General features: G+C 37.2%; 2 protein-coding genes across 2 annotated transcripts; both read right to left on the reverse strand.

Annotated features, from left to right (window-relative positions):
* Positions 1–21,634: 21,634 nt before the first annotated feature.
* Positions 21,635–40,191, reverse strand: LOC139719774 (kynurenine/alpha-aminoadipate aminotransferase, mitochondrial-like). Its single transcript, XM_071631158.1, has 12 exons — positions 39,665–40,191; positions 38,294–38,393; positions 37,421–37,489; positions 36,541–36,673; positions 35,518–35,592; positions 34,187–34,299; positions 33,032–33,191; positions 30,412–30,494; positions 30,095–30,191; positions 29,545–29,671; positions 22,482–22,690; positions 21,635–21,805 (listed from the first exon to the last, which is right to left on the reverse strand). Exons 1-12 carry the CDS (start codon positions 39,729–39,731, stop codon positions 21,746–21,748), a joined length of 1,293 nt encoding a protein of 430 aa, XP_071487259.1. The 5' UTR covers positions 39,732–40,191; the 3' UTR covers positions 21,635–21,745.
* A 3,186-nt stretch (positions 40,192–43,377) lies between these two features.
* LOC139719756 (kynurenine/alpha-aminoadipate aminotransferase, mitochondrial-like) lies at positions 43,378–59,640 on the reverse strand. The gene is made up of 12 exons (XM_071631146.1): positions 59,574–59,640; positions 58,406–58,505; positions 57,218–57,286; positions 56,248–56,380; positions 51,114–51,188; positions 50,348–50,460; positions 49,363–49,522; positions 48,605–48,687; positions 47,959–48,055; positions 47,528–47,654; positions 44,690–44,898; positions 43,378–43,419 (listed from the first exon to the last, which is right to left on the reverse strand). The coding sequence occupies exons 1-12, from the start codon at positions 59,638–59,640 to the stop codon at positions 43,378–43,380; spliced, it is 1,275 nt and encodes a 424-aa protein (XP_071487247.1).
* Positions 59,641–72,089: the final 12,449 nt, after the last annotated feature.

Here is a 72,089-nt window from a genome sequence, read left to right on the forward strand (position 1 = left end):
TAAATCAAGTAAATCGTCAGTGCGTTGAGTTCATTTGTATGTTAGGTTTACCTGTGTGGCTTGGTTAGTTGTTTGAAAGTTTCAAATTCCCTTCTTGTTTTGCTACAGGAAACAATGGGAGAAGTGTATCTATGGAAGTTAATGAATGGATGGGTGATTTAGGAGGTAAATTTGTAATAAGCCAATGCTTGAGAAAACCTGTAGCATCACAATCACTGTGGAATATTAAAAAAAAAAAATGCTTTAAAGGAACAAGGAAAGGACATTGCTTAAAATAATGAGATCAGATGTTACACACGTCCCGTCCATAGTGTCTGATTGATCTGTGAGATATTTTGAGTTTAGGAATGATATTCAAAAATTTGAATGAACATCCAAATAATTAGGTACGGGACTTGATTAAAGTTATATTTGAAATAGTTCGTTGAGACAAGAAATGCGTTACTTTGTATAACAAGTTGCGGGTAGGAATTCCCCGATCCTCGGTTCACTATCAATTGCTCAATATGACCCTGCATCACAAAACGAACAAAAACTCGCCAGACGTGGGTTTTTAGTCAAGGACAGATCCTGAAAGAGCAGACTTAAAGCTTTAAAATAATGTATAACTCAAATCGAATGGACTTTCCTACCCTATATAAATATTGGAAAGAAAGCACATACTCAAGAAAAGTGTGAACTGAGAAAAGAGGCTCTGAAGCACATTAAACAAAGGTCTATTTAGACACTTAAACTTTACCAAAGCGTGTTGGCTGTGCGAAGCATGGGACAAAGAAAAAAGGATGTAAACCACCGGAGTAACAACAATTAAGGGATATTAGCTTAAATTGAAATTGAGCATATTTTATCATCACATGCTGTCCATGATTAATGCCACTTTTCAAGGCCGTAGCATCGTCCTTTCTAAAGTAACGTTATAAGAGTTGAAAGATAAGAGTGTTTACATGGTTTTTAATAAATAACAAGGGGATTCTAAAGACACACCTAATCACACTATTCTAGAAAAAGAAAAGCGTTCGAGATAAACTGCTTAAAACACACTTTCCTGTTCATTTTATGATCCCAAATTTTAGTATCATTATTTATATAAGAAAACTTGCTCTTTCAGAAAATATTAAAAAGTCAAGATTGGCTAGGTTGACCCATTTCATCTATTTTCAGTCCTCACACAAAATCAGTGCGTGCGAATTTTTCTTGTTTGTTTTGATGTACGGTCACAAAATCCCATATATGTAGATAATCGTTGAAAAACAATGCGTCATTGCTGTTTGGTTTCTTCTTTTTAGATTGTTTAGAGTTGTCATTGACGGGTAATAGATATTATGTTTAATTGTATATCGTTTAAATAATATATTTTCTGAGATAATCTATTAACGGATGTAAGCATGTTTATGTACACTGTATATCCTGCTTTTGACTATCTATCAATAAGAATACCTTTAGATTGCTTGTTCATTCCCAATATTATTTAACTAGTATTGTTCTATGCATATATATAATAAAAATACAATTATGTTTTCTTCATTTTGTTACTCACTACTATAATGGTCTGCCGGGTACTTTATTTTTACGAAGTCCATGTGTTGAATAATACATCAAATGTTCTTGCTCAGGTGTCGATTGGCGCACGAACATTTTATTCTGCTCTGGGGGGGGGGGGGGGGAGGGATCAAGAAAGAAAATTCGTTAAACTTACCATGTCATGCTGTGATACAATGAGAGTTAACGGCACTATGGGCTAACTATACATACAGTATAAAAATACTCCGATACAGACAATGGCGAACAATCTAATCGACTTGGTTATGGCAGACGCTAATGTGTTTGTACTGACACATTTGGCATCAAGTCTGCCCGTAATAAATCACATCGACCCGTAAATGACAGCAAACTGTCATGAGGTAGGCCTACTATTGTTAGCAAGGAATCAAAAGCTAAAGTAACCACACATTTACGAGATATAAACAAATAACATAGAACACTCTTAACATCGGTAGTTATCAAGCTGCCTCGTAAAAATGAATTAATAACCAATATAGAAAATATTATTTTTTCTCTCTCTATGGAAACCAGTTATGAACTTTCAAGAAAAGAAAGTGTCATCAATGTCGTTCTTGATATCAAATGTGACCGTGCACCTCAAAACGAACATAAAGTCGCACACACTGATTTTGCGTGAGGACTGAAAATAAGTTAAATGGGTCAACCTATATAGCCGAACTTGATTTTTTATATTTTCTGAAAGAGCGGGTCTTCTTTTACATTAAGCTAAAATTTGGTATCATAAAACAGGCAGGAAAGTCTGTTTTTTTAGCAGTTTATCTCGAACTTATTTGGTAGAATAGTGTGATTAGGTGTGTCTTTAGAATCCCTTTTTCATTTCTGAAAAACCTTGTCCACACTATTCACTTTCAACTCTAATAAATTTTGAAAGGACACTGCTACTGCTTTGAAAGTTTGCATTAATTATGGACAGAATGTGTTAATGAGGCATGCTTAATTTCAGTTTAATTTGATAATCCCTTCATTGTTGTTACTCTGGTGGTTTACTTCCTGTTTTTTGTCCCATTCATCACACAGCCAGCACGGTTTGGTAAAGATTAAGCGCTTCAATAGACACTGTACTTCAGAGCCTCTTTTCTCAGTTCACACTTTTCCTGAGTTTGTGCTTTCTTTCCAATATTTAGATAGGTTAGGAAAGTCCATTTGATTTGAGTTATACATCATTTTAAAGCTAAGAGTCTGCTCTTTTAGAATATGGTCTTAACTAAAAATTCCTGTCTGGCGACTTTTTGTTTGTTTTGAGGTGCAGGGTCACAAATTACCGATGCTTTATTCAACGATTGTTAACAGCTTTAACGATGTCTGTTACTGCTACTTGAAAAGGCCGAGTTTAGCATCCAACTGAAGGTACCACATGTTTTGCCAATTATCTACCTAATAATTGAGATTAGCTTTTTACCCCTACCACTGTCTGTCATGTTGTCCACAACCTGAAAACAACTTGATTGATTATGGGCACGATTGTGTAACTATTCATTTATTGATGCATGTTTTAATGACATTGCTGCCCTCGTAATTACGTTTCCAGTGACAAATGACACAGAACAATGTTCGTGCGTTTACCTACGATTTAATGGTGGATATCTTTGTGCATATCAACTTCACAATATCAACAATTTTCAACTTAAACTTCACATGGTACAACCAAGTTATACTCATATCCTTGGCATGACTGTCCTAACTCATTTTAAGTACGGAATATAAACTACCACGATTACCCTCAGGGAAGGACCCGGGTAAATTTTTTCCAAATTATCTTTTCATTCTTAAAATTATTTCCTGTAACTTTCAGCACCTATACATATGCGCAACATGGAATTACCATCATGTGCGTACCATGATACTCACTGCATCCAACAGTCGAGTACTTCCGCCCCCCCCCCCCCCTGGCCATTGAGTAATAGAGTCCCTGCATTGAACAGGCGAACAGTATTACTTAGACCAGCGAGTACAGGCTATATCGAATATACATATAACCCCCCCCCCCCCCTGGCCATTAAATGCAATAGAGTTCCCTGCATGAAAAACAGGCGAACAACATCACGACCAGTGAGTACAGGTTATAACGCGTTCGAACCCCCCCTGGCCTTAAAAATGCACTAATGTTCCCTGCCTTTAATAAACACAAGCGAACAGAAATACGACCAGCGAGTACAGGTTATCCGCCATCAGGACTTAACTGCCTGGTAAACCACTTGGTGCTGTAAAGAAACAATGGCCAATTAGAATAATCAAATCATGTTTCCAAAAGTCAACCTTCCCATGAGGCAATCTACTGTGGTGTGCCACAAATGCAAATAATGCGAAGGGGCGAAAAATGACAATTTTCCGCCACACGGGCATAACCCGCCGCCACTGAGCATGGGCTTAATTATATATAATATATTAACGACTTATTACATACTAAAATACTGGATATCTGGTAACACCTTTTACCCTTTCTGTTGCCTAGCTATCTATGGTATGTGATCTGAATAATTACGACGATCAATTACTTGGCAATATCACAAAGGCACCCAAATAACCAGTTGACGACCAATCAAAACAATATGGCTATTATGTAATGGCAACCTGTCAAAACAAACTAAATGAATAGCAAATTTCTTGTTCACTAAAAAAGGGTGAACTCATTAAGTTTTCTACCATCATCGAAGCAATTGCAATGTGCTGCTTACGTCTACATATTAAACATCAAATGTGACCGTGCACCTCAAAATGAACACAAAGCCGCACACACTGATTTTGCGTGAGGACTAAAAATAAATAAAATGGGTCAACCTAGCCAAACTTGACTTTTTCATATTTTCTGAAAGAGCGGGTCTTTTTTTACATTATACTAAAATTTGGTATCATAAAACGGGCAGGAAAGTATTATTTTTTTTTTTTAGCAATTTATCTCGAACATTTTTGGTAGAATAGTGTGATTAAGTGTGTCTTTAGAATCCCTTTTTCATTTCTAAAAAACCTTGTCCACACTCTTTACTTTCAACTCTAATAACTTTTGAAAGGATAGAGCTACTGCTTTGAAAGTTGGCATTGATTATGGACAGAATGTATTAATGAAGCATGCTTAATTTCAGTTTAATCTAATAATCCCTTCATTGTTATTACTCTAATAATTTACTTCCTGTCTTTTGTCCCATTCATTGCACAGCCAGTACGGCTTGATAAAAATTAAGCGCTTGAATAGACACTATACTTCAGAGCCTCTTTTGTCAGTTCACACTTTTCCTGAGTTTGTGCTTTCTTTTCAATATTTAGGTATATTAAAAGAGTCCATTTGATTTGAATTATACATCATTTCAAAACTTAAAGTCTGCTCTTTCAGAATATGGTCTTAATTAAAAATTGATGTCTGGCGACTTTTCGTCCGTTCCGAGGTGCAGTGTCACAAATGAAATATGACATGTCAACATACTCGATATACGTTATTTCCTTTATAACCTTTTATACAATTCCAGATGGTAAGCTACAATGTATATGTATACCATGTGTAAACTGAATAATGCCAACCAACAGTCAATTCCTTGGCAATAATGAAGCTTAACCATCTTTGCAGTACCCCGTAGCTATGAGTTTATGCGAATTGACTGACGATCAAATACTTGGCAGCGATGGAATTTACAAAACTAAGTACCTTACATCATCTGTGAATTGAATAATGCCAATCAGCGTTAATTACTTGGCAATAATGAAGCCTAACAAAACATTTAGGATCACATGTGAATTGCATTATCATTATCATTGATTACTTGGTAAATGAAAAATGAAGCTTAATCATATTTCATAATATCAAATGTAAATTGGAAAAAATAAAATTCGTCAATCACTTGCAATGGTAATAATGGAGCTTCAGTAGCTATGTAGGATATATGTGAACTGAATAACAATCACAATCAGTTACCTGGCCATAGCGGAGCTTGACCACCTATGTTGCATAACATGTTCCTGAATAACAATCACATACATGACCTGGCAATAATGAAGCTTAACCAATCAATCATGCTGATGAGCAATAAATACAACTAGAACACTATTAAAAACGAGCTAACACAATAACAATTCTTACTATTAAAAGCTAAAAACTAACACAATAACACTTACTATTAAAAAAGGGCTAACACAATAACAAGGTGAAGTCAAACTTCATGTCTCTGGAAAACTCTAATAACAAGGCTCTCACCCGTGAATGTACCATTCTTTATCAAAACACATGTACTTTGCGGGGGGATCATGGGACCTGACAAATGAGATCCAAATGCACCTACACACGTGTCTAAAACTATAGGATACCATGAAATAAACACTGTCAATATTAACCTACAAACTATGATAGCCATACTATCACCCCCATACAAAATCTAGACAATATTTGCCAAACCCGAAAAAAGACTGCGCAGAAATAGTTCATTACCGTCTGGAGATAAGTGAATTCCGTCCCTGCGAAAGAGCGCTGCGTGCTCATGCCTGATTTCCGGGTGCTCCACGAAATAGCCTCCCATTCTGCGGCATATGGACCTGGCACACTTGTTCAATGCGAGGCGTGTACGGTCAATCCTTGGCTGGTAATATTCCCTGCGAGGTAAAATGTTGGACCAGATGAGTCGTGCATTGGGAAAGAGATCATGCAGCCCACTAAGCGTCGAATTCAGGAGCAACATCAATTCACGCTTCCTGCCTCGACCCACATCATTTGTCCCCACGTGCACTAAAATGTGGGACAGGCACAACTCTGGGAGAGGGGAGAGGACTTGCCAGACATGATCGACGAGCTGACCCAAGCGGAGCCCCCTGCGGCCTCTCCTAGTGACGGACGCTGATAGCCCCAAGTCTAGCTCCCCGGAACACCTTGCATGGACGGCTACCCAGTGAATCAAGGAATCCCCCACCAGCAGGATCCTGCGTGGCTGGCAACCTGCAACTGAAAACGAAGAAATCTTCCGGCAGCCTATTGTTCACAGCTAAAAATTACTCGTAGGGACCTCTTATTTATGTTAAATAGTCCAATAAAGCCCATTAACAGGTATATGAATACAATGTACTTAATAGTACTTTACTATTGCATGAAAAGCAATTAAAAGCCCCCGATAATCAGTATGACTCAATAAGACCTGCCCCCATTGATGGATCACCGAAATTGGGATATACAATAAGAAATTACGTTCGGGATTCCTCATGGTATATAATTACATATATTATTGAAAACAATTACTGCTCATCAAGCTTATACACAGTAATCGCTGAAATGTGTCGAACAATACAGCAAACTGTTAACAATGTAAATGGGCATATATGAATAAAATGACAATTCCCACCATAGGCAACATATTCGTACGTACATATCGCTTATGCACATCAGGCGACCAATGACCCATTTTCTTAATTTCCTCAGCAGTGCAACCAGCCATTGCTGCAAATATAGCAGCCCCTATCCGGAACGAGTGAGAGGCGAAACGTTATGCTGGAAAATCCAAAAAGGACAAACACTTCCTCAAATTAGCAGTGAACTCCCGGCTGGTCACACTATTTCCGTCAAAACGACAGAAAAAGGCGCTGCCGAGCTTCGGCCTGACAGCAAGATACGCGAAAACAGCATGAACGGGACATAATAGACTGCTGACAGCTTCAGGAATCAAAATATAACAACCCCGACCCTGTTGGTCAGTTTTTGAAGCGCGAATGTGCAGCCGAATGTGCCGCCTGGGAGCCATACCATCCACCAGTCACGTCTCGCGCTTCCAGACTGATGCTGGACGCTGCCTGGGAATAAGCTGTAAACTCGCCGATCCGCAAAAACCCGAAAAAGGCCACCAAAAAACAAGCCTTTAAAGTTAAATAAAATGGCATCATAAAAGTTACAAACTATAGAGAGAACCGACAACAGCTTTGTGAAAATGGATATAGTAATCGGACAACGCATATCAGCCCGAGAATGCCTACGGCGACAACCAACCAACAAGCGACTTATGACAAAATGTTTAATAGCATCAAACATCCCTTCTGTCCTCAAACGAAATAATACACCGGCTACATAAATAATGATAGTAAAAGCCGCATATCCCTGCAGCGATACCATCGCATAAGAACTGTGCCTCTTCCTTATCATAACTCTTGAGAAAGGGGATCATGTGGCCCAGTTTAATTGGAGTTGGTGCGCGACTCCTGAGGCTGACGGTCTTTGAGTGTGCATTGGGAAGCGCCGTGAGAGGTCTGGTCACAACGCTGGCATCGGTGGGCGTACAGGCAAGGCCGACGGATACATCTGCCTCCATTGAACGCGTAGCAGTAGCGCAAACCCGGCGCGGCCCCTGCCGGAGCGCGCCCTGCGTGCCCTGCGACTTGACTGCGCATCGCACCACCTCTTCGCAGCTGCTTTGACTGCTCAAAGCGGCGAAAATTGCCCCTGCCTAAGGCTCGGCCGCTGTAGGAGGAAGGGGAGGGCACGTAATGCGCCGCAGCCGTCATGAGCCATAGCTCCATATCAACGACGGCCCAAGAACGCGTAGGCTCCCTCTCCTGCCTCAGGCGAAACTGAACATCATATGCACGCCAGCCGTAGCCGCCAAACCGAGCCGCGGTACGGACAATGTCCATGTACTTGAACATTTCCGACGCGCGAGCCAAGTGTTTCTCAACAAACACTGATGCATAAACCAAAAAGGCACTCGTCCACTGTTCAATCGATGTTATGCGCGGTACATTTCGCTGAGGTTGCAAGTGGAAAGTAGACCCCGATAAGGCCAAAACCATGGGAGCATTGCTCTCCGAAACTGTGTTATTCTTGAGCAATGCTCCCATTTCCACATATTCGCAGTTCCAGATTTTCACCTGCAACGCGCGGCTTATAGTTGACCCAAGCGCCTCCCGAGGCATAGCGCACAATTGCGGAGCGTTACCCGGCCCTTGCTGAGCCATGCCTGGGCCGGCACTCAATTCGACAATGCCCCTATCAATATCACTATCTGGGGCCACGCAGACTACTGGCCAAGGTTGAGAAGTAGGCCTACACTCACCCAAGATGCCGGAGGTAGTCACGACCGACGGCCCAGGTTCCTCCGTTGCTGCACTGGTAGACAGTCCGGGGATGGGCAGAACCGACGGCCCAGGCGCGCCGGCTGTTGCATCGCTGGACGTTCCGGGAATGGGCAGAACCGACGGCCGAGACGGTCCAGGTGCTGCATCACTTGACAATCCGGGAGTGGGTGCCACCCCTCTTCGAGACCTACGAGGCGTAGCCCCCTTCGTCTTTTGCCTTGCCTTCGGCATAGTCGACGCTCAGTATCACAGTAAACACGTATAGTCGGAAATTCAACGTAATTAAAGTGTTACTGCCTAACGATTTAATAAAATTGCGAGAGCTAACAGCGAACACAACCATCCACCATCAAATCGGCAGGCAAAATGTGCATGTGAACATCAACCGTGGGAATTTGCCTATTCTTCGCTAATCTGCATTGCTAAGTATAGGCTACAAATAAATATGCGCGCTCTTTCACACCGCGCTATTAACACATGAGGAACGCGCGGCAACCTCTAAGAAAAATGCCGGCAAGCTCTTGATATAACTAGCTGCCGCTCAGCGGTTAAATCAAAGGAGATCGCCGCGCACAACCGCTGTCACCGACAACGTAAACCATTTATATCGCACTAAAGTACGATAAAATTTATTACATGCATTTTTTCCAACACTCTGTTAAAGTCGACAATGCTATTCCCATTAACAAGAACTGTTGTTGATAAATAACTACTTCAAAAAGAATATCACAATGATAAAGGTTATCTAAGGTTCTTAAGAATTGATAGATTAACAAACACGTCTATAATCATCGTGTTTGTCTGTTTTTTTTTTTTTTTTTTTTTTTTTTTGGGGGGGGGGGGGGTTAAACAGACAATCTATTAAAACCACACCAATAAAGATTACAAATCTCAAAATTAAAGCAATCACATACAATCTTGCACGCGTGACAAAATAATTGATGCATTTTGCAGAAGAAAATTAAAATTAAGATATTCAAACCCATTGAAAAGTAAATAATTTCCATTATCTTATGGTTTACGACGTCAAGCTTTGCATTCAGGTTCGTGGATTATCTGCAAAACAATATATACAACACTTCACTTTCTATTCCCACGAGTTGCATGCAATTGAAATCAAATATCACGTGGGCATCATCTTGGTGCCTTCCTATGGCGTTTACTATTTAATATTTGCAAAATCATGATATCGTTAGTCTTCTCTACTCACTTACTTGTCATTTGCGGACGATGCTTCTGTTATTTGTTCACATCATGATGAAAGAATTCTTAAATCTATTGAATTCGGCATTACCTAAAATGACCTGATCATAATAGGCTGATCAGTAAATTTTGGGAGAAGCAAGGGGGACCCCTCCGGCTTCATTCAATCTGTAAGGCGTTTACACGCCAAACTGGCAATCTGTAATGATATGCCCGGCGAAGTTACCATAGCAACTGGGCCACGTCAGCCTACGTACCGCCATTGTTCGATGCACTTTGCCCCAGGCAACAACGTGTTAAGCCCCCCCCCCCCCACCCCCCCCCCCCCCACCCAACCCATTGGGAAGCGTAGAGAGCATTCTTATGCAATATGTGTTGAATAATAATCATGTCAGCATAAAGCAAATTATATGATGTGTCTTAGTAAGCAACTGGCAAAGAGGTGCATTACACTGAGTGCCAGAGCTCAAGTTTTCGGGCAGGATGGTGCTACTCGCTCATGTTTCGGCTACTTGTATTAGGCCACTATGGCCAGCCAATACTCTAATATAGGATGAGAAGTTGGGGCAGTTGGCCTGCTCGCAGTCACAACGCATTATGTTGTACCATGGCCAGTCCATCTTGGTGGTACCCGGGCTAGCCGCCAGCTTTCGTTATGGTGGGAAGTTGGGCTGGATTGGGCAGCTTGCTCATTGCCATGAGCACATTTATGGGGCACCCGGGCTAGCCCGCTGGCTGATGTAATGGTGGGAGGTTGGGCCGGATTGGGCAGCCGCTCTTTTCCATGAGCATCTTTTGTCCTTATGTAGTGCGTTTGTCTGTTTGGTCGTCTGTTCTGTCTCTTGTGGTGCTGGGCTAGCCCATATGGTGGGAGGTTGGGCTGGATTGGGCAGCTTGCTCATTTACATGAGCAGTGTGTGTTCTGCTTTGTGGGGTGCCTAGGCTAGGCCGTCAGCTTGCATTATGGTGGGAGGTTGGGCCGGATTGGGCAGTTTGCTCATTTGTATGAGCACCTTAGGTGGTACCTGGGCCGGCCAGTAAGCGGCAATATCGTGCGAGGTTATGAAGGTGGCATTAAACTTCTCTGGGCCCCTATACTTCATAAAGAATAAAAGCTAGCACCATCCCGTTGGCGTAATTGCGTGCTGGGACGAGGTACGATCGCCCAGCAAGTGACTATACACAACCGAAAACCGAGACAAATACGTTTTACCATGGTGTTAACAGTTATTTATTGATTCAAATGCTCCAACTGGTTTAATCTCTACCTTTAATGGTAGTTTTGATAACATTGATGAGAAGTGCAAAATGGTTACGTTAGTGCTGAGCTTGAAATGCTCGTCCACAGATGATGTTTTAAATCTAACTGGCCGTGCCGTGTTGAACATTACAGCATATTATTGAGTGAGCAATGAGCATATTATGGTTTAGTGCTTAAACATTGTTTTGTGAGCATATTGTTTAGTCCAACTTATGTGTTCAAACATACTGTTAGCGTTTATTGTCAAACATGACAATTTGTGTATACTTTTTGAGTTACATTAATTCAATCATTGCCTGTGGGCAGAAATAAACCATCAAGCAATGGCAACTAAGGGTCCACAGTGCTTTCTTTACAAAATAGGGTGTTATTAGCATTTTTACTACATTCTACATACATGTATTGGTGATTCTACACGTAGTATTATTTACCTCATTCGGAGCCCTCACTTTATCGCTTTTACACTCTCAAGATAGCCCAATTAACTTAGACAGCGTACGTCCACAATATTTTTCTTCTCGGGCACTTCTAAACTAAAGAGTTTACATAATTATTATGTCTGCGGCCATACGCGTACATGATCCATTGTAAACTATGAAAGGGGTGTCTCACTGAGTTGCGGATGTTCTGCCAGTAGCCATGGTAGCGTAGCGAATTTTAGGGAATTTCAGGGTTCGTTTACAGGTGCAATCAAATTCGTAAACAATTGCAATCAAATTCGCAAACGATTTTCATTGTAGCGAACAGTTTTACTTGCCGCAAAGAACGTTTAATTTTGAACATTACATTAAGTTCCGGCATTTGAAATTTCATATAGCATAATCATTTTGATGTTTCATTCTGAAGCAGGTGTAAATTAATCGTATTATGTAAATTATGCCTCATTATGCGTTTTGTCGCGGAAGTGAATATTAATGTATATTTCATTGTAATCATTGTTGTCATTTAGCATATCAAAAGTTTATTATGCTGTAGGGTTAGTCAACAACGCTGTTGTGCACAAAAAACCCATTACAGACGACTGCTCCAAATTCAATCCCATATAATTCTTTAAATAGTTTACTGTTGCAATGCGACGTGGCATGGAAGAGAGCGTTTTTTTTTTCCACAAGTTTGTCTTTGCATTTGTCAGTTAAAAAAAAAAAACTGTAGGCCTACACACAATATGCTCGTAATATTTCACCTCCATGATAGTATTCTAGTAATCACTCTGGTGCATTTTTACTACAAGGACAACGACATATTAACTATTTTTTATCTCTTTACAAATACGTGTGTTCCAGTTTGCTGCATGAGGAGGCCAACGATGACTCGGTGTTTTCCTCATGCCCGTTTTCCCCAACTATGACTTGCTTCTCCTCCGCCATCCTGGTGAGGAAATACGCACCGCTCTTATTTTTTAGGGCCAAGTCTAGAACTTGTTGATTCTCGTACTGCCTCGAAATATCAAGACAGTTTGTCTCACCCATGGAATTCTGAAAGCCGGAGGAGTAGTTTGACCAATCATGATCGTCTCTTATGAACGAGTCAGGTCCAATCTTTACGATTCTGACATCATAAGGAAACGTTACTCCTGAGAGATTTAGCGGGCCATGTCCAACTCCACCAGTACTTGGTTGAGGAAGCTCGTAGATTGAATTGCCATTATTGTCAACTGATAAATCATTGTCATCGGCACGAGACATACTACCTGCAGAAACTTGAGTTGGTTCTGCTGAGCGTTGTCGGCCATTAAAACAGTGGACGGGCCTTCGCGAGACGAGAATAGCAATCACAGCACAGACAAGTAACCCAAATCCAATAATAGCGGAAATAGCAATCACCCAAAACAAGTCCCAGAAGCCAAGTTTAAGCCCATAACTTGTGGTCATCGTTGTACCTATAGGAGTCCTTACGCTAGTGGTAATCGAAGACGGTACAGTCGTTGGTAACGAATTGGTAGAACTTTGTGTGGGTAATCCAGGGCTTGGGACGATTGTTGTGTTTGAATCATCTAGGAAATTGCATGCAACCCTGTTATAGGGTGGTTCGACAACTTCACAGGTCACGATACTATTCCCTGTCACTTCGGTAATGTCTTGAACGACTAATTGCTTGGAACCATCTCTCGTGTTGATCAAGTCGTATTCCCCCCGCTTTTCTCTGATTATACGGCCATTGCGGTACCATCGAAAAACAACGCGTTCGGTTGATGTGATTACCATGTAACATTTCATTTTGTTGGTGTCCTGGTATCTTTTGAGCCTTAGATCGTTCTTCATATCTGATATGAATAGTGCATTTGGTTTGCATACAGAGACTACAGCCCTGCGGGAACGGTTGGTATGGATTACTGAGTTGTTCGTAGATGCTCCTGCAATGCTTCCTGCTTCGCATGAGACATTTACTTTGACTTCACTGTCTGTGTTTATCAAGATCAAAGAAAGGTTGGACGAGTATGAGCTGCAGCCGGACAGGTAGTTATTTGCTTCACATGACCAAGAGTACCTCTCTACTTCAGGGAATCCTTCAGCCCGACAAAATAGGGTGACCTCAACAGCAATTAGTGGAATAAGTTCAAATTGATTTGGTAAGATTTCCACAACAGGCGAATGCAAGACTTGGAATGGCCCTATCGAACAACTGGCACTTTGGCCAGGAAATGCATTGCTCGTTGCAACACACATAAACATCTTATTATGGAGGGAACGCTGGGCAATTTCTTGCGCTTGGAGATGTTTCTCTGTGGCATTTGATCTTGTGGGAAGAACAATTGAATGCACTGGGTCCTCGATCCACTGGTAGTCAACCTCAGGGTTGCAAATCGGCCCATGGCATTTAAAGGACAAGTTCACCTTCATAGACATGTGGATTGAGTCAATGCAGCAATATTAGTAGAGCACATCACTGAGAGTTTGAGGAAAATCGGACAATCCGTTCAAAACTTATTAATTTTTGAAGTTTCTGCTCACTCAAGGCTGGATGAGAAGACTACTATAGCTTGTGATGTCACATGAGTACAACGATATAAAGAAAGAATAAAGAAAATTCAACATATTCTCACTTTTCTCGCATAACAAAAGAACACTTGACTTCTCTCTTTCAGAAAGCAGGGGGAATAATATTACCCTTAACATATGTCAGTAACAAGTCGAAGAAATGTTCACTTAATTCTAAAAGTAAAGTTTTGTGAAATTCTCTTTTTATTTTCTTGATATGGTTGTACGCATATGACATCATACACTATAGTAGTCTTCTCATCCAGCAGTGACTACGCAGATACTTTAAAAATTCATAACTTTTGAACGGATTGTCCGATTTCCCCCAAACTTCACTGATGTGTTCTACTAATATTGCTGCATTCACTCAATCCACATGTATATGAAGGTGGACTTGTCCTTTAACGGTAACTGTCTCACTTTCTCGAAAAACGAGAGTAGCTGGAGCAGAGCATATGAGTGCTGTCTCCATCATGAAAAACTGCACTTCTAACCTGCCGAACTCGGATATAACCAACGGTTCGATGGGATCTGTCACTTGAACGACACATCTATACATATTGTCCATTGTCCGGTTGACAACACGAAACAAAAGTGTAGAGGTTGCTGTTCTTTGGGAGATATTTTGTGTAATAGTTATCGCCTCCGTGGGATAAAATCTTTGAGTCTGCCCATTTTCCCAGATAATTTTGTCGGAAACAGATACACTGCGCAGAAATAAGGTACAGGAGAAGTTTGCAGAGTCGCCCTCTTTCACGGTCAAGCTGGTAGGCTGTATTACAAAATCAAAATCGTTTTTACATTTAGTACATGTTAAGATGCTAACGATACACGTCAAAGTCAATATTCCGACATGAACTGCCATTGTTAGCCCCCGACAGACGCAAATATCAATCTCGGTTAGAAGCAAGCAAGATCAGCCAAAAGCAGTCAGGCGATATGCAACTATCACATTGAGGTGCTTAAGTTAAAGTCATGGATGAAACAGCTGTAGAAACGTTCTCAGCGCTTTCAAGGCGTGGACCACTGAGACTTGAGCTTTACAAAATCACGTGCCTCTCAAGCCATCAGAGAAGCAACACGTTTGATTTCACGTTGACGAAACTAACCTTCATATGATTGATGGACATCTTAAAAAGCAATCCTATCATGAAAGAATACCAGAGTCTGAAATTACCTGTGAAAAGTGTGTGAAGTTTTTTCTGCTCAGTCCCCGACGTGTCGAGAGTTCCTCGACTGTCATATAATTGGAAATGCTAAGTGAATCTCGACACAAGTACCAGGGCTTTCAAAACGATAATTAATCACTGGTACTAAGCCCTCTGACCGATATTTGCAATGTTATGTTAATACAAAGCTTGAGCAATGTATTCAGACATTGTTAACGGTTGCCAATTTGCTTTTTTAAATCAGTGGTGTCTTTGTCATTCTTTTTGTGTGTGTAAAAATTTCATCCAGTTCTCTCCACCTTTACCTACAGTAATGTGGATTTGGATAGCTGTCCCTTAAAACTTTTATGGGATACTTGTTCAGTAATTGTTGTATATAGAGGTGTTCAACTTTAAAGAAACAAAATGTGAAAAAAGTAAACAAAATAATGTAGGTAGTAGTTTGAATGCTGCATCAGGCACACATCAAAGGCATTTCAGGCAAATATCTAGGCAATTATCATGCCGTTATTGTTGACTAAGGAATATTGTTCTTTTTTATGTTTACCTGCTTAGATATTATTACTCCCATAATACTCCTCGGCTTCACACTTCAAAAATATAAACAATACTGCAAATGCATGAACAATGTATGCTTGTAATTGCACGTATGTATACATACAGTATCCTGTATAGTAATACGTTTGTGTGTGCGTGAGTGTATTCCATGTAAAATGCGGAGATGTGTGTGTGTGTGTGTGTGTGTGCGTGCGTGTGGATAAGTGTATACGAAAAGGCAGCATAGATAGCATGCATGCAACCATCTTCTCCAAAACTGACCTTATTTCATTTCTTTTCGTAGGACTTCATATATTTATAAAGATTTGAGACCGATTGTCTCAAAACTTTATTGATCTCATGTGCAGCCTTGTATACAATGCTGTTAGTTTGTAGAAATAGAGAAAGATATGATATACATCAACGTCTACTATCTCGTCTGGAAAGCCAAAAAATGAAACGCTATACAAATCGCAACATTGTTATCAGCGACTTTATTAGGCTTTCATACAAGAAGGTCGCAAAAGCTAGCACACACGCACACTATGTTTGCATCATTCATTCATTCATTCATTCATTCATTCATTCATTTTATTTTGTCACGGTACCGGGCTCAGCCGGAGGCTGTTTTTCAGCCAGTCCGTGAATTAAAAATACACGTTACACAATGAATTGTACAATACAAAAGTTACATAACTGAAAATGAGTAAGAAAACAAAACAAAACAAAACAAAACAAATCAGCATAGCAAAAGTTTACAAATAACATGAGGTAACATGAGGTAACAAAAGTACGAAACTTAAAACCTACAAATATGTACAAAACAAACTTATCAAAAAAAAATACAAAATTTAAGATAATTGTCATAGTAAAATACACAAACGATATCAGCTAATTGCAGACTGATCCCCCCCCCCCCCCCCCCCGCCCACTCATTTATACTAATCTCCGGTGTTTACTACACTCAAATATTTCACGTTATGAAATTATTCACCTGTCTCCTGAAACCGTCATAAATGTAAATCATATTTACATTTATCACAAGAATTGGCAACACATGCATGTTTGTAATGTTTGTTTCAAGGATTGTTTTTCTTTATCCGTGGAAAGACAATACAACTGACAAACAGAATGAATAGTCCAAACCTTGTAATTGGCCCAATTTTGCCATTATTGTCGGTCAATCAGAATTTGAAGAAACCATGTGGGCGAGGTTAAGGCTTAGAAGCAAGAAGGCCCACTTCATGGTGAAAAAGAACCTCTTGTTTTCCTTGCCTCAAGTGACAAAGTTGACAAAGGTTTACAAACGCAGTTTAATAGGTAACACACAACATGCTTACCTTACAGTAAGTAAACTTAGATTATGCATTTTGATACTCCAAAATGAAAACTATTACATTTCGAGGAGTTTGCTCAGTTGTTGTTTAGTGTACCAAACACTTGAGAAACGACTTGATTTGATAAGCAGTCTGCACCCTCCATCGCCAGGTGCAGTTTTAGTGTTTCCTAGCCGTGGCAAAGTTTTTTTTTTTTCAGGAATATAACCCGAAATAATCTGCCCCTCATTTCCATACAAATATACAAATTGAATTTTAAAACCTTTATCTTTAGACCGTCCATGTAAAAATTTAGTCAAATTTGGTTTCAAACGCGGATATTTACAATACAGAGAAAGCACAAATTGCGTGACGTTCCAAAAGAGGTAAGCAGTATGTTTCAATGATATTACAGGAATCATTATCAACAATAATCTCGTAGTCATTGTTAACGTCTATTTAACAATAACTGATTCAAGCTGCCTTTTTTTTCCAATGTGAAGAGTTTGTAATATATTGTTTGTGTTCTGTACATGCATTTCTTTTTGATTTTGTACGTCAAATTGATTGTGCAGTTTTGTTTCATGCGATAACTACATGTAATATAATAAAATAAATAAAACAATTAGATGTAGTTTTCTACTTGCTCTTGAATTGTGGGCTACACAGATATCTGTGTGGGTAGGTTTGCTAGATGCTCCTGTAGCAAATGGGTAAATACATAACGAATATAAAGAACACTTCATAAGGTTTACACTTAAGGCCAGATGTTTTAATATTTACAGATCTAATTAAAGAGAATGTCATTATACACTTTAACTATAACACACTGACAACGGAAATTATACTTATGCACAAACACACACACACACACACACACACACCTGTTCGTATCACTTCTAAGAATTAAAGGTACTGCTTCCCATTGGGAGCAGTAATTGAAAAGGAATGTCGAGTTATCACATTTGCTGATATTATAATGTATGTGTAGGTCAGTTTTATCACAAAACATTGGAACATATATATTTTGCAATAAAGCCTGAAAAATAATATGGAGAAATCACAATCTTTCTCACTAAGCCATAACTGTAGACAATTTAATTAGAGAACAATTTTATTATAACTATTGCTCACATTTTGTATCCACAATACTTAACATTGAATATACTGATTGACTTCTTTACGCTTGTTGTTTCCATCCCTAACTCACATTTTAGAATTATTTTGAAGCACTAAAACTGAGTTTTTGTTTCATCTGCAAATGGTTAACAATTCCTTTAAGTGCTACAGCAAAAAGGCCAAATCAGCTAAGACATCACACACACATACACATAGGCCGACACACACAAAGAAGCACACACACACACACGCACACACAAAGTGCAAATATTACATTATATAATTACATCTTTTTATCTTCGTTGTATAATCCTATCCTTATCGGCGTAAAATCTTATTACATTGCATGTGATATGATATCATACTTTCTTACTCTCTCTTAACCATTTCTGCCCTAGAGATATTCCTAATTCTATAACCTCGGGAAATGGGCCATTCTTCCCGTATCGGGCCCTTGAATTTGGTCAGTTAGTTTGTTTGTTTGTTCAATTTCAACACAACGTGTTATATTTTATTTTCCACTCTGGTTAGGGAATTTTGTCTTTGTATCGTCGTCCTTATTATTGCATATTATGTTCAAGTTGCCTTTTTCTTTCAAAAACATTTTTATTTGTTTTTTTTCTACTTTGTGTCTGTTGTGTGTTTTATCCTTTTTATTGTTTTTTATGTTTTGAAGGGTGATATTTAGTCATCTCTATACAAAAGGTTGTAACAACACTACTGATTTAGACGGGCAACCCCCAATAAAGATTCACAGATATGGTGATTATAATTACACTGCATTCTATGCAAAGGTTTGAACACATGATGTAACTACACAGAGACACCAGACGTTGTGCTCTGTTCACAATTGGATCCGCAGTATGTGCTACACTCAGAACTGTCCCGTAACGGATGGGTTATTCCCGTGTTTTCGTATATGTAAAAAGTGGAAGCCGACGAATCGGAATCTCCCGTATGTACCTGGACGAAACAGCTGCCACGACTGCTTTGGGAAGAACCGTCCTGGTGTCGAGACCAGCGGAATATTGTGTCTTCGTATACATGTGACGCTGAGAGCAGTGGAGATCCCACTGCTAATGGACCATCAGATTGTGAGGTAAAGTGTTCGCCTTGCGGAATGTCGTAGATAGGATCCTCGTTAACACTGCGGGCTTGGGATTCTGGAAAGTTTAATCCCGACACCTGTGACTCCTTTGTATATACCATCCCTCCATGTCCTGCTTTTACCCCGGTCGTATTGTTTGTTGTGGTTCGACTCAACTGCTTTTTTAGGCAGAGAATAGCAATAATGGCACATACTAGAAGGAGAAAGCCAACTACAGCAGCCACAAGCATGATCCAGTTCAGTTTTGTTGAATTGAAACCGTTCAATGTAGGATCAGGGGCATCAAGAGTTCCAGTAAAAGGAGAAACATTGCTGGTAGGGTGCATTGTTATTTCTGATCTCTCTTGAGGCAACGATACTGTATGATTGTCAGTTTGCTCTGATAATCCGTCATCCAAACTACTAGGTGAATCGATAAGTACGCACGACATCTTGTATGCACGAGTTATTGTTAAAACTTCACACGTAATGATACCCCTGTGGCCTTTTCCAGGAATGATCATGTGCCAGGAACCGGTATTAAAGTCTCTGGTGTCGCTTGAATCCAACTGTTTTACCTTTTCGCCGTTCACATACCAACGGATGCCTAGCGTTTCATTTGACTCTCTGTTGAAGGGACATGTGAACTGTTCGAATCCATTATACGTAGAGACTCTCAGCTGACCCCCTTCAGATTCTGAGTCGTTAACACTCAATGATTTGTGTTGATTCACAGATCCTCTTGAACATCGGTGGTACATTGAAGCATTGCGCTCTACGAGCAAATTAATGTCAGTGGTATCTCGAGCTTCTCCTATTTCGTTTCGAGCTTTGCAACTCACTTCTATCGTTCTTTCTGTCTCCCAGTCACTATTTGCAAAAGTGAGCGTCATATTTTCAGAATTTGAGTTACAACCCGACATGCCTTGGTAAGAATCGCAGGACCATGAGTAATACAGCACTGGTGGAAACGAATGCGCAATGCAACGGAATGTTCGCTCAGAAACAAATGGCAAGATGATTGTTTCATTGCTTGGTGTAATCTCTACCGAAGGAGAGTGAAGAATTTCAAAAGGGCCAATACTGCAATGGACATTTTGATCTGCAAACGCGGGACTTTTAGCTACGCAACAAATCATTTTCTTGTGAAGACGTCGATCAGTGATGACGTCGCTGATGATTGCCTGAGTCTCTTGAAGCGATGTCGATGTCGTTTCAGCCTGCAAGCCGAGAGTTTCGTTTGGACAAAGAAACCAATTAATTCTGACTGGTGGGTTGGCCCTTGAGGCTTCACATCGGATAGAAATTGTCTCATATTCTCGTCGAACTGTCTTGCTTGGTCCATCACATTCCAGCTCATGTGGTTTCAGAAAGTACAGAACTTTGAGTTCAGCGAGGTGGGATGTGAACGATCCATGGGCATAAGGAACAGAGATAACACACTTGTAGTACTTATTAGAATGTCGTGTAGCTTTGAGAAGATAAAGCTGAGATGTGTATACCAATGTTGTCACGTTATAAGAGGAAGTAATAGTAATAAAGTTGTCTTGATTACTGTGGTAGAAAGTAAATCCATTTGACCAGAATGACTGGATCGTTTCTGAGGGTTGACTGAGTCTTACGGAGCACTGAAATGATACCTGGTCATCTTCTTTAGCTGTGATCGACTTCGGATGCCCGATGAACTCGACAATCGATGTAGGTCGTACTTGATGGCATAACATGCACAAAATGACGACTGTCAGCAGATCCATTTTCACAACCCCCGATTTTATATAGTAGAATGGTGTTTTACAGTATTGCAATGTGTAAATCACTCATTGCGAATGGCTGAATTAATTCGGTAACGGCTTTATCAGTACTTTCTTCCGGGTTGCCGTTATCAGATCAGTACTGAATCCTGCGAGGACCTATTGTCCTTTCTTTTTCACCTCTTCTCCTTTTACTTCATGTCATGAAACATGTAATCTCATAATTCTACACTGACAAGGAATTGATATATTACTGTTTCTCTCATGCGAATATTTGCAACGCCTTGAAACCAAAAGCAAGCGTAGCTGTTCTTTGTTCTTCAAGTAAACCTAACTTATCCTCTCAAAAGCGTCGAAAGGTATCGAAAGCTACATAATTATACAAACTGTCAACGAAGATATTTATCATAAATTTTATCGAAGTGTAGCACGTCAGCATTTTGTTTTCAGTTACTCAGCTCGACAGAATTAGTTAAGATGTTTCCAGGACTATATCATAACGCTACACGCACCGAGTTAGAAATTAATCTTCGAATAATCTTCGCAGCGTTGTTTTTTTTTTCTTAACAATTTTCATTGCACTGTATTGATTGTAAAAAAAAAAAGCACCCACACATTTGTTTATCAAAGTTATAAAAGTAATTTGGTTCATTCTTCCTGTTTTTATTTGTGCACTTATTTCATCTTTCTCAGACCTAAATGATGAAATCATGAAAGTTATTCTTCTTATTGTAAATTCGCTGTGTATGATGATTCCCTCACAGCCTCTCCTAGTCGTTTCATTCCCTGGAACAAGAATAAAACGAGAAATATATTGTAACTAAACCTTTAATACTTAGAATACGTAAACATGGATTACAACATAATCTGCGGTTGAGACTTTTGAGTACTGGCTTCATCCCAAAAGAAAAAAAAATCACATAAAGAATGTTGTGCGTCATAGTAGACTTTGATGTTCATAGCTACCTTTATAGATCAGTGATATATATATATATATATATATATATATATATATATACATGTATATAATATATGTTACGTTGCTGACGCCTTTTTTCATTCAATTTAAAACACAGAACAGTCAAGGGGGGGGGGGGATATGAATCAACTAAATTGAAAGGAATACCAGATCATATCTAATTTATATCCAAAGCGTTGGACCGGAAAACAAAATGTTGCCAGTTACATAAGGAAAACTTCATACCAGAGTTTTGCTTATTAGGCTTTTGCAAGACATTATCAATATGTACATAAACAGAAATTACAGACTGTCAAATCTGTACTAAATAAAAGTAGCGGTAACTACACTTTAAGTGTGTAACAACATCAATTTGTCCATCAAGGTCTGCAGGGTCTGCAGTAGCAATATCTGGATAAAGAAATAAGGAATACTTGCCATTTAGCTTCTAAATGGGAAATACAACCTTAAAGTGGCATGAAATGATATGGAAGAATTCGTCACCTCAGCTAGATCGCTCTCCGAAGCTCTTGAATAGGAAACCCGTATGAAGGAAGAGGACTTTGATTGGTCTATGTGGAAGATGTTTCCAGGAGTTAACAGCACGCCCTTTGATAGGACAGCTTCAGATAGAAACTTCTCCGTATCTTTGATAGTAGGCAGTTCAATCCACATGAACATCCCACATCGAGGTGCGGACCACTTTGCAAGGCCTACAAAAACAATTAGACGGGAGAGACACGATACAGGCTGGGATATTGCTTGGAGAAAGTAGAGGGTGTACGATTATTTGGAATAACAAACTCAAACAATGTTTGACCATCACAATTTCATAGATGCACTTTCAAAGAAAGCATAAAAGTACAAACCAACTTAATGCTCTCTCTTAAATAAAAACACCCACGAAATTAAATAGATAGGGTCGCATTTTAGATTGATTTTTATGGTATAGTAGGTTCTATTCAGTAATCATCATACGATATACGCATGGTTGACGTTTACATCGTATTCTCTATTCGATGGTTATAACTAAATCTCGATATAACGAGAGAAAAATGCTGATCTTGAGGACTTCGTTATGAAGGAGTGCGCTGTAATTTAAACAGCATGTGTCTTGATCACCATATTTAAAGGAAATGAAGCTTTTGCATGACTTTATGATCACCATTAACTCCGTTCATTATTGGAGAGTTTACACCTCTCAATTCATTTACCTGTAAAAATACTGGATCTCTTGTAATCAAAGGTTACTCCAGTAAGTGCGTATAATTATGTTTATATGAATATGCACAGTGTATATATATATATACGTTTTCTCCATAATTACTATGCACTTTAAAAAAAGGTACTGGCTCTCATTGTCGTTTAAATGTGGTATTTGAAAATGGACTACGCGAGTCAAGGATCTCCCACCCGCCCTTAAAGCTACGAGAAGTTCCCTCGCGAAAATCGCGTACAACATGAGGAAGGAAAGAAATGTTTCCACCAAAATATCAGTGGCTGGTACCAGAGTGCTGCTCTACTGGAAGGAAAGAGGCACAGCAGTGTGGAACCAACACAAAGATTAAATCTTCATTCCAATCTTCGGCTAAGTCATCTACTGCGTTCGTTAGTTTTCTGCTTTTTTCCCTCTAAACATCTCCATGTGACCCAAGGATTTATCAGCACAAAACTACAGCGTTTACGGTAAGCGACGAATCCCCTATCGCAAACTCTTAGCGCAACTTATCTGGTTAGTTCACCATTCCACATTTATTTTGAAGAAGTCCACATAAAATGTACGTGCCCTTCTAAACCTCATTTACTACACAACTGAGCTTTGATACTGATTTACATTGTTATCACTTTTACGAGAAGAATGAACTTGATCTGAAAGGTGCTGATGCAACCTGTGACTCTGTATTCAAACGCTGTGTATACCAAACTAGTCGATCTTGTTACGTACGAACACCGTCTACAGTACGTTTTCCAACCAGCTTGTTAACCAAATTTGATTTGTAATTCACAACTGGTTTGGACATGAACGGACGTCGTCCATAGTATGCTTCCCAGTAAAATCGTTTCACATTATCAAAGTCCATCTGAAATATGTAATTTTAACTGATTTTGACACGAACGAACGTCGTCCTTAATAGGTCTCGCAGGTAATTCGTATTTCACACCTTAATCATACTCAGTTCGAAATACGTAGCCACACCATTACAATCAGTTTGCAACAATACTTGAGCAGTGTGTTTTGTGCTGTAGCCCACTGTTGTCTTATTACCAAGGCAGTCGTTGTAATCGGATAATTGTCATTTATTTTACCCTTATCAAATTATGTTCAACGACTCGCCTAATGCTGTGAAATAATGTAATATTTGTTTTTTCTACACAATTTCACGGATTGTGCATTGGTATGTACGTAAATGGCTTGACATGAATCTTGTTGCATTCAACTGCAGGTTATATTAAACCCAATATGAATGATTTTAATACATTACCTCCAACTTTATTGCTGTTGTTGTTTTTTTTTCTCCAACAGCAACCAAAAAGTAATGACATTGGGTACATTGTACCAGTAATATGTAATTCAGAATCTGTATCATAATGATACTTTTTTTCCTTGTTTACAATAGAAAAGGGTTGACAAGAGGAAAAAAGAAAATGTCACCTCTGCTCGTCATTCTGTTCACATGTATAGGAGGGAGGGGTGACCACAAATTGTCTCTATTGGAATCGGTTAAAGAAATGTATAATTCCGTTCTCTTGTTAATGGTATTCCTGCTTCTGTTCTCAGAGGTTGAGACAGTTGCGTTTACCTTGTTTGATATAGTAAGTTTTGATCTATGCACATTATGTTCAACGTCATTTATTCCTTCTGTTTTTTATAGAAGGTATATCTATGTTGAAATGCCAAACGCAAGCTCCACAAAGATTTTTAATTTCTTTTATATGTGTGCCAAGCGTGCACTTTTAAATGCCTATGATAATAGCACAAAATGTATCGACACAATTCTTATTTGTGACCACATGAACTTGTCCCTTCTTTTTCTGGTATGCAGATACTCCAGTAGCCAAATTCACACCCCCTGTCATTATTCCACACCCAGTGAACACAAGCTGTTAACATGTTTCAAGTGTTTCTTATTTTCTGGTTGTAACCGTACAACCGACATTTTTGCTGTCAATGTCTGTACGTACGTAGCTACTCAAATGTGTCACATTTCTTCAAAGGGGAAAATAGTCATTCCAGTGTCTCTCCCTGCTTTTTATACAGTTTTCTTGCTGCTTGTACTGACAAACACAGGTATTTTTCTTTGTAAATCATCCCGTGAAATCCCTACCTCAAGACAAAAATTGTACTCGCACTTCAAGCTTGGTTTACGCATAATGCTTGCTCATGTTTTGTTTATAGACATTCCTTTGCCAGCTACTCAAGCATCTTATATAACTCAGACAGGTAAATGTCGTCTTCTCCCTAAACAGCAAGCAGCAAACAAGTTCAAAAGCAGAGTTTTGTGTCAACAAGTTTATGTAATACCCACTGTTCTGAAACTGTTTCACAATGGCTGAGTCAAATAGTGTGAATGATATGAATAATGGAATCGTTGTTATGTCTGCTTATGCACAAGACAAAGAGGATGTACCCGTACATGCCACAAATAGCGAAGAGGGTAAGAACCCTGATATAATTAGTTTTTTGAACTCACAAGCTCACGAACTGATACTTGATTCTGATGTAAACGACACCAGTCGTCAAACACCACCTACAGAATACCACATTGAAGACGACATAATTTCATTATCTCATTCTAATCCAAACCAATTTTTTATTTCGCACTTTAACATAAGGAGTATAAACAAAAACTTTGATCAATTCAATATGTTCGTGAATCAACTTAAATTTGATAGTCAGGTTATCGGAATCAGTGAAACCTGGTTAAATGAAACATCACCTTCTTCGCTATTTACCATTGATGGCTTCACACTTTTGACAAAAAACAGGGCAGGTAAAAAAGGCGGCGGAGTTGGGCTTTACGTCACTCAGAATTTGAATTATGAACTCTTAGACGAATTCAGTTTAATGTCTGAAGTTATTGAGAGTATTTTCATTGAAATTAGGGTTCCAAATAGAAAAAGTATTGTTGTCGGTGAAATATACAGACCTCCAAATACAAGCCCCACTGAATTTATTGAATCTTTATCCGTACTTTTAGCTGCTAAATATTTGGAGAATAAAAGTTGTTTCATCATGGGTGACTTCAATTTCAACCTTTTAGACTGTCATACCAACTCCGCATGCCAAGATTTCCTCAATGTGATGTTAGCCGAGTCCTTTTCACCTCTTATAAAGAAGCCCACTCGAATTTCAGATGTCACAGCAACTCTAATTGACAACATCTTTGTTAATAGTTCTCTTTCCAATATTACGTTTGGTGTAATAGTGTCTGATGTATCCGATCATTTTCCGATTTTCGCTGTTCTGCCCAATGTTAGCATAAGTAATGCCTCTTTTTATTCGCCCAATTCTGGTTTTCGAGAAATGTCAGAAACTAATCTTAATAGACTTAGGGAGAGACTAGGATCCGTTAATTGGTCAATTGTTAATAACCAAAGTGATGCAAATTTAGCTTTTGAACACTTTTCACAAATATTATCATCCGCATTCAATTCCATTATACCCGTTAAGCCATTTACTCGTTTAAACCGTAAAAAGGTTCCAAAGAAACCATGGATTACGAAATCTCTCCTGAGGTCTATTAACCGTAAAAATGCTCTTTTCTACAAATACCGAAGTGATCCTAACAGTCGAACTCGGTCTCGGTATGTGCATTATCGCAACGTTTTACATCATCCATACGTTTAGCCAAACGAATGCATTTTTCAAAGCAATTTATCAAGCATAAAAATGACATCAAGAGTACGTGGAAGGTGATAAATGAAGCGCTGAACACTAAAAATAACATCGAACCACCTAGGCATATTATTAATAATGATAAGTACATTGAAGATGAAGCTGATGTGGCAGAAGTATTCAATGAATACTTTGTAAGCATAGGACCTAATCTTGCCAGCAGTATTCCGCATTCAAATACTGATTTTTATTACTTTCTAAAAGACCAGAATCAGCAGTCTCTTTTTTTTTGAACCTGTCATTGAAGAAGAAATCAAAGATATCGTGCAAAACTTGAACACTAAGAAAAGCTCTGGATGTGATGGAATCACCAATTTTCTCCTTAAAAACATCATTAATGAAATAGTTATACCATTAACACACATTTTTAATTTATCGTTATCTACTGGCATAGTTCCACAAAAAATGAAAATAGCTAAAGTAGTACCAATTTTTAAAAAAGGACAAAAAGAATCTGTGACAAATTATCGCCCTATATCTTTGTTAACTTCATTTTCAAAACTTCTTGAAAGGTTGGTAGATACGCGCACACACAAATTTCTCGAAAAGTGTGAAGTTTTTTGTAACTCCCAGTTTGGTTTTAGGAAAAACCACAGTACGACCCATGCCTTACTCACTTTTATCCATAAAGTTGCTCATGCTATAGATGATGTCTCCCACACTATTGGAGTTTTTCTTGATTTTTCGAAGGCCTTCGACACAATTGACCACGATATTTTGATTTACAAGCTACGACATTATGGTATACGTGGGAAGGCTTTGGACTGGTTTCGAGATTATTTATCAAACAGAAAACAATTTGTGAGTATAAATGGCCGTGATTCTCAGTTAAAGTTAATTTCATGTGGTGTTCCACAGGGCTCCTTACTAGGCCCACTATTGTTCATTTTGTACATTAACGATCTTCCTAGTTCCTCGCCAATTCTTTCCTTTATATGTTTTGCTGACGACTCCAATCTGTTTTTTACACACAGAGATCCTTATACTCTTGTTAACACAGTGAATAAAGAACTTAAATCTGTGCAATCTTGGATATACGCCAACAAATTGTCACTTAATATTGATAAAACTCATTGTATGCTTTTTAGCAATAGTCTTAAAACCCTTCCTTTTCATATTAAGTTTAATGAAACTGAATTAAATCAAGTCAGTAGTATAAAATTTTTAGGGCTTTTTATTGATAGTGATTTATCTTGGAAATCCCACGTTAGTTATTTAAGTAATATTCTTTCTAAAAATACGGGTGTTCTTAATAAACTTAAGAGTGTTTTTCCAAGTCAAATTCTGCTTAATCTTTATTCTACTTTGATTACTCCGTACCTTAATTATGGTATTCTTGTGTGGGGGAATGCAACTAGAAATCTTCTTGATATACTGTTCCGTATTCAAAAACGTGCCATCAGAAATATCAACCATGTCGGATATTTGTCCCACACGAATGATTTATTTTTGAAAATAAAATACTGAAAATATCAGATCTGTTCAGTTACAACGTCGGCATATTTATGTACAAATTTTCTGCCAACGAGTTACCGGATGTTTTTATTAGCATGTTCAGAAAAAACTATTTGATTCATAATTATCCTACCCGCCAAAGTGACGCATTTCACCTTCCACGTACTCGAACAATTTTCGCTAAAAAAACGAGAATGTATACGGGCCCTAGATAGTGGAATGACCTCTCCCCCGAAATAACAAGCTGCTCGTCTTTATATTCCTTTAAACGTAAATTAAAAGAGTTTTTATTGAGTGCATATTTTGCAGACACTGAACAGTCGTAATGTCTTATGTAATACTGTGGTATGTTATTGTTCAATCAAACATTTTGTCAACACGTTACAGATTCCATTTAGGGTCTTGCCATCGGGCTCTCTGAATTCATCATTAGCAATTCCACACTCTACTTCGTTTCCCTCTCTTCCTCTTTCCCTCTGCCCCTCTCTAACCTTCTATGCAGAGCTTGACGGCAGGCACCAAATGGCTTAATAGTTGTACATGTTACTTTTTGTGTCTTACTGATCATATCCTGGTGAAAGTTTTAATGCAACAATAGTTTATAGTATATACACCAAAGTAGGCTGTATAATAATGATGGCTCGGTCACAGTAAGTTCATATTAATGTATAGTTTGTTTGTTTTTCTTCTACTTCTTTTTCTTCTTCTTTTTTATTACATACAATTTGGCAACCTTACATCATCATTCTGGTCTTCTATCCGTTCTCCGTTTCTTTTTCACAAACACTGATTACTCGGGGCTTACAGCCAAACAAGCTAGCTTTCATGTAGGTCCCGTCATACTTCTCTTTGATCAACCCCATTTCGATTTCGATTTTGACCAGTTATCATTACATGTAATTACTGTGTTATCACCATGTATATTGTTTGTTTTCTGCACATTGTTCACAAGGTAAAAGAACTTGTCTGGTTTCTGTTGTAATGTTCATAAATGAGAAGTATGAAAATAAAATGAATTGAATTGAATTGAATTGAAAGTATATGTAGGGCTTTGGCCCTACTGGTAATCAGCATTCAAGAACTGAACACACGCATATTATATATATATATATATATATATATATATATATATATATATATATAGGGCCTAACAACACACACACACACACACACACACACACACACACATTCAAATCACGATATGACATGACAAACCTGTAAGGTGATCGGCAGCTGCTCTTGCCAAAGCATCTCTTTGTCGTAAGTAGAACTCCTTGATTTCATCTGCTCTTTCAAGAAATCCGTCCAAGCCCCACTGACGGAACATGTGATGCATTACCATCTGGAATGAAACAGGAATTTACGCGCCTTCACTTTCTCCTTTATGTTATCATTCACAAGATTTCACGTTGTAACATATTAGAAAATCATCTTTATCACAACTGGTTGAAAATAACGTAGGACTAAGGTCTTGTTTGCAACCACTCAATGACAGGAGCGAATTTATATTTCGATTAACCTAACCATACTAGCCCCTACAGCTCTGACTGAGAAAAGATTCTGGAACCTTTTTAACTAGCTGGTAATTGAGATTTGATCATCTTATTACCATTGACAGGCAGATATCACAGAAGAATCCCCACATTCACAAGAAGACTTACCTCAAAATAAATGGAATGTATTTTTTTTTTAAAAACTAGTCAGTACTTTGCTTGTTCTTCTCTCCATATGCTGCAAATCAGTATAATCATAAGAGGACCAATACCTGCGACAGAAGATTGGCGTGCTGTACATTGGCCTGTATGTCGTAGTTAAGGCGGGAAACAAGAGCGTGGGGACCAGACAGCCAACCTAGCCGAAAACTATACAAAAATATGAAGTAAAGAAAATCGCGCTTTTATATTCATTTATTTTCCCTAGACTCGTCATTTGACCAGAAAATATATATAACTCTTTCTCATCAAGAAACGAAATCCAAGTCATAAAAATTCCACGCATATTTGACCAATAGAACAAGGATATTTTCAAGCGTATTTGCACATTTTTCCAGCACAATATTAAGGAAGAGAGACTTGAACTAACCCTGCTCCTATGATTTTGGAGAATGAATCTAATCTGATCACTCTTCCATCACTGTCCATGGAGAGAAACGAAGGCAGACGAGGCTGGAATTTAAGGAAAATATACAAATCATAAGACGCATTTTTATTCTCAATCTGGTATTGAAACTGACAACTGAATAAAGTAATTGATACGATTACAAGTTGTTTTCTTCTAGTACATACATGGCAGTGGTGTGTGGCTGTACAACAAAAGTTAAAGGCAATGAAAACAGATGAAATTCCTAACACTACATTTGTCATATTTTCTCCAGTCATGAAGCTAATGATTACAAGTTTATGTAAAGTACTTAAGATAAAAAAAAAATGAAAGAGGTTTTTTTTTTCATGTTATCAAGGAATGTGTTTAACAACACTTTTATGAAGTCTTGAATATAAGAATACTCTTTTAATAATAACACCGTTACAAAAAAAAAAAAAAAATGTTGTTATCTGCATGCCAGGCTAAAAACATCTCTATATTCATATATCTTTGGTGACAGAACTGTACTTAAGTTCAGGATAGCCCATGTGATTCGGATTATGGGGTTTTTCATTTGCTCAAAGTATATGACATTCCTTGCATGTCTTCATATATCTATGTATACATATATATATATATATATATATATATATATGTATATATATATATATATATATATATGTATGTATATGTATAACAGAGGCTGGAAATGGCTCAACGTCGATATGCCCGCTTTGTCGTAGGAGACTATCACAGGACAAGTAGCATGACAATGATGTTGCACCAACTCCAGTGGCCATCTCTTCAAGAACGCCGAGCTCAGCTCAAGATGATGGTGATGTATCGCATCCTCAACCGACTCACAGACATCCCTCATACCAACCTACTTCCGGTAACAACATCAAACCGTGGACACTCTCAACAGCTTCAAGTACCCTTAGCAAGAACCCTACTCTACCAGAAATCATTCTTTCCTGACTCCATAAGGCTTTGGAACTCTCTGCCAGAGACCCTCATCAAATGTGTGTACCTCTACTGAAAGTTTCAGGCAGGAGGTGCAGAAACTCCAGCTCCGATAGAAGGGGAATGCTTTTTTTAGCTGCACTTAGTTATCATGTAGTTATTTTATATAATGGCACTGTACATACACCGCACCAGACCCGCCAAACAGTGCGAAAATACACCAGATGGTGGACTGCACTTACTCGGAAGAAGAAGAAGAAGAACATATAATTATGTATTATTTGATTTGATTTGATTTTTTTCTGCTGAATTCCGTTCATCAGATATGATTTTGTACAAGTGATTATAACAAACAGTATATCAACACATATTTTTAGTACGAAATAAGACAAATGCGAACAGCTTAGGTAGGGAACTTAAACAGAAGGGTCTCCAAAATAAGCCGGGGATTGACGGTATGGAGACTTAGCTACTCTGGATAGAATAAGGGATAGAGAGAGGGGGCAGGGTAAGCGGGGGGGGGGGGGGGGGGGGGGGGAAGAGAATAGTACAGTATATATGAACCACTCCAACTACTTTACAACTACTTTACAGTAATGATGATAAATGCGTCTGCTATTAAATTTAACACGTTCAGTTGCCTTTGCCGTAGTAATTAATCGAATATACACTATGTAAAATCTAATGGTAATAAGTGGATACAAAACATTCTTACATGTGGTTATCTGACATGAAATAACAAATATATCGCGGTTAAGTGTGCACAGTATTGGTAAGACACATGATAACATACATACATACATGCTCATATACATACACTAGTACCTATCCTGTGCATACACATACATACCAATATTCATAATATATTCATGGATAGATAGATAAATCAATATAGTTATGCACACATAAATGTATCATGTATCACATACATATTCATATATATTTGATTATAATCATAACAATAAAGAAATCAAAAATATTATCCTGAGGAATACTGCTTAAGGGGGTGAAGTTTTACAGCATTCTTAAATGAATACAAAGTGTCATGTTTTTAATTTCGGAGGGAAGGGAATTCCAAGTGTCATTGCCGGAGTCTCTGATAGAATGATGCGCGAGTGCAGTTTTGGGATTAAATGTAAATTTGTGGATTGTCTGGTAGGATAAGAGTGAATCTCTGAATTTGACAGAAATATTCTGTTAAATATTGGGGGCAAAAGGTTTGATTTGAGGCGAAACATAAATACAGCTTTTTGGAGAAAATTTATATCATTTATCTTAAGGGATTTAAGCTGGAAAAAACAATGGGTGAGTGTGATCTCCACAGCGTGCTCGACTGCACACACAGATTAGTTTATATCGATTATATATATACATATATATTATATATATATATATATATATATAAATCAGTACTGTTAATATCAATGTGAAAAATTCACAAGCAATTTTATCCCTAACGAAGGGGAAGGCCCCCGAAAATTTTGATTTTGAATAAAAACCAAGGCAATTGGTATTTAATGCATTCCTCTAGTGTGACATAATGGTTTCTGTTTCTAGTACTGCCAATACGAGGAGCGAATGCAATAATATATACATTTCTGTCATTCATTTCATTTTCAGTAACATGTGAGGTAAAAAAAAATAATAATATGTTTACCTGGTCAAACTGCAGGAAGTAGTATGGGTCATCTTCCAAGATGATGAAATCATATCGTTGTGCCAAGGCATATATCTTGAGGCGTTTCTCTAAGGACACTGTTTCCCCAGATGGGTTATGTCCGTTTGGCACGATATAGAAGAGCTTCGGTCTCTTCGACCTTCATGGTGTCAAGGAAATGTACCAATGTGAGTGCAGAGATGCCTTCGATCATTTTAGAAATCAGCATCAAGTTCCGTTCAGGGGTTTTCAATTGTAGAAATTCTCTTTTTTTAATAATAGTTGTTGCAGTTTAAGCAACAGAGAAAACTCCTTCGGAAAAGCAGGTGGCTAATAGATTTATGAACTCATAGTCGTCCGCCATTTTTTTTTTCTGTTTTTTCGTGGTTTTTCCTTGGTTTGTACCCGTCAAAGAATGAATTATAAAAAAGACTTGTCACCCAAACATATATATCATGAAAGGTTTATATGCAAAAAAAGATGTATCCACTTTTATCCATTTGAGATATTTAAGTTTAAAATTGGTAGAGGAAAAAAAAATCAAAACTTCAACGATAATTCTGATAATGCCCTAAGAAACATTTTGTGTTATGTTAAGAATGCGATATCATTGACAGATTTTATTTCTTGTCCTATTTGCTGTTTGATGATTAAAGGGGATGGCTAGTAACTGATCAGTGGGAATCAGTGGGAATGCTGGAGGATGATTGTTCCAATCCTTGTGGGATTCATTTCAGAGTACATTATATATCTATTGTTGTGTGAAAATTATTTGCTTCAGAATGGTCTCATATTCAAGTAATGTGCAGTTTAATGTTTCCAGGTTAGCGTGCCTGGTCAGTGACGGGGCATTAATCTGCACATTACTTGAATATGAGACCGTTCTGAAGCAAATAATTTTCACACAACAGTAGATATGTTATGTACTCCTAAATAAATTCCACAAGAATTAAGACAATCATCCCTCATCATTCCCACTGATTCCCTCTGATCGGTTACTAGCCATCCCCTTTAACTTCTTTCAAACAATTAGGAAATTGTGTTTACATGTTTTATTTTAAATTTTGTATTCATAAATTAAGTTATACAATCTTAATTGCTATATGATAGACACGCAGGAAAACATGCATTTCGATTATCGATTATTCAAATTACCAGTTTTCTTTATCGTCCGGGTTCCACTGAGAAAGCACCTCTTCAAGATGTGTGATACTGGGCCCATCCTCTTCCATTTTTATTCCAATGGGGTCACCTTGTATCAACCGTAACTGTAATAATAAAGCATCTTTACTTTATTGCCTGTTTTGATGAATATACGGTCTTAATAACTTGAACTGTTGTTACTTGTAAATCATGTTTCAGACCGATATTGTATAAGATGAATATGAAGAGTGAATTCACAATGTTTCTGCTGATGTCATTGATACCAAAATATATAGGCCTACCTAAAGAATCATTTCCTCAGTCCTACTATGTTAATATTACAGTATGTGCGCATGTGTGTGTTTTTGTGTGAGTGTGTTTCTTATGAATGAAGATGAAAGCTTTATTTCATTTTCTTCTTTTGAAATTAACTCACACACTTTTGCAGTGTAATTCGCTTTGATTTTGGGGTTATCATACATTGTAGAATTAATGCAGAGACATATGTCTCATGTATATAATATCAATGCAAAAAAAAATAACGGTGATACATCTAAATAGTGTGATGAGCAATCCATTAAATGCTGGTTATTAGTGATTAAGTAGTTAATGCAGGAACTATTATCTTAACGTCATAAAACACGTTATTTAATTCTACTCAACCTTGGTGTGCGCAGAGTGTGAAACCGTGTTTTTGATAACTGACATTCCAATGTCTCCTAAAAACCCTGTTTTTGGTCTAAATATGTAGTTCGCCCATCATATTCTAAATATTTAATCAGTGTATATACCTATCAGTCCCTTATGAAGTAAAAAAAGATTGGAAAGGCAGTAGTGGTTGTATACCTTGAAATAACATACAGAAACAAGCGCATCAAGGGCCACATATTGTCTATACAAAATGCGGCAGATCATTGCAAGTGTGAGGTGAAAGTTAATTATGTATGTTTTCATTTTAAAGAAACCCATTAAACTACACAGCACGCATTAATGATGTTTGAAGAACACCACTCCCATCTACTGCCAAGCAAATCATAAAGTCTCTTCAATCATCAACATGCACAGGTCGATGTAAGTTATTATTATCCCCAGTAAAAGTGACGGTGGATGGGATATTTATGTTGCAACCCGCAGCATGTGCTTAGTTGGATTGTTGGCAGTGTGAGAAATCAGAAAACGAAGGTTTTATTACAGTTACAACAATAGAAGTGTTGGTGAGTTCGTGAACAATAGGCCTAAACATTAATGGAATCATTCGTTTTGTTCACATAAGATGTGCAATGACGTTTTATGAGTGTCTTTCTTTCATATTTGTGTCTTTGTATACTTTAATGACTACCCACCGATTCGAGAAATGTTGGATAAGTTCGCTCTTGAATTAGACATCGTTGACCTTTGTTGAGAAGCAAATTTGCAGTCTGTTAAAGGAAATGCGAAATGTGTAATCATTAGCTTTGAGGGGAAGTGTTCGATTCAATTTGGCTTGTTTCACATAGCGCAACAACAACAAAAACAATAAATACTTCAATCATTTCAATACCCCAAAAAGCAAATGAATAAACAACAACAGATTATGTTATTTAAAATAATTGACCGAATTACACAGCCCGAGCTTGTATGAATTGAATGAGTCATAACGTACAGTCTCTGAGGCATTTGCAATTCGTTGATATAAGAAATGTAATATTGTCAATGTTACCATAATTACCATGGAGTTACCAAAATCTATAATGCGTAATTCTTGTGACAGTGTACTGCACAAATATTTCATTGCCAAAGATTTCAAACTTGGGTCCACGTAGAGAGAGGACCTAGAGATGAAATTCCTTTATATTTTGTTTTATAATAATTTCATTCTTTAATTTGAAATTAAAGACAAGAGAAGGAAGAAGAGGGAGGAATCTTCAAATCAGCCTGTATTGACTTGAGTAAGTGACAAACCTGACATTATTTTTGTCAGTAAATTCATCCTTAGTTCATTTTTTCGCATGTACATGTAATAGGTTTCCTTTCGTCGCGTCTTCTGTTTTGAATTATCGTTAAATGCAACGTTGCTAGTTCAGATAGCCCCTTTTGCACAGTGAACTTCTTGAAGTCTTCTGAGTTTCGTTCTTTTGCACTTTTCTGAAACTTTTATCAAATATCTTAACCACGTTGATTGAGACTCCATTTCTACACGTGACATTGCGTATAAGGCCTTAAAACTGAAGTGTTTTTTTTTTTTTTGGTCAAAAAAGAAGAGTAGTTATTTGCTTTCGAAATGGTCCATATGCGAGGTTGTTTTATTTTGCTTTATCTCCAATGATGTTTAGGTTGATTTAACATTTGAAAGGTACCGGTCAACAGACAGCAAGGTCAGGACGCACCGAATACAGGCCATGGGAGGCACCAATGTTGACAATCACTTGAAGTGCTCTGTCTTGATCTGAGCTTGCCGTGGTTGGTGGTTTGTGCAATCTAATGGTCAGTTCCTCCAACCACTCTCGGAACGGTTTAACCCTGGAGAAAAACGAACAACAACAACAACAACAACACTTGTCCCACTGATGGAGTGTAGTGTACAGAGGATATAATAGCTGTTTGTAGCAGCTTTCTTCTGAATGTTCCCCTACTATGCGTAACTCTAAAGATAACGATAAAAGAAAGAACAAAACATTGTGGCTGTAGTTAATTTACCATTCACGAAGTAGTGCTAATTGCATACACTGTAGCTCTCTGCAGTGCCGTTGGAAGGTTGATTTTTTTTTTAATTATGCACTGGCCCATAAACTTACAGGCACTACAGTTCAGGAAATGTCAATTCCATTGGAAAATATTAAAAATTGTAGGCAGATTAAAACAGAATGCATATTTACATTATGGCGCTTAATGTATCAGTATTGTACTTGCACTTTGGTTTGCATAACACTATTGTGTAACCATGTGGTAACACAAACCTGTATGTTGCAAGTCATTAAAACACGAACAGCAACAACAGTAACAGTTCCGAATAATCACAAAAAAAAACACATTCATAAGCGCTACTGAAGCTGGTTTAACATTCAGTCTCCATCATCTTAAAGAGGCTCTTGAGTGCGGTGTCCCAGCTTGTATCGACTAAAGCAGGGAGGTGGCTATCGGGTGTCTACTCCACGTGAAAAAAAAAACTGAATACATGGATACACAACAAAATCGGATGAGAAAAATGTTGAAGTTACAACTACACAAACAAGATTTCAAAAGAAATGTGAAAACCGAATTCCCTACCCATCACTCTTTCCATAATTTTGGGCGATGTCCATATCTTCACTTGAGAGTTCAACAGTTGAGCCATCTCTGTAAGAAAAAAAAGAGAGGAAAATCGGACACAAAATATTCGGAAAAATAAAAGTAGTTACCGGATATTACAAACTTGCCTTCTTCTTCTATCCTTGGCTTAAGAAAATGATTAGAGTGCAGTTTATGGACTCTGACAATATAGCTGAGACCTATAATGACAACTATACTTGAAATCAAAGCCTCAGTCATTTGGACCAGCTGGACCAATTGGAACCTCGTTTGTCCCCATTGGACTTCAACTGGACTTCAGATGGTCTGAATATACCAATTGAAGCCCCATTAAAATCCAATTGGACCAATTAAAGCCCCATTGGAAGTCCAGTTGGACATGATGACATGGTTGAATGCTCCATGGAAGTCCAGTTCGACCAATAAAAGTCCCATTGAAGCCCAATTGGTACCAATTGATTCACCTCGCAACAAACATAACAACTGGAATCTAAATTTGGACCCTATCATATCCATTGAAATCAGTGAGGACCAATTGAAACAAATTAAAACCAATCAAAACCAATTGAAACCAATTGAAATTTCAATGTGGATTCATCTGGATTTTCGTCACGAGCTACTGGAATTGGTAAGTTATCTTTTCACATAGAAAATCTGAAATATGTATCTAAACTACGACAGATTCTGGAGACTCGGTTTCACATTACGCGAGATAGGTTGTTTGTATTGGACCTTGTACCTTGAACTAGAGATTGATTCAAAGATAATTCATATCACTGAATGTACACACATCCTCACCACCAGACTATTGTCAATGGTATTATATCAATGGAAAAGTCGCAATAAACAAACCTGAGTTGGAACTTTGCACCCACGAGGTGAAAGAGGTTAGAATTTGGCAGGCCCGTCGAAAGATTAATAAGTGGGATCGCTGTCTCTCGGCCGATTACACCTTTCACGGGAATGCAAAACCAATCAAAGTAAGAAAATAAAGCCGGAGATAGTTGTGTATGATAAGCAGAAAATTATGATGAAAGGAATATCACGAATAGTATATGAGCACACCTCTTTGTAAGTGGCGGATGTTTTGAACTACAGACATAGGAGAGAGAACTCTTTTATATCTTATTGAAATATTCCACAACCAGATAATTATAAAAAATTTCAGGCTTGCCTTGTGCGGCTTGTATAATCAATCCCTAATTGTTGTCGTTACCACTTCGAGTGGACGACTATCAGAGAATTACACAAGCAAATCTATTTTGCAAATACGCATATGCTTGTCTTGAAGAATTAAATGATAAAAAGTGCTTTATTCTCTTTCGTATGTTTGCTTGTATTTTGCGTATTTGAGTATCTGAGGTTGATGTGTAGGTTATTTTATTGTTTGTATTTTGTTTTGCTGTTCGTGACAATTTTATCTGTACGTAATGTGAGCAGAGCCCTTCGGCAGAACAGTTAACCAACTGAATGGCCTGCTCTGCTAAAAAAATACCGAAATAAAATGAATAGATAAAATATATATAACAATGGAGTGTCCTCATCAACAGCCAGAGAGTGGGTTGACACAAGCAAAATAATTTTGAATAGGCTTAAGTGCTTGTAATCAATGTTTAATTAAACTGATGTTTTCATTGCAACTGATTGACAAATTGCCCTAAATCGACGTAAATGAGAACTGAATTGATCAGTGATTTAGTAGTAGCCATGCCCTACATCGACGTAAATAAGCACTGAACGGATCAGTGTTGTAGTAGCAGCCATGGTTATCATGGCTACTACTAAAACACTGATCAATTCAGTGCTCATTTACGTCGATTTAGGGCAATTTGTCAATCAGTTGCAATGAAAACATCTTGACGGAAGATATACCATGAATTTGAAAGATCATGGTTTAGTTTCAATTCTTGTCTTCTGAAGTTGCTAATTCTCAATTACTAGTAGTGAAATGTCAATTCTTAAAGAAAAAAAAAACCCTGAAAACAGTGTTATTTACGTGTTTGAATGATCATAATACGAGGACTGAATCATTTTTGCACAAGACGTAAGACAGGAATGTAGACATGCAAACACGTAGGGCCTACACCTCAACCATTCAGCCATTCAGCCAAAAATACGCTGCCATTGGAGACAGGGTAGATTCTTATTTGACTGAATAATATGTATATAATATTTAGAAATATAAGGCAAGAGAATACGAGCGTGGCTAATGATTTCACTTACTGTACGAAAGAAGAGGAGACAAACGCTGCAGTGCCCCTGACTCGCTCAGAAAATTGCTGTAGTTCATTTTAATGGCAGCGCTGTAGCGAGGACTAAAATCACAAATTACAGATTATCCGAGAGGGTAATTGAGGTGTTACCAATCAGTTGTTGCTGATGTAGCGATCGGAACATTGCACAGAGAATACACGTTCAGAAGTGACCTCCCTTCAGTTACTTCACGACTAAACGATTCAATCTAAAGCAATAATTATCATAGCTGACACTTCTCACCCACTTACTGTTTGCTTTACGTTTTGATTGTTTGAGAAGTATAGGCCCTCATAAAACGCGTGGCTCCCGTTTCAGACAAGTCACTAGATTCAAAATGCAGCATATGTTACGCACAGTACGATGTATCATGTTTGCCAATATTAGACTTTGGTGATAACTTTGATGTTCTCCTGCTTTGAAACGATTACACTGTTATTCAGTTTAACAGTAAGGGAAAACGAACACGTCAACAGTGCGGTAGATCCTTCCTGTGCTTCCCCTCCTGGACTGCTGTTCAAACAAGTAACACGCAAACATCCGACTTCAACCCATTTGTAATATTCATACTGGGAAGAATATGAGGGGTCATTCCTAGTCTCTTTTTCAAACCCTTTGTCAGCTGTTTTTCTTTTCTTTTTTTTCCCACAAAATACACCCTTTGCGACGACGAAGTCGCCTCTTTTACCGAAGCCAAAGGACCATCCAGATCAACGTGCTACTTCGTCTGTCTCATTAGAGGGTCGTGATATTCTTGTACGCAAAATAGGATAGGTATATGAAGTGGAAGCCAGGTAAAAAAAAGTCCAACGGTCACACACCCGTGAGTCATACAGCCCACGACAGCTCACAAACTACACACCAAGTAACCCAGACAAATGAGCGTGGCAGTAAGCATAACAGGCTTGGTCTAGGCAAAGAAGACACACAAGTTCGAAAAAAATTAAGCCCGGTGATCCAAAATTGTCGAGCTCGTGGCCCTTTTTTTTCCCTAGTGTCGAGCTCGGGAGCTTTATTTGCCTAGTTTCTAGCTCGTGTTCCTACTATTATAATTGACTTAGCTCTCGTGGGCCTTGTTCACTAAGTGTCTATCTCACGGGCTGCATCACTCGTGAGCAGTATGATTCGTAGGCTTCATGACTCGTGGGGATTGAGCTCGTGACGTGCACCCAAATATGATATGCACATTCTGTGAAAATACTACTGTGTCGTTTGTCAAAAGTGTTTCGTCCACGTGATTCTGATCAGTATTCTGATCAGTATTTTGTGTTGGTGTGTGTATTAGGCTCGTTTGTTCAGTTGTACTCAAGTTCGTAGACTGTATGTTTGTTTGTTTGTGTGTGTGTGCGTGGATGTGTACATGTATGTGTGACGACTTCTTTTCTGCAAATGTTAGATATATTGAATTTTTATTTTGCAAAAGGATATGATGTTACTGGAAATGTTGTGTCTATTTCGTATTTGGTCCCACGTGTAGTCAATTGTTAAACATATTAGCAAGGAAAAAAATAGAAAAAACGATATATTTCGGATGCCAATTTCGCGTAGAAGTGACATCACAGTTGTACACACTGCTAGCAAGCTTATCTAGCAAGACCGAGCCGAACATGATTTGCTTGTACTAGTATTATATGCACTGTCTTTAAGTCGATGCTATCTAAAATTTATTGTCGATATCCCGTTCATATTTGCGGCAAATGAACGTCAGTTTTGACGTGGACACTTTCGAAGAGATATAATGAGTGAGGATAAAATGGAAAACAAAAATAATGATAAATGGTCATGAGGATGAAGCTGGTGCTTAATGGGGTGGTACAATATTGTTTTAAGTGAGGATTCAGCTTTAACTTTTTGCTAGATACCTAGAAACCACTTCATGAAATTTTAAAGAGAATACAATTCTAAGGGGTATTTAAAGTTCATCAGTTCATCATACTTGATGAAAATTGGTTATGAAATGGCTAAGACATCCTTTTATTACGATCGCTTTTTTAATATCTCAGCCATTTCAAAACCTATTTTGATCAAAAAAAGTTTGAATTCCTCCTAGAATTATGCCCTTTTGTATTTCTAAAGAGTTTCCTCATTATCTCAAAATCCATCCTAAACAAGTTGGAAACCTGAATCCCCATCTCAACCGATACTGTACCATCCCTTTAACGAAACCTCATCTCTTAATTGTGGGAGTTGTGATAGGTATGTACCGTGACATTACGTCCAGAAAAGGATATTATCACTGCCGTTCATTTACTCCTCAAATACGACATTAAAAATCATATTAAGATCCTCCTAGGTTTTTCAAGTCAATTCAATTTCTTTATTTTCATCGAAGAGAAGGCGATTTATGTCACAAAGTTTAAAAACAACACAAATACACACACCATTAAAAATATTGCTTCTATAGTGAATGCGAATGGGATAAGAGTATAAAACAAAGAATTTCGGAAAAGGCATTTAAAAGGTAAATAAAGCGATAGAAATGAGAATTCACTCCAAATCACAGCTCATCGACGTTTATCCCTCGGTGAACACGTAATTCATAATAACATATTAATTTGTCCCAAATGTATCTTCGCTGAATAATAGTGTTTGCTAACTGTTATGTGAAAGCTTATTGTCACTAATACTTAAATAATACCTGAAAAGGCGTCTTTGAAATAAGATATCAATATCAATATAACGGCAATATCCATGCAAGATTCATTATTATGTAATGTGTGTACCAATACAGCAGCAATAAACAATATATAAATAATACGTATACACAGTGCCGTTGGTGACGAAGAAAAGGAAAAACAAAAATGCACATAATAAGTAAAGAGTGCCTTTTTTGTGGACGTCTCAGTTCTCCTTTTCCCCTCTAAACATGACCTAACATTTTGCCGGTATGTGTGTTTATCTCTATTTGTTAATTATGATTATGCACCTTGTTAGACTTACATCTAGAAAGAATGAGACTTGTTCCATAACGGCTATAAGAACACTCTCCTGCCGACACTATGAGTTTTGGTACCTGGGAAGACCTTTCTTTTTGATCTCACGTAATGGAATAATCATTGAATGATTCGACATTTAGAAATGTAAGAAACCACATCACTTCTCGTATTACGGTTTACAGTATAACGGTTTGAAACCAAAAACATGCATGACAGTAATCATTCCTATATGCAAACTTAATGTATCATTGTTGTAAAAGCGTTGACAAACATCGAAAATTCTTCGAAAGCTGTCAATTTAATTGCCTAAATGCATTTCATTATATTTCATTTAATTTCATTTCATTGCCGACAAAAGTATACAATATGACATTTGCGCATAAATATTTATCAGCCATTTCATTGGTGTGCACTACACATATCAGGCGTTTATTTCAAAGTTGCTTGTGTCGAAGAAAACGGTGAAAACGAGTAGGACTCTACATACATACATACATACATACATACAAACCCAGACAGAAACCTTCGAAAATCCGCACTGTTTCTCCTCCTTCTTCTTTTGCATTTTCGTCCTTACACCAATAATTTCACCGGGTTGGTGAAATAGTGAAAATTATCTTTTATGCAAGCAAGAAGGATTTGTTGCATAGTCAACCTGTTTTGTTTGTTTATTTGTATTGTCTTTCTCAGACATAAATAATGATATCAATAGAGTTTTTCTTACAACACTTATTCGACATTCGCTGTCTATGATGCTTCCCTCACAGCTTCTCCCAGTCGTTTTATTCCCTGGAACAACGATAAAACGAGAAATACATAAGAATCAATGGACCTTAACTGAAATCAGGTTGATGTAAGCACAATATAAAAAAAAATCAAATAACATTTTAAACATTTGTAGTTGGTTTAGGAACATTCAGCTATGGCTAGGTCAAAGATTAAATTCTCGATGTGAGATGATGTGCTCAGTGGCGGGTTCAGGAATTGCATAAAGATAAGGCCCCTTCACAAAATTAAAAGGGGCGCACACCACCCCCCCCCCCTCCCATTTTTTATTTCTATTTCTTGTGTTTAAACATCAAAAATAAAGAGGGGGCGCGCGCCCGGTGCGCCCGCACCCCGGATCTTCCACTGGTGCATCTCATAAGAATTGGATGATCATAACGAGCATAAATTTGTGATTCAGGAATCCAATTGCTATAGCTTGCTGACACAGACACACGCACACACACACACACACACAAAAAAAAAAAAAATAGGGGCTATAAGCATTTTACAACAGAAAATCCATAATGGCGAAAGTTAATTGAGTGGAACCAAAAATATGTGTTAGCATGTCAGCAATGCACCCGGAAAATGACATACCGGGATTTTGTGGATCAGGCCTATGCAATCAACTCCAAATTTGCGCATGACACGAAGCAATGCTTATAAAACAGCGTACAATGAAGAAAATTTCATTTCATTTTATTTATTTCATTCTCCTTTTTCTTTCAACAAAACATAACACAAAGCAAATCAGAACTTCAATCATAAGCATATATACACTACAAAGTATGACAATCAATAGTAATCAACAAACTAATAAAGATATGTACACGTATTGGAATTTCAAAGTTAAGTTAACATAAATCCTTATAGAGAATAGATTTTTCAGATTGGCAGTAACGATCTCTGGATGTAGAAATTACTTTAAAAAAAATCGAGTGAAAATATTCACTCTTTAAGGAGTGAATACAATAAAGGAGTGAATCAAGAGTGAAATTGGAGTGAATTTTGAGTGAAAATGTTTATTTTCACTCATTTTGGAGTGACCTCAGGGATCACTCGAAGATTTTGGAGTGATCTCTGAGGTCACTCTAAAATGAGTGAAAATGAACATTTTCACTCAAAATTCACTCTAATTTCTCTCTTTTTTGTATTCACTCCGTAAAGAGTGAATATTTTCACTCGATTTTTTTTTAGAGAGTATGGGGGTAATTTTTCCAATGCTTAAGCTTCTAAAGATGCGCTTTTTTAAGCAATGTTTACCTCTTAAAATAATTAAAGCATTATTCACCTCAACTAGATCGCTCTCCGATGCTTTGGAATAGGCAACCCGTACGTACGAGGAGGGCACCGATTTGTCTATGTAGAAGATGTTGCCAGGGGTGAAAACCACGCCCCTAGTTACGACAGCCTCCATCAGAAACTTCTCCGTGTCTTTGATGGTAGGCAGTTCAATCCACATGAACATTCCAGATCTTGGAACAGTCCACTTAGCAAGGCCTTGAGCATAAATTACAATGGAGGAACACAGTCTGAATCGTGTTCGTGATTATTTTACAGAGGTGTGGCAAAATACATAGGAGGAAACTTCAAGAAAAGGTGGAAAGAGAGGGAAATGATATATTAAGATGTGTTTTGAAAGCATACCATTTTTATTTGTCAGAGGCAAAACGAAGTAAAAGTATGGCTTATTCAGCAATCATCCATCATTAATCCCAGTCAAGTATTACGCAGTTTATACTTACGTCGAACTGACAACAAACGGAGTCACTTCGTTTTAGCTGTCAAATATTGAAGCCCTTGCCATCAAGGGTTATTCCAGTAAATACATGCATATACACAATTTATGAAAACATGTATGCTTTCTGTAAAAGTGGATTTTTTTTTCGATGTGGAAATTTTCGCACATTTTGCGCAACCACAAATTAGCGCGAAAATAAAAGCACGCGAATATATCTTCCACTAGTCAACGTTCTGATTCAGCGGAATTAAAAACACGCAAAATTCATCGCTCCCGGCCAAGCGCGAAAATGATTAGTATCCACTTTTGCAGGTGAAAGGCGGTATGTCCTGTCTTATGTTCTTAATTATTACCACACTTTGCAATGTGTTCATGCTGTTATTGTGGTGCGCCCGAACATGCCAAGTGTGATATTTGGAAATGGTCTGTTGTGAGGTGGGCACACTTTATTGTGTAAATCGCGAGGAGTTGTATCTGAAATTTGAGCAGAAATCGGCAAACTCTGTATACTTCCAGAAATGGTTTGTGTTGAATGCGTCCTCTCGAAAACTCAGACACACAAAGCGCTGCATGGAAAAAAGATGTCACACTAAGCGCTTTGAGAATAGTGCAATTCCTTACCTCACAAGGTTCTAAATTAATTCTAAATTAATGTAAATCATTTTGAATTGTTATCCCGGGTTAAGATTACTGACAAGTCTCTGTGTGGTCAGAATGATGACACGCCCCTCACACTCATTCCTTACAGTTTTTTTTTCTCTCTCTCCTTCAGCTTTTTCCTTCTTTCTCTCCTTTTAACCTCCTTCTTTCTTGTTCATAAAAGGTCATCAAGGTCACAATTTTTATATCATTACCCGATAACATAATACAAATGAGTTCTATCATGCTATTTTCTTAATGGACAACTTTCCCGATCACGTCACTATTGGACTTCTGAGTAAGGTTGTACATGCATCTATGGCTGTGTTCGTATATGTATACCTATTTGTGTATACACACATTCACATATTCTTTTCTTTATCTCTTCTTCTCCTTCTCTATCTTTACTAGACCCCTCATTTACCCATTCTACCCTGGTCTTTCCATCTGTTCTACCATCAGGTGAAAGCCTTCATTGACTCTGTAATCATTTTGATGGGGCCACCTTCCCTTTCACGTTGTTGTATCTCTTTATCTTTGCAATTTTAAAATGTGCGGTCCATGATATGTATGTATGCATTTATTACTGTGAAAGCTAAATAGGATATAAATGTGTCATTTTTCCATTCTGCATCCCCATACAAACGTCTCCATATATGTACATGCATATGACTGTGTATGTATGTACAGTATGATTATACCTGTATATGCATGTATTACATAAACATCCAAATATTTGTTAGACCTTTTTTTTTATCCACTTTGCCTTGTCCTTCCCATCTGCTCCGGCAGGCGAAATTTTTTACTGATGTTATTATTTTGATGGGGCTACTTTTCTGATTATGTTGCTGTTCATTACCGAGTGTTTTTTTATTTTTTTCAATATCTATTAAAAATATGTGTGGTTTATGATCTGTTTTACTGAGAATGCTATGCAGGACATGAATATGTTACTTTTTTAACTCTTTTGTGTGTATTGTGTACACCTGTATATGTATTGTATACGCATATCTACTTATTCCTATCTCTCACAACGTTATCTTTTCCCCATATTTCTGCAAATTCTGAATGGAGAAATATGAAATTTTTATCCATATTTTTGGACAGTTAGACGAATTTTTCTGTGAATTTGATGTTATCTTGATGATGTTTAAAGAAGAATGTGGGTCACGGGGCTGTGTAGGGGTCGGTTGAGAGTGCCTAAGGTAAATAAGTCATATGTGATAATTTAGCCATCAGAATTAAATTTTGTTATGAAATTTAAAAACAGTGATTTAATTATATTGGGGGTTGTGCAATCACATTTCTAAATACCTTTTATTTATCAGTCATGTAAACCTGATGTTTTGTGTATGATGTTTTGTAGTTTTATTGGAGTAGAGGCAAATCAGTCGTATAGTTCTGTTTGTTTTGACAAATGCGGAATACATGTTCTTATCTTGCATAATGCTCAACCTATTGATTTGTGTAATTATTGATATTTTCCCACTCATTTCTATCACACGTGTAAAGGCTTTATTCTGTAATTGTCTGAATGTTTGAATTTGTATGTACATATTTTATGTTATATTATACGCAATTTAGTCCCTGGGCTACGAGATGTGATATGAATAAATAAACCTTTCAATAAAAAAATTATCAGGTTATCAGCACCTAACTACTTTAAACAAAATAGGCCTACATACATACACACGCACATACACGCACACGCTCACAAAGAAAAGAGAACAAAGCTGTAACATTCCAAACCTGCCAGGTGATCAGCAACTGCTTTTGCCAGAATATCTCTGCGTCGTAAGTAGAACTCCTTGATCTTCTCTGCTCTTTCTAGAAATCCGTCTACACCCCACTGTCGAAATATGTGATACAGTACCACCTGAAATGTGACAGAATACTAAAGGTAGTCACTTTTTCATGTCATGTTAAACCTCATGATTTCACGTTGAGACATATCAGTTTAACCTCTAATTCTGCGAAAACAGGCGGGTGACAAAATGGCTTAACGTTGCCTCTAATGATGCCATGACTCCGGCAAACTTACAATTAGAAAAAAAACAAAAAACAAAAGCAAAAAACAAACAAACTTGATAACGCTACGTCTGAGTGAGGAAAGATTATGGACGCCAATAGCTTATAACCAGTTCGTATGCAAGTTCAATAATCTGAATTCTTATCAATACCTGTGACAGAACATTGGCGTGCTGCAAAGTGACCTGAATGTCGTAGAAAAGGCGGGAAACTAGGGCACGTGGACCAGACAGCCAGCCAAGCCGAAAGCTGATTACAGATAAAGAGAAGTGAAGTAAAATGGATGGGTGTTGTATCTGTCACGAATAAACAACAACAACAAAGAAGAGAAGATGTAGTGGCATCCAGAGATTCAATTCAATTCAATTCAATTCAATTCAATTCAATTCAATTCAACTCAATTCAATTCAATTCATTCATTTATTCAGTAATAATTCCGAGTTGCCTTATAAATGTGCCATATTTTGAACTATAGATAACTCAATCAGTATGTTCACATGAATAGGAATATGGAAAGAAAATTGATACGCAGGATATGTAAATTTCTATTGTATTTCACTTGTTCGGTTTTCTTGAGTCGTCAATTAGAAAAAGAAAACAATATCTTTCGTCATGAAATTACTAATCTTAATATCCTCATATACACTCATAACTTTATATATTCAAGATACTATGAATTAAGTCTAGAACACGATGGTGTGCTGTTGTTGTTGTTGTTTTTTTTTGGGGGGGGGGGGTTGGTATGCATTTCTGCAAAAATATCATAAATTATTGATTCTAAAAGAGACTTTAACTAACCCTGCGCCTATGATCTTGGAGAATGAATCAAATCTGATCACTCTTCCATCACTGTCCATAGAGAGGAATGAAGGCAGACGAGGCTGGAATTAAAGGGAAGTATCCAAAATGATGAGATTCATATCCACAATGCACTATCAAAACTGACATTTGAAAAAAGCCATTAAAAGGCCAACGATGTTTACTTTCCTGCATTGATTGTGAAATGGATTTGTCATACCCCTGGCTGTTTGAGTTTATAAAGTTGTCTGCCTTTATGACTTGTGAGTGTATAATGCTCTGTGAATTGTGTTAGTGGATGTAAGTCGGATCAACCTGGATGTTGGTGCTGCAGTTATGTGAGGTGGTGCTAAGGTACCGGCACTGGTATGTGATTGAACGAGCTGTTGTGACAATAATCATTGGAAGAGGGTGCCGGAGATTGTTTTAGTGAGATAGTACAGCAACTTCAAGGGATGGGATGGGAACATCGCTTTCGATCGTCATTGCGAAAGAAACGTTAGCGTGTTGCTTGTTGAGACGATTGAGGGTAGCCGTTGAGTTGATCTGCGTTGTGTGGCGAAATGAATGTGCATCGTGGACATATCTGTGTCAGAATGAGGGTTTGTTTCTTAGAACCAGTATACTTTTGACATTATGCCGATGCCACCTTAAAGCTACAATTCATTCTGTATTTATGGTATTTTACAATGTCGGGATATATAAAGCAAACAATCTAACTACAAAATAAGCACGCATATACACGCGAAAATGTTTACCTCGTCAAACTGCAGGAAGTAGTATGAGTCGTCTTCTAGGATGATGAAATCATATCGTTGTGCCAAGGCGTATATCTTGAGGCGTTTTTCTGAGGACACTGTTTCCCCAGATGGGTTATGTCCGTTTGGCACAATGTAGAAGAACTTCGGTCTTTTTGACCTGTTTTAAAAGCAGTACTTGTATCAATATCAACGTGGATTATGACTTTTTTTTTTCAAGCGTGAGCTTACATGCAAAAGGCTTTCTTTTATCTTTTCATTTTATCTCTATGTCTGCCATGAACTCTCCTATTCTCTATGAGTAATAGCAAGATACATGTAGGTACTAGAGTGCCAAGTAGATACAAACAGATTTATGATTTCATGTAAGAACTCGTCCGTCACCTATTTCTTGAGGTGTTTGGTCTGTTGTTTTTGTTACGGTCTTAATACACATTGAAGACAACTATTTCAGGATATACTGAATTCCAATATATGTGTATAATATTGGAAGAATTTACAAAAAAAAAAGAAAGAAAGTATAGTTTAGAAGCAGGGTTGCCTGAGAAATTGAAAAGAAATTTGGCACTGTTTCATTTCGATTATTCATATCTGCATTTTTTTTCCTTCGTATTACGCATTACTATACACAACATAGTATACTTTAACAGTCATCATATTCGTCATTTCGTCCATTCTAAATTTAGAAAGATTAGTATGTTTTGTTTTCCGTAACATACACATAGCCTTGAATTACATTCCTTTGAATTTCCTGCCATAGTGATGAAAGACATCATGTTTTACTTGTTCAAATGCAAGTTTTCTGAATTTTACCTATGATCGTTAATCTATGGGTCTGCTTAGAAAATTAATCCGTTGCGGAAAGGTATTCGTCATTAAACTCAGTGCCTTAATATGAACACGTCATAATATAAGACGGAAACTCGGCAATTCAAGTTTGGTTCCTTGTCCCGCAGCAACACATGGACTCTCATCTACCTATTACCAGTTTTCTTTATCGTCCGGGTTCCACTGGGAAAGCACCTCTTCAAGATGTGTGATACTTGGTCCATCCTCTTCCATCTTTATTCCAATGGGGTCACCTTGCATCACCCGCAACTGAAATAAATCATGTCACATTAGTTTAAGGAATGCAATAGTAATAGTAGAAATTACCTCTAGATGTTGTAACAAATCACTTCAAATCAAAAGTGTTGCGTGTGTGACTGATACGCGTCCGTGGTAGTGGTAGTGTCAACCGAATTGACATAGACCGCATATTATTATTCTTAAGAAAAACAATAGAGATCCTCAAATTTTGTAGAGTGATATTCAGAATTTACTGGATGTTAATGATTTGTGTGTATATGGTCTGCCAATTTGAGAGGAAGTCGTAATACTTTACCAATAGAAAATCTTTGATAACTTATGATGACCACCACTTCCTCTGCCAAATAAATCGTAAAGGCTCTTTAGATTATTAATAGGATGCGCAAAGGAAACTGATTTGTCTCAAAGTTCGTTACATCAGCCAGAAGTCACACAATTACTAATAATTACGACGAAACTTGGAGGGAGTAAGGCGTCTATAATGATGCAATTATTAGTACATGCACAGGAAATGCAATAGTAAGAAAGGCAGGAAAAATCGATTGAAGACGAAGATACTAAAACAGTTATGACAATGATAGCTGTTGGTGTCAGTGTGAATACATGAGCAAATGGAAGTTATAAAGCTCTGGAAGAAACTTGTTTGTATATATAAAACATACTGCTTCAAGGAACGTTGGATAGGTTCGTTCTGGAATCAAAAAGCGTTGACCTTTGTTGAGAAGCAGGTTCGCAGCCTGTTATTAAAGCAGGGAATATGACATGATTAATCATTATCTTCAAAAAAAATTGAAGCTAGAATCTGTTCTCTGACGCTTTACGGAAAAAATGTAACGATATTATACATAATCATGGGAGACATAAGTTACAAAATTACATTAAAGGCACATAAACATTACTGAATAAAGTTATATCACTTGATTTAAAATTTTTTGACAATTATTTCTGAAAAAAAAACACGCTGCGATTGATTTTGATCATTCTTTTATGTCACACCTAGATTGTATTATAGGTTTTGCCGGTCAATTTCATACTTTTGTCATTCAAGTTCCCATTCCGAGTATTCGATTTCACGCATTCCACGCTCGCAGCACTGAATCAGCAATCAAATTCACTGTCGGAGGATTCAAATTCACTGTCGGAGCGTTCAAATTCACTATCGGAACATTCAAATTCACTATCGGAGCATTCAAATTTAAGAGAAGAGCACGCATTTCATCAATGAGCATTCAAATTCATGTCAAGCTGGCGACGGAATCTCGTCGGTCATTCAAATTCCTGAATAGGCAACCATGTTCCAAATAACTGCATGCAATGTAAAAGAAGTCCTGAATGTAGTTAGTTTGGGGCAGTGTATGCACGTGTTTCTCATTTGGCTTTGAATAATTGGGATCTATGATGATTATTTATTTTGCAGTAGAGGTCCACCTAATCATTGACAATTTTGAACTCGAGCTTTATAGCAAATATAGGTTTTCCCGGTCAATTTCATATTTTTGTCACTTAAATTCATTAATGTGCATTCAAATTCACGCAGCGCACTCACGCGAAAATATTGGGGCATTCAAATTCAGAATCCAAGCGATCAATTTCATTTATGAGCGTTCTATTTCGTTTTCGTGAAATCAAATTCACGATTGAGCATTCAATTTCAAAATGCGAGCACCGACTTTCCTACTCGTGCATTCAAATTCATGCGATAGTCACGTGATAGTCCCAATGAGCTTGTTTGGAGCGTTCAAATTCATTTTTAGGCGATCAAGTTCCTACTTCGTGCAATCAATTTAACTAGGAAAATACTTGAGGAGACTTTTACGATAGGAAAAAGGGCCAACACAACCAATGAATGCTTGCATATAGTGTAATTAGGATTGTTTACATGTTCCGCACTGTTCTCTGTTCATGTTTTCTTTGTTATTCATCTCAATAAATTTCAAATTGCAATGTCCAATCAGCAGTGCATCCAAACAACACAACGACTAGTTATCATATTTCTTGATGATACTGCAACGCCCCAACACCAACCTCATAATGACAATTCATCAATTTAAGACAAACTGACACACAATGATCTCACACAGTCCCGCAAAATTAGATCAATAAGACAGCAATACACAACAAACAACACATATAAAATGCTCATGTATCAGTTTCAAAATAGTCGAAATTGTGTTTTTCTTCCTCGAAAGTGTCAACCAACCCTCCGTATAATGCTCGTCTGTCATGTCTGTAGGCCTATACAGCGCCTAATATTTGTTTATTTGTTTCATTTTCCATCAAAGAAGATGGCTGGATAACCCATATTCAGCTGCAGAAGCTGGTCTTCCATTTGGGGTCCAGTTAGATGTTTTGCTCTTTGCGATGAATAAATGAAGTAGGATCTTTACGTGCATGATTTGTGACTCTTTTTACATGTGGGACCTCCATTTTATGTCCAATCCCAGGGACATGTGCCTGTATATTCATATTTGCTAAGCGCGAGTTCAGAATTGTCAATTAAAAGGTGGACCTCTACTGTAAAATAAATAATCATCATAAATCCCAATATATTCAAAGCCAAATGAGAAACACATGCATGCACGTCCCCAAACTAATTCGCAGGACTTCTTTTAAATTGAATGCATTTATTTGGAACATGGTTGCCTGTTCACGAATTTGAATGACCGACGAAATTCCGTTGCCAGCTTGACATGAATTTGAATGCTCATTGATGAAATGCGTGCTCCTCTCTTAAATTTGGATGCTCCGATAGTGAATTTGAATGTTCCGATAGTGAATTTGAATGCTCCGAGAGTGAATTTGAATGCTCGGATAGTGAATTCGAATGACCGGATTTTGAATTTGATTGCTGATTCAGTGCTGCGAGCGTAGAATGCGTGAAATCGAATGCTCGGAATAGGAACTTGAATGACAAAAGTATGCTATTGACCGGGAAAATCTATATAAAGGAATATACAGGCTTATGTCACTCAGATTGGACATAAAATGGACGCCCCATGTAAGAGAGTCACAATTCATGCACGTAAAAGATCCCACTTCATTTATTCATCGCAAAGAGCAGAACATCCCACTGGACCCTATATGGAAGACCAGCTTTTGCAGCAGAGTATTGGTTATCCAGCCACTTTCTTTGATGGAAAATGGGCCGAATGCATAAAACAAGCAATTGCTTGTAAGCCATTGATTCAAGCAAAAGCACAAGCTCGTCTAGCAAAAGGTCTAGCTCAAGCAATTGCTTAAATTCATTTGTATAACCTTTTGCTTGTGCTTATACCTTTTGCTTTTCCCGCACAAGCAATTGCTTGCGTTTGCAACAAAAGGGACGTCACGCCTGTGCGAACGCAAGAACGTGCGAGTGTGGCAGCATGTATTTGAAAGGGCGTGTGTGTGCGGAAACATTTCCTGACATGGCAGAAGAGCTATGAAATGAAACTCATAAATGCACACACAGACGCACACACACACATCTATGCACACACGCACTTATTACTGCCTGATTCCCATCACTGTTTACAGTAGCCTGAATATGCCAGATCGCACGTGGAGAGAGGTCTCCTTGCTCTCCGCTGAAGTCAGACATCCTACCTGTTTTTCATCACGTTTTGCGTGCTAACCACTGGACATTCCCGTTGTTGAAATTAAAAAAAAAAGTTTCTTACACTACTTAGGAGTAATTTCTTGTAGATTTATACCACTCCTGTACAAGTGTGGTCTTTCTTTCATGAATTTGAAAATGATACTTAAAAGGGAACCTCCCAGTTAAACAAACGCTCAAGCTCGTTTTACAGAGCTTGGAAAAGTTTTTAAGCAAATGCCTGGTCTCTAATCAATTGCTTGCCGGCAGCAAGCAATTGTTTGTGCTTGCTAGCAAAAGCTTCTGCTCGCAAGCAATTGCTTGTTTTCATGCATACAGATTCGTTTAAAAGGCTAGCACAAGCAATTGCTAGCGTTTATGCATCCGGCCCACTGCATAGGCCTACAGACGAGCATAATACAGAGGGCTGGTTGACACTTTCGAGGAAAAAAAACAAAAACAATTTCGACCATATTGAAACTGATACCTGGACATTTTATATGTGTTGTTTGTTGTGTATTGCTGTCTTATTGATTAACTTTTGAGTGACTATATTATGAGATCATTGTGTGAATTGAAAAATTGATGAATTGTCATTATGTGGTTGGTGTTGGGCGTTGTCAGCACGCAGTATCATCTACAAAGATGATTACTAGTTGCTGTGTTGTTTGGATGCACTGCTGATTAGACATTGCAATATGAACTTTATTGAGATGAGAAACAAAGAATACATGAACAGAGAACAATGTAGAACCTGTAAACAATCATAATTACACTAAAAGCCTTCATTGGTTGTGTTGGCCCTTTTTCCTGTCTTAAAAGTCTACTCCATTTTCCTCGTTAAATTGATTGCACGAAGTATGAACTTGATCGCCTAAAAATGAATTTGAACGCTCCAAACAAGCTCATTGGGAGTATCACGTGACTACCGCATGAACTTAAATGCACGAGTAGGAAAGTCGGTGCTCGCGTTTTGAAATTGAATGCCCAATCGGGAATTTGATTCCACGAAAACGAAATAGAACGCCCATAATTGAAATTGATCGCTCGGATTCTGAATTTGAATGCCCGAATATTTTCGCTTGCATGCGCTGCGTGGATTTGAAGGCACATTAAAGATTTTGAGTGACAAAAGTTTGAAATTGACCGTGAGAAATTATTTTAGCAAACAATGGTATTAAAGGGAAGGTATACAAAGTATTGGTGGAGATGAGAATTGGGATTTAGACTTTTTGTGAGATACCAATTAAATACTTATGATATAGTAGAGCATACCATTTTAAGAGGATTTCAAAGTTTATTTGATGAAAATCGAGTTTGGAATGACTGTAACATACAAAAACAAGGTAAAACAAAGCAATCGTAATAAAATGTGGGTCCCACACTTTATAAGATATCTCAGCCATTTCAAAACCAATTTTCATCAAATAAACGTTGATTTACTCATAGAATTACATGCTCTTTCATATTTCATAAGAGGTTTCTCATTATCTCACCCAAAAATGGTGGAAACCTGAAATTAGGTCTCAACCAAAACTGTATGATCCCTTTAACGTTTGAATTATGGAGGCATTTGACATTTCTGTATAATGTTATTAGTATGTTAATATCATTATAATCACGATCATTTCAACATGATTATTCTTCATTTAGCGGTATCATAAGACAGCGTTAAGAAGAAATATCGTCTGATCCTCAATACATGTATTGCACAACAATATTTCAGGCTTGAGTGCTGTATGGGCACGAGTTACATACACTGACATAATTTAGGCCTAAAGAATGTGGTGATTTTTGTCTTCAGGATTGTATTTTTCCTTCTGAAATTTGATTGCCTTTAACACATTCTGTGTTTGTCCATGATTAATTCCAACTTTCAAAGAAGTAGAATCACCCTTTCTGAATTCATTAGATTTTAAAGTGAAGAGCGTGTACAGGGTTTCTAATAAATGAAAAGGAGACGACACAACTTATCTCACTATTGTAAAAAAAAGTGCTCGAGAAAAACGGCTAAAACGCTTTCTTGTTCGTTTTATGATCCCAAATTTTAGCATAATGTGGAACAAGACTTTCTCCTTCAGGAAATATGACAGGTCACGATTAGCTATGCTGACCTGTTTCACTTATCTTCAGTCCTCACACATTATTAATGTGTGCGACTTTTGTTGGTTGTGTGATGCACGGTCACGTATATAATATAGATAGTAATGTAACGATTGTACCGAATGTAATCCCTGCAAGGCCCCTGCGTTAACCATAACTTGCAACGCTCTGTCTGGGTCTGGGCTTATCCTGGTTGGTGGCTTGTGAAGTTTGATGGTGAGTTCTTCCAGCCACTCTCGGAATGGTTTAACCCTTATAGAGGAACGAAGAACAACAAGGACCTTTGTCAACTTGAATCTAGTTGAAAGGGGATTACTGTCATCCACAAATTCTGAACATGCTAGCTCTCTGAACATAATTTTCTCTCACAGGCCTAGAATATTTACACATTAATCTTTTGAAAATACCAATTTCTTTGCCTTAAAATACAAAAAGGAACTGTTATTTCTCAAATTATGATGTTTCTCCATGGTATTATTAGTTATAATAGTTCAGAAGAATGGAGAGACTATGATAGACTTAATTACATTTTATTTACATAATAATGATTATCACTGATTTTAACTTAGCTCTTTAAGGGATGATGTTATTATTCATTCATAAAGATAAGGAATATCTCGTTAAATTGTATATGCGACATCACAACAAAGTAGGTGGCTTGCATACCATCAGAACAGCAAGCATATTTCTGTGATCAAAATTCTTAAGCATAACTATTAAAGAGACATGAGTTATGAAGGCCTATATTACACAGTCACAAACGCTATTATAATCATTTCAATCTCAGGCATTTCCTTTAAAAAGAGAGAGAAAAAAATGTCGCTGGATCCCAGCCTGTATCAATGTGTGCAGAATAGCCTATCATTACGCACTTTTGATTAGCCTTTTATACTACAATGTAACGTTATTATTGTTTATAAGACATCTATTATATCATGCAGAAACATAGGAACTTAATGTGAAAACATTATACGTGTATTTTATTTCATGAAAAAAATTGAAATATGTAAATCATTTATGATAACCAACTAAAAAGCAATAAAAACATGTAGATGCACAAAAGATAAAATGATAAAAAGAATTTCATACCCATCAATTTTCCCATAGCTTTGGGCAATCTCCATATCCTCACTTGAGAGTTCAATTGCTGAGCCATCTCTGTCAAAGAGAGGGGATGAGAATAATTTTCGACAGAAGAATAAAATTGTGTGCATTAAATATGAATATTTGTTTATTTTGTTTATTTATTTATTTATTTGTTTTATTTGTTTTGTTTCAGTAGGGTAGCTCTGTCAGTGGCTTAACACTGTCATTCTCAGAGGCCCTACACATATAATAACGTACATCACGAAATACATTGTAGACACATTTACCAAGAAAAATAACATAATGTACAATTACGGTACACTTACAACATGGCCAAATAATTGAGCATTGCAGAGGATGGTAGAAAATAAACAAATAACATCATTTTTATCATTACAGTTCACTGAAAAGTGATATGCTGAGACATACCTAAGAAAAATCAGAATGTCTAGGTTACAGCACATGTATATATTGCACAATCCATAATTCTTCATATCACTTCAGATTACATAATTGTAATCTTTTTCGGAAACAATCAACACACAAATTTATTAATTTTTATTATTATATAAGACAGGGCCTTTAAAAACAGGCTAGCAAAATAAACACAAATTTCCTGCTCACAAAACCTTTCTTTCATTCATTATTACTGAAATACTATAGCATATGAGAGAGAGAGAGAAAAAAAATCCTGTTTCAATCAGTATCATATCTGATGGTGTAGAATTCGTAATATCCAACCATATGTAACATTGTTTGAGGAAATAAAAAAGTATATTGAAACGCTGTCAAACAAATGAAAAAAAAAATCATTTCATACACACATTATTCTGAAAAAAAAAAATGTTGTGCTCACCAAGAGCATAGGATGGCATCGCCCTAACCTTTGGACAACATTATGACTGTAGTTTACACGTGACGTATAACAAATGACAACAGGTGGAATTGATACGGCCTGTAAATGCTGGCATTGCTTTTTAAACAACGTGAGAGACTAGTCAAGAGGCTCTTTTTCATGTTGCGTGTTATCACTGTTTGGATTTATCTTTAGGCAATATTCGTTGAAATAGTTGATTTTCAAAATTGAATCATTTCACAGTCTATGCACACTGTCATGCACAACATGACAAAACATGAAAGACATGAATCACATAGTATTTTGTTGTATCAATAACAAGTCGTGAAACAAACCTCAGCTGGAACTTTGCACCTACAAGGTGAAAGAGGTCAGGATTTGGCAAGCCTGGTGAAAGGTCGATATGTGGGATTGTTGTCTCTCTGCCGAACATACCTTCAAAGATGAATACAAATTAGACTACAAAAATTTTATCAGTTTTGTAGAAATAACAGAAAAATAATGACAACCGCACTTTTATGAACAACAATAACATTACGTTGTTTTGTCAAAATGACAGTAGTTAAAACAAAAGTCAAATGAATTTGAAGGAATCCTGGCAGGGATCATCCTAGGAGGCCCAGTTCCAAGTTTATAGCTTCCATACACTTTATAGCGTGCTCACATTTTCTTCTATTTGTTGTCATCAAAGATAAGGCACACTGACTTTTAGGGATTATACGTAAGCATACCTTTAATTTTGAAAAGACACACTTCTGTATTTTGAGGATATGAACTAAAGGAAAGGGTTGCTTTATCCTCTTTTGTGAATATGAACGTGACAATGTAAGTGGACTTGTCCTCGCCAAAAGTAATAATGAGTGTGTCGACGTCAGCCTAACATAACTACAATAGCCCGAAAGAGAAGTTCAAAATAAGATGCAAGAGTAAATGAGAGTAAAATCTTACAGCAGTGAAGGTTTGATCAAAATTGAATAATGATTAGCGACGCTATGAAATTGGGATATTTCGCTAATCTATGCAAAACAGTTACTGAAGTGTTGATATTAGAATAAAATGCTTATGAGAGAAACTCACTGTTTTTGTTTGTTGTAAAGTGTTAAAAACTAGTGTTATATCGGACTGGATAATTTCAGATTGATAGTCAATCAGACAATATCACGATAAGATACTGGATTATAACTGAAATTAATACAAACTATACATGGCAAGTTTTAAGGCGGCTAAGTCATCAACATGCTCATCTGCATACTCATATTAACTGTTCAAGTTTTGTGAAACCAGTAGCCAGTAAAACTTCATCATTCCATACCATTCCAATTTGTCATGAATTCATTTTTGCACATAAGGAAGACATTGAGTGTTCTCACACACAAATGCATACACCCACAAAGCACACATAAACATGATGATAATTTAATTGACCTTTAGAGCCACGAACCATACAATAGTACCCAACTGAATTTAGATGAAAAAAAAAAGGTGGCCATGGATTTAACTTACTGTATCTTGCAAAAGGAGACTTGCGCCTCAATTTCCCTGACTCGCTTAAGAAATCGTCGTAGTTCATCTTGTCGTATATCAGAAATCCCCAACAGACGGGTAATGTCGATGTAAAGGACAGTGTACAATAGGCTCAGAACTGAACTTCGTTCAGGCTCGTTCAGATAAACGGATGCCAAGTAGATCCAAGAACAAGGTCCTACTATTCATCATTTTGAAACACGATAATGCCCTCCTACGATTTGTCTGGGTCTTTTCAGACAGTCGTTTGTGCATGCCCAATTGTCAAACTCGAACAATGCATTTTAATTTTACGATACAAGCTTGCACATTTTTTTATGTATTGTTTCATCGCTTGGGGAAATGATCATATCCTCAATGATGTTTGTTTTAAACAGTGAGTGAGTGACATTAATCCAAAATGCGTGTGATATATAGATCCTATATAATATCATGTGCCATAATCTTCCACCCCCCCCCCCCTTTCAAACATCGTTGGCCTTCCCTAGTATGATAATGCATGGGCATGTGTAAAATACTTTTATTGTAGAATAATTGTGCGGTTTTTTCCTCCAAGAAAACTTTTTCGAACAACGTGCTGTGCTTTTGCGTCACTGCGTACTAAAAATGTGCTTGCCTGTTGTGTGATCATGATATGAGGTGTGTATTTACACACACACGTGAATAAAAGCTTCTTTGGCAAAGAGGCAGGTTATCTTCTAATGATGTGATATGCATTGATTGACTGTTTTATTACCCCATGACTACAATTCTGCAAAACATTTTCCTCATATTCCTCGCAGGCCACAGATAGGAGTCAAGGGGTGCTTAGGCGATTCATCAGCCCTAACTTATGTGCGCCCATGTATTACGTATATAGTGATATGTTTGCGTGTATTTATGTATTTATTCTACCTATATTTATTTGTATTTAATCGCATGCATTCAGATTATATATATATGTATATATATATATATATATATATATATATATATATATATATATATATATTCATGGAGTAATGACCATATTATATATTATATATAAATGTTCATTACTCCATCATGAGATCTGTCATGCTCAAAACATCTATTTCATTTCATAAACAGACAATAAAGCTGAAGAAATCACCTAAGCACCATTAAGGTTCAGATCCAGATTAATTCCGACCATTGCTTCAGGTCTTTTTGTCACTGGAAACATAAAAATGCACAATGAGGAGATCAACAAAAAGAAATCCACAGCAAATTATCATCAACAGGCAGTATTCCCATATCTTATTTCCATACCTTTCTTTTCCTTTCGTATTCGGGAGAAAATAACATGAAAGCATGTTTATATGATATATACCTGAAGGATATCCTCCTACCTAACAGCAAACGTGAACTGCTTGGGAAGCATTCACAATACATAGACCTACAATCAAACACAAAAGTCAAACAATAATTATAGAGTCAGACTGCCAAGGTCCCTAGAGTGTGACGAAACAACTCTCTATACAACAATGGTTCGTGAACCAGCCTCTACGGTTAATCTATTAAAACGCAAACTAGAAAATTGTGAATATGAAAATATTCGGAATAAGAATCCTGGAATGTTTTGAATTGGTGTGGTACGAATTGAATCCACTACTTTCATGAACTGAACTGAACTGAACTGAACTGAACTGAACTGCAATAAAGGTAATGAGGAAGGGATAAAGTGGAGTTTTGGGAGAAGAAATTAATAAGGTGTTAAATGAATCAATGGGTAATGGAGTAAAAGAAAGGCATAAGAAAGGTGGGAGAGGGTAGAAAGAGGGGGAGAGAGAGAGAGAGATAGGTTAAAGAGAACGATTTATGTAGTAAAGGGTAAAGAAATGAAAAAATAGAATGAAATAAAATTGTACTATTATGACAGAAAGGTATGTTTTGAAATCAAATATTGCATATTTCAGTTTGTCTGTCTACAAATGTATTTTTGGTCCATTTTTTGTGGTTATGTAACTCTAACTGTCGAGTGTTTTTTTTTACTATATAAGATGTAATTACATGTTTTTCTGTGTTGTCTTTTGTCTTTGCCTTGTGCCTCTTGTTTAATTCAGGAGACAACCTAGGCCTTTCATGTTACATTGCTTATTGATATAATAAATAATGATGAAGAACAATATATAATTTCTTATATATATATATAGGGCCTATATATATATATATATATATATATATACATATACATATATATATATATATATACATATACATATATATATATATATATATATATATATATATATATATATACATATATATATATGTATACATGTATATCTATAAACACTAAAGGAGATACAAACAAATAGCTAGCATTCGGAGCCTTACCATTTTCACCTAAACAGCCTTATATGATTCATAGAGAGTGACTTCCGAGGTCAAAACAGTGTAGTAGAATTTAGCTCTTTATTGTGCTTTCTGTTTCAAATGCTTCGACTGCCATCTTTTTGACTACTATTGATGTAATGTTTTTGTTGTTCTATTGTTCTTGTTGTTTAATGACACACACCATATGAACATACCTAAGAAAGTGACAGAGGAGGGAAGGGAACAACACCATTAACGTTTAGTTATCTCCTGTTCGAATTACCTTGATGGTATGGCTTATGATATTAGTCATGCTAGTAATTTCTAATATCATTCCCCTTCAAAGCCTATCACTGTCACAAAGTTGAGAACAGTGTGAAAGCAACTCTGGAAAGATGAGTCTCGAGCTGAGATGAAGTCAAGTCTGTAGTATGTAGGAGATTAAACATTCAAATACAACTGATCAACCGAAGACGAAACACAATTCTAGCTACAGTTCACTACGGATTTTAAAGGTTGCAAATATTTTAAGTTCTTTGTACAGTGAAGTTGGACAAATTTTGACAAGTTTTGTCTGCTTAAATAATAATCGTATCAGATAGAATGCTAGGAGTAAAAAATAATGTACTATTATCTTTCCGCTGTTGCTCTATTAAAACGATAGTGTCTCTTTCTTTTCTCTTTTTGGCTGCACAAAAACATTATCATCCATCCCATCTTAATAAAGACGAATAGATATACTGAAGATGATTTGCTTAGATAATCTTATCATTACCGTATGTAAACCAATAGAGGCCACAAAAATGAATTCCATTACGGCCTTAAAGAAAATCAAAGTCAATTTCATATTGTCTCAATCAGATTGATTGATTGTTCACCATTTATGGTGCAGTCTCTCACTTGTTTGCTTGCTTTTCGGTGCATTTATTACAAATTAATTGCCAAATCAAAAAAAAAAAGACACACTCCTAATTCTCTTCACGTCACTCCAGTTTTAATTTCATCTCTACAAGTTTTTAATGCATGTTTTGTATAAGTGGTACAAGATTCGACAGTTTACAAGCATGACGTAGATATTCTCTTCTCTTTCCATTCTCTCTCTCTCCCTCTCTCTCTCTCTCTCTCTCTCTCTCTCTTCAGTCTTCTATAGTTAAACCAGAAATGTCGTTATTGAAACTCGTTATGGAAACAAAATATGGGAAAATTGTGAATTTTTGACATCTTTTTTAACCTTAAACAATGAGGCATGAGCATTTATTTTACCATTAGGAATCACTATATAGAAATGAAAATGAACTTATATGTGACCCGCCACAATAAGAGGATCCTAAAGTCGCTGACGGCTGAGCCGAGAAAATCGAGTTTGAAGTCATATCATCAAAAATGTTCAAAACAATCGGATTTCAGTTTTTGGCATAATTCTGTACTCTGTTTCGTCTATCATCTGCCGAAATTTCGAAGCTAAATGATGAAATGAAAGGCAAGACAGCAGCATTTTTCTGGGCCATGATTTTCCAACTTTCAACGTAACAGAAACGTGTCCGAAGATTTGGGTTTAGCGCCGCAGCTAGACTCCGCCCCTAGCAACGTGGGAGTGATCTAATTGGTCAGTGCGTGGCATCCTGATTACTGATTGGTCGTGTGTAGACCGCTGGCGCTAAGTTTGAATGAACATCTCGGAGGTTGCTAGAAGTATACTTTCTATCGTCAAGCGGTGAAACTGTCTCGCCTCCCCTTGATCATGATAGTGTCGGAAGGATAACTTTGAAGGCGGTTTTCTCGAAACTCTGATTTCCTCAACCACTTGACATGCGCTAATGAAATCATCGATATCTCCGCAACCGAGTACTTTTATGGGTTGTGCTATATGTGACCCTGCACCTCAAAACAAACAAATGAATTTTTAGTTAAGACCATGTTCTGAAAGAGCAGACTTTAAGCTTTAAAATGATGTATAACTCAAATGGACTCTCCTAACCTATCTAAATATTGGAAAGAAAGCATAAACTCAGGAAAAGTGTGAACTGAGAAAAGAGGCTCTGAAGTACAGTGTCTATTCAAGAGCTTAACCTTTACCAAACCGTGCTCGTTATGAGATGAATGGGACAAATAACAGGAAGTAAACCACCAGAGTAACAACAATGAATGGATTATCAGATTGAATTGAAATTGAGCATGCCTCATTAACACATTCTGTCCATAACTAATGCCAACTTTTAAAGCAGTAGCACTATCCTTTCAAAAGTTATTTGAGTTGAAAGTGAAGAGTGTGGACAAGGTTTTTCAGAAATGAAAAAAGGATTCTAAAGACACACCAAATCACACTATTCTACCAAAAATGTTCGAAATAAACTGCTGAAAAAAAACACACTTTCCTGCCCGTTTTATGATACCAAATTTTAGCACAATGTAAAAGAAGACCCGCTCTTTCAGAAAATATGAAAAAGTCAAATTCGGCTAGGTTGACCCATTTCACTTATTTTCAGTCCTCACGCAAAATCAGTGTGCGACTTTATGTTCGTTTTGAAGTGCACGGTCACATATACTAACTTAAAGTAGAAGAGTAAGGGAATAATGTCATGTAACTTTCCGAAAATCGTTTATACATTTCCTTTATTTAATTTTTTTATGCATGGAGTAATCAGCGAAATATTTAGAAAAATGTAATTCTAGCATAAAATTATAAAGTTTCGGCACTTAAAGCAGACGTTTGACCATTGGCCCCATGAAACAAAAAATTCCCTAGAGAATGAAAAGAGTACATACATAATTATGTAGAAGGTTTTATTCAGATTCCTTGAGACATTTCCAAAACATTAAAAAAAGGTAAATTCCAGCATTTTTACCTGACCTTTAACCTTAGACTCTATAGCCCAGAACTTTCTATGTTTTTTTTTTTTCCTTTCTGGCAATAAACGTGTACAGTAATTTAAATGAGAAAAAACCCCGCAGGAATTGCATATATGGGGGAACAGTGATATTTTAAGCTATTTGACCATTAAGATCTTGCTCTTTGACCTTGAGCAAGTGCACCCGGAAGTTGATGGCACATCTTCGTCCACTCACACATACATATGCCAAGTTTCATTAGGATACATCAAAAGGTTCTAAGTTTCGCTGTCCGCAAAATTAATTACAGACGGACGGAAGGACAGACAGACGGCCAGCGTGGAAACATACATTCCTTGGTGGAGGCTTAGAATAGTCCTTATCATTAAGACAATATCAACTGTATTTACTAGGCTTTGATTGCATCACCTGATAGCTAATCTACATATGAAGATTGTGCATCTTCATGCAGTGTTCATACTATTCAAGCTCTTTCAATAAGGTTTAAAGAGATGAGAAGCATTTCAGATTAGAAAGAGGTATTGTCTTTCTCAATTGAGTCTTTGTAAATTGAATTTGACTTTTAACCCTAAGTTCGTTTGATAACTGAACCTCCCAGAGGTACTAATTACTGAATTTACGTTTCTGCCTTTAAATAACCATAGTTCTTGAAATTACATTTTCTTTTCCAGAGTACTTCAATCTTAACATTTTACTGTGAGGTTTTCAAAAAAAAAACCAAAAAAAAAAAACAGATACTTCCTTACAAAGGTTAACGCATATTCACGATAAGAAGGAAAATAGAATTAATTTCTGTGAGCATGTAGTATAGAATCGCGAGTGCTAGGTGTATTACAGATGTGCCTGTCACATAATTGAGATTTCATGACTGCAGTTTTTTTTTTCTTTTAATACGAGACACAGGCACGCTATTCGGTTTCATTGACAGGAATAAAATAATGTTTGATTTTATTTTCAGTTTTTCTCAATCCTTTTTAATCCCTCTTCTATAATAATATTATATATTCGCTACATGGACAAAAATTTCCGTAACTGGCTTTTCCATGAGGTCTCCTCTGCGACGTCCTTTATTTTCTTTTAATTAAATGGATAATAATGGATTTACCACCGCCTCAGAAAAACGCTGTTAACCAACATCAAGAAGCAAGTTTTCATCTATCAGAATATGATTTTAGAACAAGGTATGGTGCAGCTGGTAGCGCTGTGGTTGTTATGAAGATCATTTCAAAGGCATTATTTACCACTTGTAAATGAAACAAAAACCCAGTTGTAGCGCTTCAGAATATTTTGGAATTTCTGCTCCTAATGGTAATCAATGCACTTCCTTCACAATGTCATTCAGTGAGGAATTATTTCACATCAGTGGTAACTACACATGTATCACGCAAAATGTGTCTTTCCTTCAACCACTTCGGAGAGGCGTGCGTGCGTGGATGTGTATGTGTAATGACTTATTTTCTGCAAATGTTAAATAAATTGCATTTTATTTTGCAAAACGATATGATGATACTGGGAATGTTATGTCTATTTTGAATGTGATCCCACATGTCATCAATTGTTAGACTTATTAGCAAGAGAAGAATAGACAAACAATATATTTCGGATGCCGAATTTGCGTAGAAGTGACATCATAACTGTACACACAGTTAGCAAGCTTATCTAGTAAGACCTAGCCAAACACAATTTGTTTGCCTTAAAGTAGATGATATCTAAAATGTATTGTCGACATCCCGTTCATATTTGCGGCAAATGAACGTCAGTTTTGACGTGGTCACTTTCGAAGAGATGTAATGAGTGAGGATAAAACGAACAAAAAAAAAAGAATATACTGATGGTCATGATGATGAAGCTGGTTCTTAATGAGATGGTATAGTATTGTTTGAAGTGAGGACTCAGCTTTAACTTTTTGCTAGATACCTAGAAACCACTTCAGGAAATTTTAAAGAGAATATAATTCTAAGAGGTATTTAAAGTTCATCACTTGATGAAAATTTGTTATGAAATGGCTAAGACATCATTTTATGAGGATCGCTTTGTGTTTGAATATCTCAGCCATTTCAAAACCCATTCTCATCAAATAAACTTTGAATTCCTCCAAGAATTATAATAATAAGTATGCCCTTTCATAATTCTAAAAAGGTTTCTAATCATCTAAAAATCCATCCTAAAAAACTTTACCATATCTTAACTGTGGGAGTTGTGATAGGTATGTACCGTAACATTACCTCCAGAAAAGGAGATTATAACTGCCGTTCATTTACTCCTCAAATACGTCATTAAAAATCATATCAAGATCCTCCTAGGTTTTTCAAGTCAATTCAATTTCTTTATTTTCATCGAACAAAAGGCGATTCATGTCAAAAAATTGAAAAACAACACAAGTATATACACACCATAGAAATACCACTTCTATAGTACATGCGAATGGGATTATAGTATAAAACAATTTCAGAAAAGACTTTTAAGAGGTAAATAAAGCGATGGAAATGAGAATTCGCTCCAAATCACAGCTCGTCGACGTTTATCCCTCGGTAAAATTCATAACAACATTCAAAATGTATCTTCGTTGAATAAAAACTGTTATGATGAAAGGTTATTGTCACTAATGCTTAAATAGTACCAGAAAATGCGTAATCAATATAACGGCAATATCCAGACGAGATTCATTATTATGTAATGTGTGTACCAATACTTTAGCAAGAAACAATGCATAATAATACGTATACACAGTGCCGTTGGTGACGCAGAAAAGAAAAAAAAAACGCACATAATAAGTCAAGATGACGTTTTTAGTGGACGTCTCAGTTCTCCTTTTCCCCTCTAATCATAACTTAAAGGAGAAGTCCGGACGATTTTGAAAAAAATTAACCAAAATCTACATAAATAAAGGACCATAATGACTAAGTTTCATTGAAAAAGACCCTCCCAACTCGCCACAATCGATTTTTTAGCATCACTAATTTTGAATCGTAACCGTTCGATTTCTGTACGCCGGCGAGAAAGATCACGTGACAGCGTGACGTTTCATCCTCACATTGCTTTTTGCTTGGAGCGTCAGCTGGCTCGGGGGAGCCCTGCTTGAGCAACGGTGATACGGGCCAAGCAAGCGGTAGTAGCGTACCGCTCAACAGTCTCCGACCACACAGCGGATGCACGCGGCATGATCTATTGCTTCATTAAAAAAATGCCGATGTGTCAAGTGTTAGGGTGTTGTCAATACTTCAACTTTACTAGTAAGTCTTCAAATTGAAGAAATATTTCGATTTTAAATTGATATCTATCCACGATACTACCTTTACATGATCCTGAATGCTACAACACGCAGCCCGATTACGCTGTGTGTATTGGGCTGCTGGTCGTAGTTACCGGCGCGGCGCGGCGGCGGTACCAAGCTGGCGCTATCGTTTCTTCCTCGGTTCAAGTTACATGTATACTGTCGTATTTTATCACCGTCAGACACACTTTTCAACAGTCTCGGACAACAAAAGAGGCAATAATTCTGACATTGACAGACTGATTTCAGATTGTTCACACTCAGAAGTCGAAAAAACGATCGCGGATTGTGATAGCACTTGGCAGCAGCAGACGTAAATGTATGCCTGCACAGCCCGACAACAGCTAATGCATTGTAAGTGATGGGGTGGACACTAATAAGTACGGCAGTATTATAATACATACATATTTCAATTTAAACGAAAATGTTATAGCATTGCAACTATTTTACATTAATCTTTGAAGATTTTATATAGATATATAACGAAGATTATTTGAATAAAGGAATACAGCGTTTGGCAACAGCACTCCTAAATCGGTGTACGGTCTCCTGCAGTAGCGCCGACAAGGCACACATGCAGATACCGCCCGCAGTCAGCAGTGCAATGGGAGATCGATGCGTAGCTGGGCTTCGCTCGCGGTGCTCTCAGCTGAGGAAACTGCGCCCGATACGTCACGCGCAATGCATCCTGGGACAGATAGTACGAAGGGCAGCTCGCGACGGATTCGAACATGAAGAATTACCTTATTTAAATAAAAAAAAATCATAGTAAATGTATCTGATGGTCTTTTCTCGTCGGGAAAAGGGTAATAGGTTCATGAAATATTGTTCTTTACACACGAAACGGCTGATAATCGTCCGGACTTCCCCTTTAATATTTTGCCGGTATGCATGTACATCTCTATTTGTTAATTATGATTATGCACCGTGTAAGACATACATCTAAAAAACGAAAAGAAAAAAAGAATGAGATTTGTTCCATAACGGCTATCAGAATACTCTCCTGCCGACACCATGGGTTTTGGTACCTGGGAAGACCTTTTCTTTTTGATCTCATGTAATGGAATAATCATTTCATGATGCAATATTCATAGACATGTAATAAACCACATCATTTCTCGTATTACGGTTTACAGTATAACGGTTTTAAACCAAAAACAAGCATGACAGTAATTATTCCTATATGCAAGCTCAATGTATTATTGTTATAAAAGCGATGAGAAACATCGAAAATTCTTTGAAAGCTGTCAAATTGCCTAAATGCATTTCATTTTATTAGGTGATCCGAGTATCCATTCGGATCACCTTCTGTATCTGTACTGATTTTTTTTTTAAGTGATCCGAGTATTTCTTCTTTATTTCTCCTCAAAAGTTGTGTAGACGTTAACTCAGAAAGCCCTCTGCCTATCAATTTCATAATTATACCATAGATGTATCATGTCCCAAAGAGGACAGATCTAGTAAACTCGTTATGATCTGTCGACCGTGACGTCATGTCTCATTAATGGAATGGAATTTTTCAACGAAATTTGCGTCACATATAGCTCAAGTCAAGGTCTTGCTACTCATATTCTCAAAATTCATCTCTACCCTTAAAACGTGCGCGTACGCGCGCGTTGAAATATTTACATGCTCCAATCGAGCTCAAAATTTTATGCACACGTTTCAGATCATTTGGAGCATTTTTCAAAAATTGAAAAAAATGGACAGATGCGTACGCGCGCGCGTATATACGCACGCACAGCTCATATGCAATAGAAATTTCCCCGTTTTTCACATGCATCGAATATCTGAAACGTCAAGGAATAGTAATTCTACCAAGTTTGAAGTCAATCCGACTCAATATGACGTCATACGGGTCCGTCAAAGTTGAAATTCCGCGCGCGCGTCAATGGCGATATACAGTGCACCTATGCCAAAAAACTCCAATTTTAAATCCGATTTTACTCGTCAGGATGGACGATGACCCCCCATTTTCTTTACATGTTCTGAAAGCTGATGAGATGTACATGTCATTTCATGCGTTGGCGATGCTGGAAAAATGATTAAAAGATTATCAAATTTCTTAATGAAATAAAAAAAGTAAATTTTCAAAATGACGTCATCAAATTTCAAGTTCAGCGTGTCTCACTTATCCTTTGCCGATTTTCACCCAGATTTCAGTATGTTGTTTCACTAATGTAATGTATCATCAAAATTTTGATTGGATGACGTCATCACCTCGTAAAAATGGATTGAAAGTAAACTTGTCAAATTTGACCAGTTTACGTGTTATCTCTATGGGAGTGCAGTTTTTCTGGAAATGAAAATTGACATGATTATCTTTTTCGAGTACTAGCTGACTTATCCTATTAGGATGAATTTCTCCCAGATTCTAATATGTTTTAGCTGAGACTTTGTGCTATCGTAAATGTAACCTTCATTTTCATACGATGTCGGGATCACGCCGAAAAACTTGGTTAAAGTTGGCACTTGGCTTCGATGTAGCGTCATTTTGCTTAATACACAGAGCCTATGGGGAATGAAATAGGTCAGTGCATAGCGCATCGAACTTTTAATCTAAAGGTCCCGGGTTCAAGCCTCACCCCTGCTTTTTGTTTTTTTTACACCCTTTTCTTCTTTTTTCTTTAGTTAGTCTTATTCTCCCTTCCTAACTTTATCTTTTTCTGATTTTTTTTCATGCTTCTTTCAAATTTCTATACAATACCTTAACTTTTTCTTTATTTTTCTTTCTTTCTTCCTTTTTCTGTGTCATAGATCAACAACAACAATGGCTATCAACCCCATATTTTGCACATGTTTAGTTCATGTCACGAACATCATTTCATGAAATAACAACTTCTTCCTCCGACACCATCTTGGGTAGGTAAATTAGGGTCAAAGGTTAAAAGTGTTTAATCCTGTATCTTAGTAAATACACGTCCTTTCTTTCCCACATTTTGCACATGTAAGGAACATGTTGCAAGAATCATTTCATAAAATAACAACTTTTTGCTCAGATGCCATCTTGGCTGGGTAAAGTGGGGTCAAAGGTCAAATATACTTAATTCTGTAATCTCATTAGTGTATATCACCGTCATATTTCTGCATACACATGGACCTTGATAGATGGTTCATTTTGTAAAATTACGACGCTTTGGTCGGACGCTATTTTGGCTGTGCAAATGAGGCATTATCTCTATGGGAGTACATTTTTTTTTCTGGAAATGAACAATGACATGACTGTCTTTATCAAGCACCAGCTAATTTATCCTTCAGTGAATTTCTCCCAGATTTGTATACGTTGTAGGTCAGACTTTGGGTTATCTTTACGGCACTCTCCGATTTTTCATTGGACGTCGGGATTACATAGAAAAATGTGGTTGAAATTGATGCTTAGCTTCAATGTCGGGAGACATGTCTTTCTTTCGGTGACTTTCTTTGCAATAGCTCAGGAAAAACATACCCTTTCACCCCCACATTTTGCACATGCTTAGTCCATGTCATGCACACCATTTCATGAAATAACAATTAATTCATCAGACACCGTCTTTTGTAGGTACATTAGTGTCAAAGGTCATAGATGTTTCTTCGTCCTGTATCTTGGTAACTACTTGTCCTATATATCTTTGACATATTTTGCACACGTATAGACCAGGTCGCATGAATTATATCATAGATTAACAAACTTTTGCTCGGATGCCATCTAGGAATAGATCGGATCACCTAATTTGTCGGTGTTGACAAATTCAAATCTAGTTTCATTTTATTTCATTTCATTTCCGACAAAAGCGTACAATATGTCAACTGCATATAAACATTTGTCAGCCATTTCATTGGTGAGCACTACATAGGAGTTTATTTGAAAGTTGCTTGTGTCGAAAAAAAAACGGTAAAAATGAATCTGAATCGGACTATACATACATACATATATACATACAAACCCAGATAGAAACCTTCCAAAATCCGCACTGTTTCTCTTCCTTCTTCTTTTGCATTTCATCCTTACACCAATAATTTCACCGGGTCGGTGAAATAGTGAAAATCATCTCTCATGCAAGTAAGAAGGATTTGTT

Source organism: Diadema antillarum, unplaced genomic scaffold (genome assembly GCF_040938485.1).
Source record: "Diadema antillarum isolate AM-2024a unplaced genomic scaffold, OU_Dant_1.0 scf00000114, whole genome shotgun sequence".
Classification (NCBI taxonomy): Eukaryota; Metazoa; Echinodermata; class Echinoidea; order Diadematoida; family Diadematidae; genus Diadema; species Diadema antillarum.

Coding starts and splice junctions, on each gene's coding strand:
- LOC139719774 (XM_071631158.1), bottom strand. CDS start 39,731: ATGAACTACAGCAATTTTCTGAGCGAGTCAGGGGCACTGCAGCGTTTG. Junction 38,394..39,664: donor GTCTCCTCTTCTTTCGTACA/GTAAGTGAAATC, acceptor TTCCCGTGAAAG/GTGTAATCGGCCGAGAGACA. Junction 21,806..22,481: donor CGGAGAGCGATCTAGCTGAG/GTGACGAATTCT, acceptor TTCTTGTTCCAG/GGAATGAAACGACTAGGAGA.
- LOC139719756 (XM_071631146.1), bottom strand. CDS start 59,640: ATGAACTACGACGATTTCTTAAGCGAGTCAGGGAAATTGAGGCGCAAG. Junction 49,523..50,347: donor CCGGACGATAAAGAAAACTG/GTAATAGGTAGA, acceptor CTTTTAAAACAG/GTCAAAAAGACCGAAGTTCT. Junction 48,688..49,362: donor ACTTCCTGCAGTTTGACGAG/GTAAACATTTTC, acceptor CTTTAATTCCAG/CCTCGTCTGCCTTCATTCCT.